The following is a 72,089-nucleotide window of genomic DNA, read 5'->3' as shown; positions in this document are numbered from 1 at the left end:
ATCATGCTTGTAAGAAGGGGAACCAAAATGGACGTTTTCTTTCTTTCTTTCTTCTTTATTCCAGAGAACAAATGGAAACTTCATTCATAATATGAGCAAAAATAATAACGAATCAAATTATGCCTTGGTGTGACAAAGTTGAGACATTATTTTGATATGGCAGCGGATTGTGGAATGGGGAACAGCAGATATTGCATAACATGATAAACCACTCGTATTTCATTTTCGTTTAATCGGTCTGCCCACTTTGGAAAACAGGATTTGAAGAAGACCATCAAGCAGAAGATATACCTTTGTACAAACAATATATGACCTATACATCAGTACACGGACAATATTCCGTTGATAACAACTTCGTTCGTGGTGCATAATGTATCCATTTAAAATAAACTTATACTTATAGAACTTTATATTAGGTATAGATAACCGTTTCATTGTATCAGTTCTTCTCTACTTAACTTACCATAATGTTGTTGCACACACCCTTGGTAATGAAATTACCAGAACGTTTAGCAATTTTCAAACAACAGCAAATTCGTCTTTTATGAATCAAACGTGCATTAAGCAAATGCTGACTAATTATGGTTCAATTCCTTGCGTATCTTCACAAATTAATCCGAAAGCCTCTTACGGTGTCCACACACTAAGTCTATAATATGAAAGTGCACTCATTGTGTGCGGGCAAAGCAGGATTAAAATGACCGGGGTAATAATATTTTAAAGCGATTAGAGACGTTGTTCCGATGTTTTAAGTGCTCTATAAAAGCGGAATATTATCAGTATTGATTTCTGTTTGCAGTATTCCTTTTGCATGAGCTATTATTGTTATTATTATATTGAGTTTCTGTTCCCGTAGCCCTAACTATTTTGAAATTGTTTGTATACCTCTGTATTTATATATTTCATGACAAAAACAAAACAATTTTTAATTTATGGACCACCAAAACAGATAATCATATTCATCTTGATTGTATATAAGGATATAAGCTCCATTAAAGGATTTAAGTATTTACGACATTATCAACTGTCACTTGGGCTTTGAATTACTAAATAAGAAATGGGCTATTTGAAGCCACCCTGTCGTGAACTGCTCTATAACAGCCATTGACAGCACTGGCGTAACATGCGGGGGGGGGGGGGAAGCTGCCCCCTGGCGGATTTCACCGGGGAAAAAAACGGAAAAAGAGAAAAAGGAGCAGGAGAGAAAGGGAAGGGGAAAGTTAAAGAAAGAAAGAAAGAATAATAGAAAGAAAAAGAGGTAAGGGGAAAAAAGGAAAGGGAATGGGAAAAAGTGAAAAGTAACGGACAGAAAGAAAGAACATAAATAGAGAAAATGGAAGGAAAGTGGGAAAAGGAACGAAAGAACATTTTAGTAAGTACAAACTATTCTGAAATACTAATACATTAGCATGATTAGCAAGAGAGGGATATAAAATAAAAAGATATGACTCAATGGCACAGTCAAAAATGGCGGGAAAATGGGAGAAAGAGGCAAAAAATAATGGGAAATTAAGGTAGAGCCAAAAGCTAAATTAAAAAATCAGAATGTGAAGAAAAGGGATAAGAAAAGAAAAGAAAAGAACTTAACACGACCGGACTGCCGAGGATTGAATATAAAAGAACGGGAAGAAAGGTGGATGGCGTCTATTATAAGCTTGCTAAATTGTATGCAATAATGGTCGCAATCAAGACAAAAATAGCCACCTTTCGCAAACCTCAGGGACGTTAACATTAGGGTCCCCTAACATAGCGATTAATTGTACATTTGATTTTCACGATCAATTGTATATTATAATCAATGGAATCAATCATAGAAAACTGTTCACATTCATTGCTAAGCTTTGTAATACAGGCCCTATAGATCGGCTTTTCGTGTGCAAAATTCTTTCACGCGACACCCGCACCATGCTGCGAGATTAAATCCCGTTTTCATGAATGTACGTCTGGTCATCATCGTATATGCCCCCTGAGCCGGCGGCGAGCCTCTACTATGACAGCTGGCTGGATATATTCGAAATGCAGGGCCCACAATAGATTATGACATGGATAAGAATGTGGTTTTCCAAACAAATCGAGTACATATTGAGTGAGGAAAAACTTACTGAATTAAGGCTTAGATATAGATCATTACAGTCCATCGAATCGATATTGCATTTAATGTGGATTATTTGTGGATCACTGGCAATTGATTCCATGGGTCAGATCATCTCTCCAGCCGCTACCATTTCGCATGCGTTGATATGTACACAGCATATACAATAGGCCTATACGTCTGAACTTTAGCCGAATTTGCGGGGTTTTTTTCTTTTGTTTACTCCTTCTACACAAACGATATGCCTCTAGCACACAATGTAATTGGCATTATGTGTTACTTTCCCCAGAAATGGGGGATTAGATTCAAATTTCAGGGGGACCACTTCCATTGATGAGTAGATACCAGGCACGACCATGGGGTTTCGAAAAGCACCCTAAACAAGGGAAGCAAGTCTTTTCCAGATTATGAAAATGCATCTCTTAACAAGTATTTGGCTTGTGAAACCATACAAGTATTGGAAATATATCCCTTTTTTCAGTATTTTAAACATCGTTTCTGACACCCTTATAACGTTACATAGGCCTATACGTAACGTACTTGCCCATTCTGTCCCCTTTTACGCGTGGTCGCGCCTGGTATCCACTCGTCAATGGAAGTGGGCCCCCGGACGGCCTCTCGAGCTCTGGGTGGAACCAAATGTGGCTCTGGAAAGTCGTCCTAAATCGGATATAATTATCGCTGTTACCATAGTAGCAACAAGAATTTTGCACACGAAACGCATATTGAATGTTTCCGTTGCAGATGCGAAAAGAAAAACAAATATCATGTCACACAATTTTCATTGCAGGACAGAGTTTTAGGATCATGACGACGGGCCCAAAAGTCTCTTCCAAAATCAACTACCGTCGTAAATAAGCTTTCGCGTTCTCCAACGAAAGGTCGGGAATAATCCTTAGCCAAGGGCTAGCTATGATATTCCCCTATGTTATAACTTAAACGTAAAGCTTTAAGCCTGCTAGATTTACCGTAAAAGGCCTCTTGATGTTTACTTTGGCTATATTTCCAAAGGTACTATCACGTAATTAGAATTTAATTTCAAAATCTTTTTATAAAAGGCCAAATTGTTCTGGCTCGCTTCGCTCGCTGGCGACTTTTTTTCTTCTTTTTTATTTATTTTTTTAGTTTACCACATTTGCTACGTTGTGCTGCCTCAAAATATTTCGTTTATCATCCGCAACTGCTTTGAAGTTATGTGTTGTGTATGTACCCGCGGTTTGATAACAAGTGGCCATCTGCAATGTTTAAAATATTACAAGGTTCGGGGGCTCCGCCCCGGACCAGTGACGTAATGGCAAGAAGGGGGGGGGGGGGCACGGGGGCATTTGCTCCCAGTGAGCTGGCCCCCACTTGCTCTCCCCGAAATTTTAAAAAATAAAAAAGATGTGTAGTAAATGTTGTCATAAGCATGCTACTAAAGCTGTAAAATGCTCCAAAACGGCTTTTTCGTTCTTTAAATTTTGAAAAATTGCTCATCCATTCACTGTTAGCTCCCAACAATATATTTCAACATAAATCTTTCAGGTCTTAATGTAAAATCCAAAATTTCGCTCGCGCTACGCGCTCGCAGTAACTGTTGACTGAGATAAGTAAATTATCTGTTCTCACGGGGCATAAAAATCCAGTGTTCAAGTCAATATGCTTCTCGCGATTAGAGTTTTCATTTTTCGTTTTAGCGAGATACACATCCTGCATGCGTATTCATAAATAAAAAATGTTCAGCTCGCGCTGGCATCATTAATTAGTTAGATAGCCATCCAGTTCATGATAACAAAAAGTACTTATAGAACGTCCAGGTATCATCTCAGGATATTAAAAGATTTCAGCTCGCGCTTCGCGCTCGCATTATTTATTTGGTGAGACATAATCTTCATGATCCAATGCAAACAGCTAGTCTTTAACATGTCCCTTTTCAAGTCAGTAGTGCCTATATTGAAAAAAATTAGCTCACGTGTCTTGCTCGAATTTTTTGTGTTGCCACCCCAAATGTTATTTTGCCTCCCCTCGGGTAAAAATCCTGGTGCCGCCACTGGTGCTTCGGACCCAACCCGCATAGCACTGGCCCCCAAAAGTTCTACAATCAAGAACAAAAAAGAAAAGATCAAAGGAAAGGAAAGAAAGATGTATAAGATATGATGTTATTTTCTGCATACCTTGTCAAAATCAATCTCAAAGTTAGATTCTCATGAAAATGTGATTATTTTTCTCGCTCGCTTCGCTCGATCGGGACTTATATTAAGCAATTTTTGCTTCATCAGAAGAGCTTTTATTTTATAAAATGGACTGATTTCCATGAAATATTATTAATTTTTAAATGGAATTATATCTAACACTTTCTTTTTTTTTATACTTTAGGCCAATTTTTCTCTCGACTGAACTAGTAATCACTTTCCTGTTGGTCTGTTAGTCCATTAATTTGTTCCAAAATATTAAAGTTGTTGCTCCCATTTCTTTATTTCTGCATCGATTAGTCCATACTTGGTACATATAATCATTGGGTAATACCACTTGTGTGTCCATGTGGATGATGGGGTCAAAAGGTCAAATGATATGAGGTCATGTCTGTTAGAAAAATGTTATTTTTTGTTCAACTTGCTATCGTTTCTTTATTTCTGCATCAAGTATGTTGACACTTGGTGTATGATTCTTGGGTAATACCACATGTGTGTCGAATGGGCTTAAAGGTCACCTAGGAGTCAAAAGGTCAAGTTTATTTCAAATTGCTCTCATTTCTTTATTTCTGCATAGGGTTTACACTTGGTACAAATGACTATCGGGTATTTATCACACGTGTGTTCATGGGGATGATAAGGTCAAAAGATCATATTGCAGATTTCATCGATCGCGATATCAGGCGAGACTCGTGGTTCGTGAAGCACCTTGTATATACATTACCTACGACATAATCAGGGCTGTGCTATAGGGGCAGGGGACAAACCCCTTGTATAGGATAGAAAAGAGAAAGAAATATATCAACAGAGAGATCTCGGTCGCGTAACTTTTACTAAAATAAGAGTTAAAAATGACGTTTCTACGATCACCTCGCCCCCTTATAAAAACATGCCGCCGCATTTGGGCACAAATAAATATTCTCAACAAAACATAGTTTATTCGTGATTTTTGTCATGTTCCTTTCCTCCCTGCTCAGTTGTACACATCAATCCAAACGTATCCGAGTATTGTGCTCACTTTTGGACAGGGAAAGAAACACTATTTAAAATAAGCTCAAATGCATGTAATAGTAGTACTTGTGTGATTTATGGAAGTGTTGCACAATCATCATGATATTTTTAAAATAGACACATCGTACACTTAAGGTACACACGAAAGCGGGTGAAACTTTGCGTTCGTAAAGATGAAGATGGAGAAAAATACTTTAAACAATATAAGATAATCAGCTAGCAAACTTTAACCCTAATAGTGCCAGGGGACCTTAATGGCCCTATGATAAATCCATAACACGACATGACCACGCCATATCATTCAAGACTATTTTTGGGATGTATGCATGGATATGCGGATAATGCATAATGTGGTTATGATATTACACAAGTGCATGTCAGACCCCAGATTGCTCAAAAAACGTGATTTCATGTATAAATCCCATGTGAATTCTCGCCAATTTTTTTTTATCTGTATCATTTTTACTTTTTGCTAATAATTGGAAAATTATTACCAATAAACGTTAATAAACTCTACATAAGAAATATAAAAAAAAACAGTTAAAAAAACATTAAAGATATTTGTATACTGATTCTTTTCTAACATGCATTTGTTATTTGTATTTCATGCACTAAAATTGGCATAATTGATTCAAATGAAATAAATCATATTGATTTAATGAAATTAAGATTTGATACCCCATAGATCATTTTCTAACATTTTGCAAATTCTTGTTGGCCTAGTAATACCCAGGGACTACATGTACATGTGTGAGAAGTAAACTTATAAAATGTCAACTTACGTTCGTGTTCGTATTCAATTTCCATGATTTATTAATTTTGGGGAAATTTCAATTCAATTCAATTCAAATAAACATTAAATATGGACTTTTATGTTGGAAATTCATTTTTTTTTTATCTTGTCATCTCTTACTCCTAATGTGTATTGAAAACATCAAGAGCTCAAATCATACTGTATAGTTAATTGATTTACATAAAATTGCATCATTCGTTGGACAAAAAACCGTTTTAAAACGATTTACAACGTTTTAAAACAATAAAAAAACATTTCATTTATTTTTTTAATATAACACGTTTTTATTACAACACTGGTAAGATTAAATTTTTGCAGGGGTTCTGTATGTTACTTTATAAAGTCCAGGAAATTTTTTATGAAACATTATGCATGACAAAGTCTTTGAGATAATATCCGCGTAAACATGGTAAAAGAAAAAAGTTACATGTGGAAAATTATAAGCATTATGTATAGATTCATGGAATCGTTTTCAAGTCACAAAATCCAACTTATTATTATTAAGACTTGTGATTGGAATAGTTTAAACAACGTGATATGTAAATTGAGAAGGGGTTACTAACTATGCCTGAAAGTCTATTCTCTGCGATTACATACTTTTTATTTCCATGATCATTGTATCATTTTTGTTGCTTCTTAAATTTGTCATCGTTATCTTCGTGCAAATGTAATCATTATGGATTCGATATTCGTTCCGACGGATAATAATAGCGCAAACTCATTTTATGATTGATTGGAATACTCTGAAATGAAGTTGATCATGATGTAGTCAGAAAAGCGATTGGAAATATTAATGACATAATATTAATATTCTAAGTCGCAAAAGAACGAAAAGAGATAGAGGATGGATGTTGATAATCCCGACATTATTAAAGTATACATATTTCATGTTTCTTAATTATATGATGCAGAACTGTAGCAAGTACGTATATATTGGTCAAATATTCGTAAGAAATATCAGGATGGAAAGAGATTATCCTATTTTGTTCGTTTTTTTTTCAATGTAGGCATCTAATGGACACGCCCTGAATGCCCTTTTCCATCAATTGTACACGCCTCCTACAAAGATAGCACTGGTAGGAGAAATATTATCATCTGTCACTGTTCAACTGGCACAAGTCACTGGATTATGGAAGTTTATCGAGGTGAGTTAAGGTTACTCTACTCTAATAATTATGATCTGGTTATTAGCATATGATGCTGTTTTATTATTATTGTCATTATTATTATTGTTATTATTATTATTAGTATTATTATCATCATCATCATCATCATCATCATCATCATCATAGTTTATTATTAGTATCATTTTTAATCACAGTCATCATGTTCTTACGGACATGTGCTAGTATTCCATTTTTCATATACTCTCAGGAACATAATAATCACTGTTTTTGTAAAAACCATGATTTTTATATATTTTTTTCATTGTATACTTTACTTCGAACCCTTTCAATATACGGTATTATTTCTATCAGGTATTAGGCTAGGCTATTTTATTTTGTGTAATCTTCATGAAGAGTTAAGGGTTTATAAATAAATTATTAATGAAACGCATTTTTATCACTGTATTTTGTTTTTATTTTAGTTTAATTTCAGTTGTTGCTTCCTCATCTTTCGATATCTTTAAACTCTTATCTGATCCGCCAGATTGTAAAAGTAGAAAAAACGTCATATACGTTTGTTCGTATTAAACTACATCATCACTTGGCGCATACATTCGTAATTCCGAAGCTTCGTTATTCCGAAGGTTCGGTTATTCCGAAAGTTCGTATTTCCGAAGGTTCGTAATTCCGAAGGTTCGTTAATCCGAAAACGAAATGAGGTTCGTAATTCCGAAGGTTCGTTAGTCCGAAAAAGAAATGATTAACGAACCTTATTTCGTTTTCGGACTAACGAACCTTCGGAACAACGAACCTTATTTCGTTTGCGGATTAACGAACCTTTGGAACAACGAACCTTATTTCGTTTTCGGATTAACGAACCTTCGGAACATCGAACCTCATTTCGTTTTCGGGTTATCGAACCTTCGGAATAATGAACCTTCGGAATAACGCCACAAATGTTCGGATTAACGAACCCTTTTACGTTTTCGGATTAACGAACATCGAGGTATAGGCAATTTACGTGTTTCGGAATTACGAACCTTCGGAATAAAGAACCTTCGGAATTACGAAGTGTAACCATCACTTGGCCATTTTCAAATATTCCATGAAGCTGGATAATTGAAGCAGATATAATTTCACACCAACACCACAGTCACCTTTAATTACAGCCCGTCTCCTCTCTTGCATCTATTTATTGTCAGATATGATTGATATTCATATTCATGCATGCTGAAGATTTATGTAGATATTTTTTGTTTGTGAACTACTCAAATACCCGGTGTTTTGTTGTGTAAAATTACACTCTAAATGAAAAAGAGCTAATCTGGTCCCTAATCACATGCACTCCTCTCAGAGTGAGATGAAGGAACAGTCACTTTGGAGTGGAATTTGCATCTTTTAAGAATGCATTATAGCTCCTTCTGGAGTGTTTACTGTATATTTTTAGAAAATTCCACTCCAAAAGGAGGTAAATCCACTTTCAAATCATGTAAATCCACTTTCAAAACATGTAAAAATCCCATTCCAAAACGATTGGTCTCTCGTCTCATTCTGAATGGAGTATGATTAGATATTTTGCATTTAGAGTGTACTGACTAATCGTTAACGTTATGATTGCTTTGAAGGCTATTAGGATACATGTATCCATGTTCATATTGTCACCGGAGTTAGTTCAAGATTTGTCGTGGAATATTCGTTTTTCAATCTTTATTATCATACGTTTCTCACTTTTCAAACATTTATTTATCTATTTTTGAAGGGGATGTGTGTTATTTCTTTGCTGCATTTCATGGATTCTTATGTCACAAATGACTTTCCATTAACATGATTAACGACTCTGTTACTAATGGACAAAGTATCAAAGTTCTTTGAGTTATCATACAATCTGAACTAAAATGGAATTTACATGTCGATGATTTAGTCAAAAGGTGCAATATATTATGTTAGGAAATTGAATAAATTCAATTTAATTTAATAAATTTCATAAATTCAATAAGGGCCTTTGAAAGATTTAGTAAAAATATGTATGGGTTAAATACAACCATGGTGTTCCATATATAGCAGTATTGCAGCAAAACAAAAATAATCTCGAAAGAATACATTGCAGACTGTGTAAGATTTTGCAACAGGGGCCCGTAACAAAAAGTTTAGCAATAATCGTAGAAGAATATCTTTACAATTATTAATTGCATTGACCACAATGTACAACAAATCGTAAAAATCGTGCGCATGCGATCAATCGCTAACCTTTGTGTTACGGGACCCTGTACACAAAATGCAAGATGAGTATTTACCAACTCTTGAGGAGAGAAGAGAGGAGAGGGAGAAATTCGCAGTCATTTTCAAAGGCCCCCTCTTTGTAAGACATTTTCATCTCGGGGAAAAAACCACCAATATAATTATCTCTTCGTGGTACACACACTTATCGACAACTTCAAGCCAGAGCAAACAAACTTTCAAATATCCCGTTGCCATTTTTAGCTGACAAACTCAACAAAATTTGGTACCCTTCCCCCTCATGCTTTCACTTTTGTCACCATCAAAATTATGCTTTAAGTTCCAGCAGACTCCTCTCCTCCAAGGCAGCTGTTTTTACATGAACAATTCTTATCGTGTTATATTCATTCACTGTCTTTTGTGCATTGCACTTAATTTGTGCCTATAGCCTTTTAAAGTTATGAGTTTTTGTCACGAGCAACCCAAAGGCACTTCCACGGTCACTCGTACAAAATTGCATTCTTAAGCATACCAACCACAAAATAAGGACAAATTTGCAATCCAGGGCCCCAATAACACAAAGATTAGCAATTGATCGTACGCTTGATTTTTACGATTGATTGTACATTATAGTCAATGCAATAACTCTTAAAAACATTCTAAGATGATTGCTAAGCCTTGTGTTACGGGCCCCTGAAGTGCGTGAATGCTGTTCCTCTCGGCTTCCTCCATTAGTCACCTCCAACTCATCAACTCATATGCTATATAGCATATCCTTGTAACATTTAATAATGTTATTTATTATGTTATTAAAAATTCATATACTGCGTCTTTAAGCTTGCAAGCATGAAAAATTCCAACCGGATCACGTTTTTTTTTCATGTGTATGAAACACGTTTGGTCACTATTAAATACCATTAATTTTAATTGATTTCAAAGTCAATCTTTCATCTGACCCCAGAATGAATGTTGAATTGTAAAAGTGGAAAAGGTAATATTTCTTTGTTTAAATTCTGCTTCATCATCACTCGGCCATTACCGGATATTATATGAAGCTGGATAACTGAAGCAGAGATAATTTTTTATAACATTCTGAGATTATTAGCAAAGTCACCTTTGATTTACTAACTTTCTCCCCTTTTTACATCTAATTATCATCATATTTGATGGGCATTCAATGTTTACTAGGTATAATGTTTATCCTGCAGGAGCATTTATTTTTTAACAATCTCAGACTTAATTATAATCCAAGACTCTTTGGAAGTGCATAGAGACGTATATGTGCTGTACAAGGACTGAGTGTTGTTGTTATCACTATTTCTTTGCATTCGTGATGTGATGTTAAGTGCCATTGAGTCGATCTCCTGGTGACCTCAAGGACAAACTTTCTCCATGCTGTACTATCCTGTGAAAGCATGTTCAGTATGGGGTTCAGTAGGTCCATGGCTCTCTCAAAGATTTTCCAGTTTCTTTGGTAATTCCTTCCAGCCATCATCTACATTCCTCTGCCTTCCTCTTCTCCTTCTGCCTTGTACCTTCCCAAGCATGATGTCCTGCTCAATACCTTTTGATCTGATAATGTGTCCAAAATATCTTAATCTCTGTTTTACAACCGTAGCCTCAAGGGAGTAGCTCGGTATTTCTTCAAGGATGGACTATGTTCTCCTTTCAGTCCAAGAAATCTTCAACGTCCTACGCCAACACCATAGGCATCTAATTTCTTCCTCTCTGTTTTCTTGACTGTCCAGCATTCGCTTCCATATAATACAACTGGAATTATTAATGTATTTATCATCTTTACCTTTGTTTTCTTGCTAATATCTCTATCTTTCATTAGCTTGCTGAGTCCAGCCATTGCAGTTTTCCCGAGAACGATTCGCCGCCCTATTTCTGAGACACAGCCACCATCCTTTTCTTCTTTGGATCCAAGAAATAGAAAGCTATCTACATAGTTTTTGAGTTTGCCAGTAGACATAAGCCTTTGTTTTCTTCATGAGGTTTAGTCCGATTTTTCTACATGCTTGTACTTTTAAAATTAATGTCCTGAAATCCTCTTCGATCTCTGCAAGTAATGTTGTGTCATCTGCATACCGCAGATTGTTGACAGTTATGCCCCCTACTTTGATGCCTATATTAGTATTCTCAAGTATAGCTTGTCTCATGATATGCTCACCATAATAATGATTGAAAAGGTACGAAGATAAAATGCACCCCTGTCTCACGCCTTTCTCTATGTTGAAGTAATTTGTTTCTCCAAATTCAGTTCTTATATGGTCGTCTCTTGGTCAGTGTAAAGATTTCTAATAAGTAGGCTACTGTAAGATGTTCAGTTACTTCCATAGTATGCAATGCATTCCAAAGTGAGTCATGGTCCACCCAGTCAAAAGCTTTGCTGCAATGTGTATAACATAGATATACACCTTGTTGATACCCCCTTGTTTTTCCATTATCCATCTCAGGTTTGCTATCTGATCTCTTGTTCCTCTACATTTCCGGAAGCCAGCCTGTTCATCTGGGAGTTCATGTCTGATGTTTGGGGTTCCAGAATTTTGCTTATGTGTGGTATAAGAGCAATGGTTCTGTAATTTGAGCATTCCGGTGGATCACCTTTCTTGTAGATTGGTATGAACACTGATCCGATTTTCCACACAGTGGTTTTCTAGATGGTTTGACATAGACTTGTGAATATCTTGATGGCTTCTTCTTCTCCACTATCTTTCAAGAGTTCTATTGATATGCCATCAGTTCCTGGAGCCTTTTCCATTCTGAATTTCTGCTATAGCTTTCCTCACCTCACTCTCAAAAACATTTGGTTCATTCTCAAAATGTTGGGGTACATACTGTTGGGTTATACTAGCATCCTTTTTGTAGAGATCACAAGTATACTCTTGCCATTTTTTCTTGGTGTCTTCTTTATCAATGTAGGTCGAGTCCCTGTTACCGTTTAAGATATCTATACTTGATACACGCTTACCAGTTATTTCTTTAAGCTTCTTAAATAAGTCTTTAGTCTTTCCTTCTCTTTTGTTCTCCTCAATTTGTTGGCATTCCCTATTTAGATATGATTCTTTGTCTCTTCTCTTCTCGCCTGCTGTTGAAATTTCCCATTTAGCTTTTCCGATATTTTTGGAAATTAAATATCTTAGCATGTTGAATGTATTCGATGTAGTGAGTTGTCAAATGAATTTTTTTTAAAGTAAAGAGTCTTATATCATGCAACATCACCTGAATTAAATGTTTTCATATCATTGTGATGCCGTAGGTAAAATATGAATTAAAAAATAAGTTAAATTAGGTTATCCAAATGTCATAGCAAAACTACATATCGACGAATGAGTGTGCACTTCTGACTCAAATATGAAATTATTCGTTTATTTTCCAGAGGTAATGCCTTTTTTAGTTTTTTTAGTTTTTTTGGCGGAAATTGTCGACACGAAGTTCGGTGTAGAGAAGGAATGCATTGTTCCATTCGCATTCAAAACATTTTCTCACAGAACTCTGATCTAAATAAATACACCATCATAGCATTTAACTGCATTCGAAATTTTCTTATGTACATTCGAGGGAAAATTGAGATTGTGTGGGGAAGTATAAGCGTGTATGCTATGAGTGTGTGGGGATGAGGGCAGGAACATAGTAGGTACGTGTGCTTTTGGGCGCATGAGTATAATTATGTGAGTTTGGGATATATGTGTGGGTGTGAGAGAGTATGTGTGAGATTGAGATATTTTTATCGTGTGTCAGAGAGGATGAGCATATATAGGGTGCGTGTACGAGTGTGCGTATGAGTATGTGCGAGTTTTACGGTATTTTGTGGGTGTGCGCTTTTTGTGTGTGAGTGGATGTGGGTGAGCATATGCATTTCTATGTGCGTGCACGTGAATATGTGTATGTGTGTGTGCGTCTGTACGTGTGCATATGCGTGGGGTACGTGTGAGGGTGTGTGTGTGCGCGCGTGTATGTGTTAATCTATATATGCGTTGTATGACGAAAGATCAGTAGTGCATTTTATTTGGAGTAGGCATGATAAGCGTAATGTGTAAGGATAAGCATGGAACCGTAACACAAAGCTTAGTATTGATTGTAGAACATTTTTCTACGATTGATTGCATTGACTTCAATGTACTATCAATTGTGAAAATCAAGCGTACGATTAATCGCTAACCTTTGTGTTACGGGACCCAGATGCGTGTGCGTTTGTGACGGTGAGTGTTATGTGAATGTGGACTATTTCTGTCGGTGATTGTACATATGGTTGTGTTTATGTGTGAGAGAGAGAGAGAGGATGAGGTTGAGCATAATATAGGTTGCGTATGCATATGTGAGCATAATGCTTACATGTGCATATGTGAATATCTGAGTATGTAAAGGTCCCAAAGGTGCGTGGGCATTGAATATTTGCATGTGTATATAATTATATATTATATGCTCCTTTTAAAATCTATGAATTTATTTTTACGGCATTTACTAAACCTTTTGTGATTATATATATATATATATATATATATATATATATATATATGTATATATGTATATATATATGTATATGCTTTGTAAATGTGTGAGGGTGAATATACGTGTGGGTGTGAGTTTATTTACATAAGGATGCTTGATATGAATAATGGACGTAACTTAATATAAGTCGTGTTATTCATATTGATTTCTGCAAAATCATATAATCCTGAATGTTTTATCCAATGTTTTATTTCAAAACCTGTTATAAACTTATATACTAGGCATTATTTTACGCACTCCCACAACTGGAGTCCTTTTCTTGAGCTACTTGACGTAACCCTTTTTTTGGTAGTTGGAGTGTATTTTTGAGAAACCTGATCAAATTTAGACAAATTTCAAACTTGCAGGCATTCAGATGCTTGTTTTTTTTTAATATTAATCTTCAAATATCTGAATAAAATTTCTGCTCAGAGGAATCGAAAAGATTAATCTCTGATTTCGCACCAAGAGTATGTCACCTTCAGGCACAACTGGCGAACAGATTTATGAAACAGCCCCAGGCGTATTTGTGAAGATGACGCTACTACTCCTTTCATAATTAGAGGAGGTCATTGCATAGATTTAGAAGCAGTCATACATCAACTGATTGGACATCCACTTTAATTAGAAAACGCCCACAATAAAGATTTAAGAAAAAGAAAGAAAAATGAGAAATGTCGGTGAAACACTGAATACCCATATGGTTAGCAGCTAGCATGTTTAAATGCTGACTAATCATTTTAATAGCTGAAAAGGTGATAAAGATGCATGCATTCATATTTTTATTGTCACCAAAATTAATTCAGGATTCTCGCGGGAATTTAAAAAGAAAAGAAAAAAAACACAAGACGATATTCTTTCTTCAAATCGAGTCTTTATTATCACAGGTTTTCTTCTCCCTTAATGGTTTTTTTTTCTTAGAGGAGGTTTAAAAGTGTTTCTTTTTTGGGCTACATTAATGATTCATAGTTTGATTCTTATGTCATGTATGCCTTTCAACTGGAAATTCCCGCAAATAGATCGTATCTTACATGGGCTTAACCATGTTAACTAACGAGTTATTTAGAGAGAACTCCGACAGGTCCCAGAGGCGTCTCCACCGGCTGCGGAGATTATTATGCTTGTGACGCGGTCACTGAGACGTTGCAACAGAATCGTTTCAGAGGCTTAATTCACCGAAACCGAGGAGACGTCTCAGATACTTCTCCGTGACTTCTAGACGGGTCAATATACGACCAAAAATAGCCTTACCCGGAACAAATTGCAACAATTGATTTTTCAACGGTATTTTGTACTATTTGACCTCAGGAATAACATACTAAAAATCTACCAAAATCCGCATCCGGGAAAGTGGTTATTTTCAAGGTGGCGTCCAAGATGGCCGCCATTCACTGAAAATGGATACAACTGACATATTATTCACTCTAGAATCCTATTTCGGTTCATATTCCATGGTCTGGGGGTAAAAAAAATTGATTTAGGCCAGAATGAATTATAAGCCCTCCAGTGTATCAGGTAAATCCAAGATGGCGCCCAAAATGGCCGCCGTACGTAGGCTGAAAATCCACAATTCATCTAAATTTGTTTTTTATTCAATGGTTTTAAGGGTGAAATGTAACATTGAAACAAGTTACACAAACAGCCAGTGGTCTGGTGTGTCCAAAAATCCAAGATGGCTTCAAAAATGGAGTTTAAAATGGCTGTTGATAATTAAAATGGACATAGTTCATTTCATATCCGCCTGGGACATAATGATTTTGGTGTCTAGACCATGATTTCAATGGTCAAATAAGACATTGGGACAAGTTACAAGCACAGTCAGTGGTCCAGTATGTTAAAAAATACAAGATGGCTTCCAAGAATGGAGTCGAAAATTGCTGTTGCTACTTTTAAAAAATCCAACATAATTTGCTCAATGTCCAGAAATATGATTTTTGTGTCTTATACCATGGTTAAATGGGTCAAATAATACATTGGGACAAGTTACCCTTGTAACTTGTCCCGACGTACTACTTTATCATTAAAAAAATCGAATGGAAACCATATTAAAGCTACTTAAGTAAGTAATAGATGAATTGTGGATTTTTTAGACTACGGCAGCCATTTTTGGCGCCATCTTGGATTTTCCAGGTACCCTGGAGTGCTAATATTCACTCTAACTTGTATAAATGAATTCTTTTACCCATTGGACCATGGAATATGAACCCAAATAGGATTCTAGTGTGGATAATGAGTGAGTTATATCCATTTTTAGTGAATGGCGGCCATCTTGGACGCCATCTTGAAAATAACCATTTTCCCGGATGCGGATTTTGGTAGATTTTTAGTATGTTATTCCTGAGGTCAAATAGTACAAAAGATCGTTGAAAAATCATTTGTTGCAATTTGTTCCGGGTCAAACCATATATTGACCCGTCTATTCCAAGAAAATGGATTGACACCTAGCTTGAAATATCTTACAAGTTTTTGCCCAAACATCAGCCCTACACGCGCACTTCTATAATAGTGGCGGTGCATGGTTTTAGAGCAAACATTTGTGATTTTAATGATTCCTATAGATTTTAGCACACACTAAAGAGGTTTCATTATCAACACTTCCAAATGAAAAGGCAGCTTCTTCAGCAATTTGATCATAGAACAGAACAATCAATTCTTTGATTTTTATATTCCTCTTGGCAGATGGCTTACGCATCCTCATCGATCACGCTCTCGGACCGGGGACTCTTTCCATACTTCTTTCGTACCATTGCAAGTGCAACAGAGATCAATCTGGTCCAACTAGCTATCATGCAGCAGTATGGATGGACCAAAGTTGCGATCATTTACGAGACCAATGCACTCCATGCTGGGGTAAGTTAGTGATGCTCTATGTACTGCACCTCCTACAGAGTATTCATGATATGTCAGGGATGGCAAATTGCAATGGTTCCGTAAGCTGGCCACCCAGGTTCCAGAAAGACATTTACCACTGCCAAGCGGACTGCCTTTCAGCATGCTCAGAGACAATGTCGGCTCTCCGATTGCTTCGTTGACTACAAATTCTAAACACACTTAAATAAAAAGTGCACACAGTAACGTCTTTTCGTCCCCGAGAACTCCAGAAATAGGTTTCATAAATAACATTAATGTACATTTTGTAAGATGGCAAGATAAAACAAAAATCGTAAGTATTGATTTTCAAATGGGAAAGCTTCAGGGCTATTTATTCTTTTCCGATTCATTATTCCCCATAAAAATCCATTTCGAAATTCAATTTTCAGAAAATGAGTAGGAATGTAAGAATTTCTAGGCCTTACATTCGAATCGGCACAATGATTTGTAAGGAATCACTTACTGATCATTACGAACTGATATGTCGTAAAAATGTGCATTGTTTGGGTATCATAGAGACCACTCCAAGAGCCAGTTAGTCTTGAACACTATTCAAATAAATTATTATAAGTGGTTGAATTCCCAGTTCATCACATTTCGCAAGTCAACATGCGTAGGCTTTTAAAAGAGAAATCAAGGAGCTTGCTGTGCTGGAAATTAACATTATAGATGGAGCGGTGGATAGATGGAGGTAGCTTTTTTGGATGACGTTAATAAACACATGCCATGCCATATCGTGGTTGAGCGAAGGGATTTTTCTTTTCTTTATTTCATTTTATCTTATTTTTTTATTTTTTATTGTAACATATTTATTCAGGATAAAGATAAAACATGATCAGCCAAGGCTGTTTTACATCATGGTCATGACACACACACACAAAATATATACAATGCACAAAATTATTTGAAAAAGAGGTAATACCTCGGTCACATTTGCTCTACGGCGGCCGTACAGCGAGTCGAAAACAGCCGTTTTATTCATTTTTATTCAAACCACCTATATGTTTTCGAGTCGCCGTACGGCCGCCGTAGAACAAATGTGACCGAGGTATAACGACTGCAATGGCTCACAATAGTCGATTTTACATTTTCCGAACCTAGAAATGTTCTTTCCGATTAAGTTTTTTTCTTGATTCGGGTTCCTATGGGGTCCTAGAACAAATTCAGCTTGGTTGTCCAAACTTGCCGTTTGGGCAATTTTGCTAATTTGCATAAATCCAAAATGGCCGCCACATGCCATCTTAAAAAAACTAACTTTTGAACCCCTTGTCCTAAAATGACGAGGGAGAACTCCTTTTATGGGTTTAGGTGTGTGTAGAATCTATTTCTATTATTATTTTTGCAATATAAGGTCATTTTCAGGTCAAATCCAATATGGCCGCCAGATGCCATTTTGAAAAATTAAATTTCAACCCCTTGCCCCAGAATGATGAGCAATACCTTTGTTTAGGGGTTTTGGGGTGTGTAGAAATTTCTTTCTGCTATCTATTTTGCAATATAAGGTCATCTTCAGGTCAAATCCAAGATGGCCGCCAGATGACGCCATCTTGAATATTAACTTTTGCACCCTTTGCCCCAAATTCATGAATAATAACTTTATTCGTGAGTCATTTGGTATGTTGATTAAATTTTTGATGTAATTTTGCAATAAAGGATAATCTTCAGATCAAATTCAAGATGGCCGCCAAATGCCATCTTGAAAAATTACTTTCCGAGGCTTATAGTGTAAGAGCTTATGTAAGGGGATTTCAGTAAGACTACTCATTTCTTTTTATTAATTTTCAATTTTTAGTTCAAGGGGAAGCCAGATCTCAGATGTTGTCAGACGTTCGACATTAACTGCTCACCTTAGAATGAATCCTCGTTAGGTTTGGGCTATGATCAATTTCGCGTGTACTTTTATTTCTTTTAATGTCCATCCATACTTTTGTACTGAAGAGGCTTTAAAGTCTTTTTTGAATTTGAAAGTATTTTCTCCATATTTTTCCTAAATCAAAGTGTCCAATGATAGGTAGGCATCAGTTCGTCTAGGGTCGCTGGAGTTTACATTTTCGAGAGTGGCTGTAGAGCTCCGCTCTAGAGTGGCAGTCTATAAAGCAAATTTGTACAGATGAACGCTGATGGCGCTGAGACAGGTTCAGATACAGATGCTGCCCTAGCCTTCCTCCTTGGTCTTTGGCCTGCCAATTGTAGCATTCCGATTATTTTCTGACGTATTGACCCGTGTACTCAGTATATAGCTCTCCATAGATGACGACTATCATCTACATCTTCAAGAGTGTTAGTGTTTATGCCGGCCAAGTTTTATGTCACGTTTGCAGGTGTGTTTATAACGGAGGTGTGATCTATCTGGGGACCAATCACATAGCTCACCTTACATTGGTGAATCCCTTCTAGTATTTGCCAAAGTTCCATGCGGCGAACATGCCCCAACTACTTGAGGCACCTTTCACTAAGGAGCGAAAATAAGCTGGTGATGCCAGCATGCACGTTCGCTGAAGGGCCTTATATTTTTCACTCTGTCCTGCCATTTCATGTGCAGGATACGTCCGAGGCAGCTGACATGGAAGGTGTTTAGCCGCTTTTCTTGATCGGCGTACGTTTTCGAGGACTTATTTCCGTTCAGGAGCTTGGCCATGGCTGTGACAGATATTCCCATCCTGGTGCTTATCTCCTTGTCCAGTGAAAGGGAACTAGAGACAGATAGTCAATCCAAGCTCGGTGAGGAGTCCACCACAACCAGACGAGTGCGTGCTGTTGATAGAGATATCTGGAGGACAGTCAGTGTCTTGAGTCTATCAGGATTTCTGTCTTACAGGCTGATGGGTGATCCAAAGTCCTTACATGCACAGGACAGGTGGTTGTATAACTAGGTCTTGTAGGCCTACTCCCGCTTCTTTATGAAAGGCAGGGGCGACGTCACGTCGTTGCCGTACAAAATCTTACGAATGAGAACCATCGTGACCATTGTTTTGGCACGAAGCCGGTCGATGTTGAAGAGTTTCCCATCTGCTCTGGTACGGATATACATGTAGATGCCTTCTGTGAATCCGCCAAATGCATACTGAGAAAGCATGAAGAAGAAGATTCCAATGAGTGTCAGGGCCAGGCGCAGCATAATTGCTTCACGCCACTGCTCACAGGAACTGATGGAAGCTCCCAAATGTTTCAGCATTGTAGCAAACTGTGCTCATGGAACATGAGGAAGAATATGGATCAGTCTTGGGGAGCCTATCTTCTACAGGAGACTAAAAAGTGCACTCGTGCTGACCAAGTCAAAGGCTTTTGTCAGGACAAAAAGACCACTGATTATATATAAAGGAAGGTAATAAGTTATCCAATTTCCTGAAAAATATGGAGAAATCACTTTTTAATAAAAAAATAATAATTTGAAGTCCTTTCAATAGAAAAATATGGCTGGACATAAAAAAAAATGATGAGAACTCCCGAAATGGGTTAAAGCCCAAACCTTGAATGGTTTCATTCTAAGGTGGAGGGGTTAATGCCGAAATATATCAACCATCTGACCAACTGAGACCTGACTTGAGAAATTAAAAGAAATGAATCATTCTTACTGAAATACCCTTACATGAGCTCCTACACATAATAGTAACCCTCTTTAGGACAGCGTGTACTTTTTGGGGAGAGTACTTCTTCAAGGTTCAAGGTTCAATAGTCTCGGGAAGTAGATTTTTTAATATGGCGTTTAGCGGCCATCTTTTTTTTTAATCTGAATGATCCTATATTGCAGAATTATTTCCAGAAATGGAATCAACATATCAAACAACTCACGAAAAGAGGTATTCATGATTCTTGGACAAAGGGTTCAGAAGTTATTTTTTCAAAATGGCGTCATCTGGCGGCCATCTTGGATTTGACCTGAAGATGACATTATATTACAAAATAGATAGCAGAAAGAGATTCTAAACACCCCAAACCCCTAAACAGAGATATTACTCGTCATTCTGGGGCAAGGGGATCAAAATTCAATTTTTTCAAGATGGCATCTGGCGGCCATCTTGGATTTGACCTGAAGATGACCTTATATTGCAAAAATGATGAAAGAAATCGATTCTACACCCCCTCCCCCCTAAACCTCTAAAAGGAGTCTTTACTCATCATTTTGGGGCAAGGGGTTCAAAAGTTAAGTCTTTAAGATTGCATCTGGCGGCCATATGCAAATTAGCAAAATTGCCCAAACGGCAACTTCGGGCAACCAAGCTGAATTTGTTCTAGGACCCCGAAAGAACACGATTCAAGAAAAAAACTTCATCGGAAAGAACATTTCTAGGTTGGTGTATTGAGCCTATGGGACTGTCAAATCGACTACAATATAAGAGTTCATAAACGAATTGACCTAGAAGGAGAACAGAATAAAAGAAAAGAAAGACGAGAGAGGAAGGTAAGAGAAAGAGGGGGAGAGAGAGAGGAGGGAGAAAGAAATAAAAGAAGGTTGGTCAATTAGAGAACAATACATATTATGTCATTAAACGACAGATTTAAAATAATGGCATTTATACATACGTTTAAAAACTTCAAGAAAAATTGCATTCTGAATAAAAGATGGAAGGCTATTCCAAACCAAGCCGCCAGCATATTTAAAACAACTCTTAAGGACGTTCCACAGTTAAAGTGAAATCCATGTCATTTTCACCAAACTTTGCAAATAGATACTTTAGAACCTTAATATTCGAAATATGCAAAAATTAACATAGGTCCATGTGCTTGATTTTTTGCTATAGAGCTTCAAAGTTCACCCAAATTGATGTTCTTAAGAATTGCGCATTCAAAAGAATTTGGCATTTTTAGACCGCCCAAGATTACTGCAATGAGTTTAAACCTCCATTACTCATTCAAAATACATGAAAAAGTCATCAAATTTCGCAAGAGAGTTAATAATTGTATCGTTAGAATGGAGAATCTATTAATAGTGCTATTTGTTTGCAATTTTAAGTTTAACAGGCTTATAACAGCACTGTCAGTTCTTAAAAATGACGTAAAAGATAACAAAATCCCAATCTAAAAAATGTAAAATTTCAGTAACAAACTACAAACGTACAATAAATGCTGCACTTTATTCAAAATCCATGTCATTATCACAAAAATTTGTAGAGTTGTAGAGGAAGGTATACCTAAGAGGTACAAACATTAAAAAATAGGGGTTCATGTGCTTGTTTTTAAACTATCAGCATTTGGAAGGCTATTCCAAACCAAGCCGCCAGCACTATTTAAAACAACTCTTAAAACATTCGAGCTTTGGTAAAACGACATTCAATGTATTGGCAAGTCTAGTATTAAGACATGTGTTAATGAAAAAATGGTCACTAAGTGTTATTTGAGCAACATCAGTTAAAATATGCTTTTCAAGAACAGAAGAGAGAATATGATCTAGACACTTGGATGAAGTGCCAGTCACCCTAGTTGGTTTATGGATTAATTGTGTAAACGAAAAAAAGATTTTCAATCATTATATTGATAGAATTATCAGTTTGATTATCACCTAAAGTGTAATCATAATTAAGATCACCCAGTATAATAACATCCTCATCTTCAGAAGTAACCTTTTCAAAAACATCAAGCATGCTGTCAAAATAAAGCGTATCAGAGTTTGGTGGTCTGTATAAACATCCCACTACAACATTAGTTGACTTTAATAACAATTCAATCCAAGTAGTCTCAATGATATTGTCTATGAAATCATGTCTAATAAAATAATGTATAGAATGGTGTACATATATACAGACACCAGCACCTCTTGTATCTCTATCCTTTCTTATTAAATGATAATTAGAAATGTTAATCTGACCGTCATTAATCATATCATTCAACCAAGTTTCAGAGAGACAAATAATATCAAGATAGATCTTTGAAACTAAAAAACGAATTTCATCAATTTTCCCTAACAGGCTGCGAACATTTAGATGGCCTATTTTGAGGCCTTTAAGAGTGGATAGCAGCACATTTGTCATACTCATTTCGCACCGAAGGTCGGTCATTTCGTTTTTCAGTATCATTAGGTTGAAAGGCACGCTCTTCCTGGCCTGCTTCCTAACAATAGTGACACATGTTTTCTTTATGTCCAAATCGAAAGCATCGTCGGCATTGTAGTTGGAAACCATGTCTACACCTATCTATGTTCACGATGGTTGGGTTCGCCACAGTATGTGCAGCTAGCCGTTGCGTAATTATACTGAGTGGGCGTGGCAGCAACTACCGAAGCTTACGATCTACGTAGATTCCGACAAGATGGGGGAAATCCCTGACTCGAATAAGAATAGATAGGAAGAAGGTCTAGAGGGAAAAATAGTTTAGGTTCAATGGTTGATTCAAATGCGAGGGGGGGGGTAGCTGAGATTGTTGATAGGGAGACGGTTCTAGTTGTGGATTCAGTGGATGTAGAGCAAATGGGGGAGGGTAATCTGAAGTGGGTGGGAGTGGCACAGATTGCATACGTTGTTGAGGAGGAGGTTGTGGGGGACCAGGTGGGGGACGCACTACTGAGGTAGGGGGTGGAGGATGACTACATCTGATTTGGTTGACGATCCATCTTCTGGGCAGGCGGTCGAGTTGGAGGGTTCCTTATCTGATCCCTTGAAACGATGGGGTTCGTCTTATCATTCATTGGAGTATCTAGGAGGGCTTCGATCGCATGTTGTAACTTTTTCCACTCAATAGACATCTGATCAAGGCGTTGATTAATACACTTACATTTCATGCAAATACGTTGTTGCTCCTTGCATTTGAGTCCACATAATTCGTTCACCACAATATTCGATGCATTGAAGGTAGACCCAGCACGATCGTGGGTAGAGTTATGCAATGTGGATGAGATTGGTGACGTTGCAGATTCTTCTTCTTCTTCAGATTAAATCTGCCTCCTTCAGGATTGAAGATTCTTGCAGATGATTTATTTGGCATGTGTGTATGGCCAGGTTTAGGTGTGCAGTGCAAAATATATACAGGTGCAAGTAAAAAGTCCCATCTGATTTAGCTCTGGCCTTCCGCCAGTCTCAGGCAGATTCTTCGGGAAGTTCCGTATCTCCTCGGGTAACAACAAAATGGCGACATATTACAGGGTTGACATGGGGGTAAATCATTGTAAGTTCCCCTAGAATGAAATCCAATGGGTCTAGGCCCTCGGGTATGGTCTTGTGAGCCTTTTTGATCAAATCAATCGCGTGAGCAATATACACTTAATGTTAAGATCACTCGGCAGTTAATACTTAAAAGAAGTTGTACCTCTTTTTCCTTTGAATCTATTTGCCCTAACTGTTCCAGCATGACCAACCGTGATTGGGACTATGGCAAGAAAAGGCAATCGGATAGGAGACCAGATCCAGAGATATAAACACACGAAGAAATGGAGATAGTAACTGAAAATATTCCCAAGATATGTTCCAAAATGGTATTACATGAAGTAACGAGGCATATAAGTCGAGCCAAACTTGGTTAAAATCCATAAAAATCCGTTTAAAAAAGTTGGAAACAGGTGAAAGAAAAGTAACATACGCAGCGTTCGGTTACTCAATAATGAGAGACATGTGATAAATGAAACAGAAGGCAAAACTAATAACAGTTATACAGTGCGTATAAAAAAAAACGGGACAGATTTGAAAAGTCTATAAAATTTTTGTTTCAAATAATGATGTCTATATTTTGGTGTTAATAGATGCTCTAAGGTCTTATCTTTGAAATGCAATTTAAAAAAATAAATTTTATTCATGCTTGAGCAAACACGGGACGTTTTTGTTGGGGGTTCAAAAAGAGGCTTGCGCCAGAATTGCAGAATATGTGTAATACAATGATCAGACTTCTTGCTAATCAGGAGACTTCCTCTTGACCTTTTCATTATCTGTGCCACAATTTTCGAATTATGCTGTCAAATTTCATTTACAAAGTTATTTATTTAATTGAATTGTTTTATTTTTTCATTTAAACTTCTCTTACCTTTTAATTTTCCTTCATAAGTAACTGAGAAATGAAGATTTTTTTTTTGTCAACCCAAGCAAGAAGATTTGAATTATTAATTGGGAAAACTTGTGATTATTCAAATCGTTTTATTATATGAAACAAATTATGTTATGTACCTTTAAAAGACATGAATCTATTTTTCAATGGGTCATTGATACCTTGACCAAGTTTAATTGCTTGACAGGAGACACAGGAAGGGATTCATGTCTTTCAATGACAATGGTGTATTGAGTCAATTTTGAAGGAGCTAGGTATGGCAGATCGGGTAAAATGTATTAAAAAGTTGTGAGCGAGCGAAGTGAGCACGCAAATATTCCCCCTTTTTTTAATTACAATATCAAATTTTGTGATAGATTTTGACATAATATTCAGAAAATAATATCATATTTTTCTTTCTATCTTTCCTTTTATTTGCTGTCCACTTTTTTTCTTGGTCATGATTTTTTTAATTGAGGGGGGGGAGCAACCCGAGCGCCCGCCCATCTGTGTGGCTTTGTTCAAAAGGCACCATAACCTTTGTAGCACATAATTAAATGATTTGAATAAAAAATCCATGCTCTCCCATAATTCGGTTGAAAAAAAATTATTTTAGCTTGAAGAAGGAATATTCAAAGCTAACAGAGAGCATATCAAAAAGAAATAACAGAATAATTCAAGCAAATAAATAGATCTGAAAATGAATTTTGACCGCATGATTTGAAAATGATGGCAAAGATAATGAAAAGGTTAAGAGGAAGTCTGCTAATTAGCAAGAAGTCCGATCATCATATTACTCATATTCTGCAATTCTGGCGCAAGCCTCTTTTTGAACCCCCAACAAAAACGTCCCGTGTTCGCTCAAGCATGAACAAAACTAAATTTTTTAAGAGCATTTGAAAAACAAGACCTTAGAGCACCTATTAACACCAAAATATAGACATAATAATTTGAAACTAAAATTTTATAGACTTTTCAAATCTGTCCCGTTTTTTTTTTGATACGCACTGTATAGTTTGGAAACCGTCGTAGAATATTTATTTGAAAACAGAAAACTTCAAAGAAAACACTTTTGCATAAGAAATCAACCATAATTAAAAAGAGAAACCAAAGTTGGTCAAATTTATTCTGCCCAACAGTACTTCCTATTCATCTACGTCGACTTTGTCATACTTCTGATATTGCATGTCATTTTAATCATATTAGGGAAATTCCATAGAACAGTCAATAATTTTTTGCTTTTGACCCACAGTTACCTTAACTCTGGCCCTCCATTCTGACATTTAATCTCAAAATGATCAGAACCACGAGTATTTTTAAGAAACGGTGATTAAAAAATGTATATTAGCTTTAAACAGGGATAAAATTATTTCAAGGAGGTCCCAAATGATATTTAGAGTATAAGGTGTACATGTTTGTAGAATTGCCCATTATCCAACGTCAGGACATTAAAATATGGCAAAAAGCTTTACCGAATGTGTTTTTTTTAGAATTCAGAATTTGATAGTTCCTTTGTAACCATGCAATAAAAGTAGTCGGAAAGTCAAGCCATTATCTTATGACTCTTGCTACCTTTATGCCTCAAAAAAAAATAACGCAAAATCCAACAATATTCCCACAACATGATGAAGCTGATAAGCAAGACCTACTAGTAATCATTATTTCATTTTGACGTATGTGACCAAATAAATAGACGCAATCTTTCTATAGGACCTTGGGTTTTTTTTTCTTTAGAAAAAAATTCAAGCGTAAGAATATACGAAAAAACCATTCCAATCCTATTGCATATTTGATAATTGTAATTGCATGTCATGGACAATTGATGTAATTCATTTGTATATTCAATGGAAGTTGAGACTGATATTAACGACGGTCATACCTCTCTTGGGATTCACGGCCTAACAAACTACCTCTCCTTGCCGCTTCCATTCAATTAAGCTCTTACTGATGTATTTTTTTATACATCTTTATTTCTTTATCATGTTTATGTATTAGTATCAAGGACAGTATAATTTTCCGCTTATAAGGTTACTTGCTTTGCGCACTGATGGTTAACAAATTTATGATTTCTTCGATCCGCGACGTTTTTACAAAGAAAAACTTTCATGCTGCCCGCTTTCCGCTACGGAAAGGTTGGTGAATGAAACAACCTGAATTAATCAATTAATGAGGAAAGATACCATATGACATGGAGCCTATTTTCATCGCCGAGTATACGCCATTCATCAGATTAACCCCGTTTACATATGCACCAGCTTATCGTATATCCATACGACTGACGTCAGCGTGAAACGGCATGTCCGAATGAGTGGCGTATAGATGGGGGGGGGGGGGGGTTCACGACCAAGAAAAACGAGAAAAGGAGAAGGAATAGGGTAAATCATTCTATTATTTTCTGAACATCAAGCCAAAATCTTCACACGGTTTGATTTTGTATTTTTTATATGAAAAAGGGCGAAATTTTTGCTCGCTCGCATCTTTTTAATGAATTTGCCCGGTACACCATATCTAGCCCCTTAAAATTGTTGGCTCATTACGCCACTGATCCGAATGGTAAATTGCGGACTGGTCTATTATAATACACTCTTCGTTTAGTCTCATCTCACATGGTCTAATATTCCTTCGTCTCCAATAATTTAGTCGAATAACCATTTGGTCTAATTGCCATTTAGCCCATTTATAATTTTGTATGATTTTCAGTTAGGCCAGACCAATGTCACCTATTAATTAGAAAAAGGGGGAGATTAGACCAATTGGACATAAGGCTAAATGAGAATTAGAATTAAATATTAAGTAGCCCAAGCAGGGGCGGCGGAGCGAAGTTGAGAGAGCAAAGTGGCACTCAGGTGAAAGGGGCACAGAACACGTTCGTGGGGGCACTTTTCTTACGTAAAAAGGGGCACTGTGCACAATGTATATTAATGTGCAGTATAATGTAAATGCAGTATATTCTATGTAAATAATGTATGTATATTTTGTGATGTCAACATTGAGGACAATAAAGTAATGAATCTGAATCTGAAAGGGCACCTATATGAAGGCAAAGGGGCATTTGCTATTGGTATAAAACGGACCCCTCTAAGGTTAAACGGGCACAGGACACTTTCGTGTGGGATCACTTTTTTTTGGAGTAAACAGGGTCACTGATACGAGAAAGGGCACTTACAAGAAGGCAAGGGAGCACTCGCTCAGACATGAAACGGGTTCTTCTCAGGTGAAAGGGCACAGACCACATTCATGAGGGGCACTTTTCTTGGGTAAAAGGGGGCACTGTTCCGAAAAAGGGCACTTACAATATGTACAAGAAGGCAAGGGAGTACTTGCTCAGACATAAAACAGATCCTTCTCAGGTGAAAGGGGCACAGAACACGTTCGTGAGGGGGTATTTTGGTAAAATTTGGCACTGGTATAGAAAGATAATTATGGCACTTGCTTACACATAAAACGGGTCCTTCCCAGGTGAAAAGGACACAGAACACGTCCGTGAGGGAGCATTTTTCTTTCGTAAAAAGGGCACTTTTCAGTGCTTCAAAAAGTAGGGGGCAATGTGCCCCTCCCCCGATCGCCGCCCCTGAGCCCAAGTGTTTTTCATGTAACAAGAGTCAAACTTGTGTACGCCCGACCCACCGTTATGTCCATTATTGTTTTACTTAACGAACTGCCCAACATGTGATGCTTTGAGAGCATTGATATTTGTGTTCATATTTTTTATAATTACGAAAAGAGATCAAATTATTCAAGGAAGGTCGTCTTTATGGCCCCAGGACCCTGTGATGGCAAATGTGTAGAATGCGTACATAATAGGCATACGGGAGATGAAGAACATAAGTCGAACCCAATAACTTTCCTGACCGGCAAAAAAATAAAATAAATAAAGGGAAACGTCAGGTCAGTCACAAAGTTGAATTCGAATAAGCCTTGTTAAGAATAATTGTTCCCCCAATTTCTTTATGCAGACCTTGCAATATCTTGTTATAAATTGCTGAAATTGAGTTATATAATGCAGTTTTTGCCTATAATTCGATCGAGTTTGACATGTTGACGTGCGTCCATTGACAGTGATGTCGGCAAAAATATTTAGATTGGACCGTTGACTTACATGTGCTAACAAGGGCCTAGGATCTATACTGTATAGAACTGTCTTGATATACACGTATACCTGTTTGTTCTGTAGGTATCTTCAAATCTTCAGGCGATATGTGAACAAAGAAATATGTCTGTTCTTGCATCGGAGTCGTTCACACATGATCCGTCGGATGCGATTCAACGGTTAAAGGTCAGGATCTAAATTTATATTTCTATACCTTTTATCTGGTACTGAAGCGATGACGTCACTACCAAACCCTTTTTGTGGGATTTGACTCTTAAAGACCAAAGAATCTTCAGCATTAAGTTCTATTAGTACCATTGAAGTCGTTCTAATTTTATTCTAAACTTATATGATTTTCGACTTATGGGGGGGGGGGTTAGGGATAATATTGATAATTAGGTTTTAACTTGACTTAACCTTGCCCCATATTCAACAGAAGTCATATTCAATACATGGATATTTACCATAATCATGATAATACTATAATGGTTATGCGAAAGCTGAAGTGAAGAAAAAATAAAAATAAAATCACCCTGGAATCCTTTTTTTTTTACTAAAGTTTTATATAAAGAAAAGCATCTTTGTAGATAATTTTTTTATTTGTGATTTCGAAGTTTATTGCAGTTAATTTTGAACATAAATATATAATGATAACTATTGCATTACCGTATATAGTTTGTTTCATATCTCTAATTCCTATATACATGTATACAGTTTGCATAATACAATGTAAAGCGAATATAAATTCTCCTCGCCCTATTAGTTGTAGTTCATCCATGTACATAACATTCTGGCTATTGGATAAAGAACTTGTATTTTGGGCAACATTCTCCTTGCTATACTGATACATTTATTTTTATTTTCGGGCATACAAAGTGCAGAGAAAGATGTCTATACCAGTTAAGAATTGAATCACAATCTTCACCGATTTTTTATAAATATTTTTTTATTGTTGATGAGTTCATATTGATTTTTTTCAATACACATATGTAAAAGCGTTCATGGCGTTAGAACAATGAAGATATCACTTCGCATTCTAATAATCCCAATGCTGAAAAAAATCGTGAGCCGTTGCTGTGTTCACGAAAGACGGCCATAAAAGTGAATCACGCTAAAATGTTTTGAAAATGAATGTTGGTAGAAATATCTGTAATACAAATATAACCCATTATTTTTTGAAGAACACTTAAATATGTTTCTTTTAACATACATGTAACGTTCTATATTCTCTCAACAGCAAAAGGATGTTCGAATAATTGTGGGTAATTTCTACGAGAATACAGCACGGAAAGTCTTTTGTGAGGTAATATAACTTCCTTTATTAGCACTGGATGAACGTATGAATTCAATATAATTTAGTATACCATCATTTCTTATAAAAGTTATGGCTTCTTGATAACAAATGAACTGATCATTGGATAGACATCTTTCCATTTAATAATTTTTAATCTGGAAATTTATTTCCAGATTCATAATCATTAAATGGAAAGATGTTCGCAACTTTTTATAAACCAGAATTAATCATTTGTTACATCATGATATTATTTTCAATATGAAATATAAGAAGGACTATTAGCATTTGACAGTTTAGTAAGTTTTGCTTACTTACGTATAGTTGCATTATATGAGAATATATAATATTTAATACTTTTGACATAGATTTTTCAATGCTTACCTGTAGACGGCTTCACACGCGCTTAATGCCACGAAGGAAATGATAATATTCAATAATACTATTGATGAATATTTGACGTATATTGCACCTCTTATATTGAATCGCCTTTTTAATGAATAAAGCAGGTTCAGATATTATAGGTGTGATTCTAATGCTTTTTGAATATGTCAAGTGAGTTAATGTTGCGTAAAATCGGAGAGAGCGTGGTCCAAACACGTGGGGCAAGATATTAAAAAGGGTTGATGCTAACCTGTTTTTTGTGTTAGAAATGACATATGAAGAAGGTACCAATTCATTTAATCATGGAGCTATTGTTACTAGCTCCATGGTTTAATTAAGTCTTAATAAATGTCATCTTTGTAATTTTTCCATGGATCCGTTGCCATGGTTACATATACTTCCCAATCGACAAGCGAATGTTCTTTTTAAATTAATTGGAAGAAATCTGGGTACAAATTTGATGAAATGTAAATTCGAATTTTCATGATGGCATCTGAGCATTTCCACTGGTGACATCATTTCTCTCTCTCTCTCCCCCTCTCTCTCTTTCTCTCTCTCTTTCTCTCCACCCCCGTCTCTTTTTCTCTATTCTTATATTGTCTCGCCATCCCTAACTTTAATCTCTAGAAGAAGAAAAAAGTAAGATGCTAGGATTTTTCTTTACCAATTTTAGATCATAACCATTCAGATACAAATAGTGTCATTATAAGGTATCAAAAATACCCTGACAGAATAGCACATGAAGCCAAGATGGCTTATTTCCAATGGGGTGATTATAATTCTTGTCAATATTACTTGACCGTTTCTCTTCATTAGGAAAACTGATGATCAGTAGGATAGATTGACTTAAATGTGCAGCAGTCCTAACGTTGATTTTGATCAAAATTTTTGTGTTTGTTAATTATTGTATTCATTTATTTTCCTTTCATACAAAGAAATTCACATAACATTATACAGAGTCAAATATATCACGAATCATAACGATAAACTTGTAACTCGTCGTCAGTGGTGAATTTGTCAAAGACAAGTAAGAAAAACACAGGCAAACATTTTGAGTACAAAAGATACCTTAATTGCCACAAGGACTCAAGAAGGAATACGTTAATTTAAACAAGGGTGTCGCCAGGGCGAGCACGAAAAGCAAGAAAGGGCAAGAAAAGGAAAAGGTGGCGACTTGACCTTTGACCTTTTGACCTAAAATCAAGAGGCATCCTGGGATGTATGCTAGTATCATACACATCAAATTAAACGAGCCTAGGTAAAGTTAAACTGAAGTTATCACGTTTACAAGGACTTCAGAAGGGTAAGATGAACGCATGTCACTGTGACCTTGACCTTTTACCTTTTGACCTAAAAATCAATAGACTTCCTGTGATCCATGTTCTTATACTCACCAAAAAATAAATGGGTCTTGGTCAAGTTAAACTAAAGTTGTCGCGTTTACAAGACTTCAGAAGGGAAATGTGAAAACACGTCACTGTGACCTTGACTTTTAACCTTTTGACCTCAAAATTAATAGGCTTCCTTGGATCTATGCTAGTATCATACACATCAAAGTATAAGAGCTTAGGTCAAGTCAAACTGAAGTTATTACGATTACAGGGAACAGTTAACGGACGGACAGACAGACAGACGGACGGACTGACACCGAGCGTAATACCGGACGGGCGTATAAAAAGGGATTAGAAAAGGTATTACTTTTCATGTTTTAGCAACTGGAATGCCGTATGAATGTCAAAGTGATATTTAAAATGTGGTATTTTAACTCTATTCATGGCACCAAAGGCATACAAGCACGATCTTTATGGCGCATCTTATGTGTGGTTCTTGGTTGGATATTACACACCTGATTGGCAGCACCGTGTGGATCCAAATGAGGTAGACTGTTCCCCTCATCAAATCTTACTGGCCAGCGAGGGTTATCTCACAGCTACATGGAGTATGAATGGGAGAAATGAAAAACCAACCATTACAGGTCGTGTGAGTATGATAGACTAATGGAGAAATTAATCAGCCCGAATCGTATTTACATATGGTACGCAGAAAAGAACCAAGAAAGGTGTTTTTTTTTTTATTTGTCTTATTTTTAATTGGAAACCGAAAAAATCTTATATGCATTCAAAATGAAAAAAAAAATGAACTAGACCTTAATGATAATACAGTGTAAGCCTACCCTTCTTCTCTGCTATTCTATATTCTAGGAATTGTGAAAGGTTTGGATTTTTTGTGCAAAAAATGAAATGTTTCTTCGTTCCATTTCTCATTTGAATATATTGAATCGAATGTAACATTACAAGACACTTAAATTTCGACAAAAAAGATGTTTCTGATGTATCAAGTCTAATAGCGGTGAATGTTGTATTTAATAATTCCAGACCCCTCAGCAGTTCCGCGATGATATGGCAGCCATCTTGGGTCATGTGATTGATCTCAATGGCCAGGATGTGGCGGCAAACGCTCATGATGCAATGTGGGCGATTGCATTAGGACTCAATGCATCTATACCTGAAATAGCACCACGTAGACTTGAACAGTATACATACGGTGATGAAGATATGGTAGATATTTTCAAGGCCAAAATCGAGCAAACTGATTTCGATGGCGTGTCGGTGAGGATTTGTTTCCTTGATCTTGTAAAGTATAATTTGATATGATTATTATACGCCAGAACCTCCTCCATTAAAAAAACACCACCAACCATTAATTGATTTACATTTCAATTGTAATGTATGATATCTGTTAGTACACACACAATAATCCACAAATAAAACATCTTCATTCAGCGCCCACTCCCCCTCTCTTTCTCTTATAAACTACACTCCCATATTTTGTTCACCATCACACTCACAACACACCCACACACACACACCCAACCACACAAACAACAACCCCACACTCACTTACTCATAAATTATGAACATGCACAACCTCATAAATTATATACATACACAACCACCCACACTTACCCTTTGCATTCAAATCTCCCACACACGCACACCCACCAAAACCCACACACATACATGTATACACAATATATACACATGCTATTGGTCCTTGTGTTATGGTACTCTGTTGAATTTTTAGTCTTTCTCGTCTACAGAGAGAACTAAACCTTTACGGAAAGGATTTGTATCCCACCCTTACGACATTTCTAAATAATATCAAAAGATCTGTAAGTGATCACTCCAGATTCCTTCAAAAGTTATCTACGAGTCGGTATGTTCAATTTCTATCAATCGAGCGTGCGCTTCCAGAACTCTTCATGGATTCGCCGCTTCGTACTTGATACGATAATCTCTAAGAATTCTATTTATAGATAATTCATGAACAAATAACTTGGAAACATTACATTCAAGAAAAATTATGTCTGATTCTTTGAGTAACGGTTAGTGTGAGGGTGCAAGGTATGTGTGTCGTAGCCGAGCTGAAGAAGCTTGGATGGAGAAAAAGAATTCGACTTGTGTACTTTTCTATTCCCAGACTTGCCAACTGTCCTGATTTTCAAAATAACCGAAAATCAGGATGTCCTGATTTCATGTATGAAAAAAAAAAAAAAAATCGCCATTGGCCCATTCTCCTCCCCCCCCCCCCGTCCTCAATATTTCTCAACAAGCCCAGTCTTTTGGGGTTAAAGTTGCTCAAAATTAAAGTGCTTCAGAGGGCAATGCCTGCTTGACCCCTGCATGGGGCTCTGCTCTTGGACCCCGTCGGGGGCGTAGTCGGCCCCAAGCTATTGGTTGTCTAGATTTGCAATAATGAATGTTAGCAGGTATGCATTCATCATAATTGATCCATACATTATTCTCTACTGTTGATATACTCGGTGATATTTTGTATAATTGCATTCAATATGAATGCACTTTTTCTGTGAATCAAATCGATTTGAACTTATGAAAAGCGATGTCGAATTTCCTGGGTGAATTTGAGTCTCAACAATAAGCAATTAAATTCTTGGTTTACATTTTTCTCATTATTCAGGGTCCGGTAAGCTTTTCACCTGTTGGCGACCGAATTGGTGTCTTTCTCGTTGAACAGAATAGAGGTTTGTATATCCATTGATAAATCCTCATTAACATAATTTGAAAGGTATGCTGCCCTTAACATACATTGGTTAATATTACAAATGTATTTTTGAAGTCAGAACTTGTTGTGTTTTGTATTTGATCTTGTTCATGTGCATTAAATTGAAGGCCATTTCGTCCGCAGAAAATTTGACAAGAAAAAAAAGGGTCCTCACTTTCAAAAGGGGGACACACTTGGTAAAAACGGCATATTTACATCAAAACGTTTGATTATGGCTCTCAAAAGGGGGCCGGATGTGACCCCCCCCCCCCCCCGGATCCGCCAGTGATTAGATGAGGTTGGTGAGTACTCGGTATTCTTCGAAATGCTACAAGGGCGCTTTTGGCAGCTACTGTATGTTACAGCCGAGTAGAGCTTAGGAACATTAATTTTGTTTAACTAAATATTGCATATTCTCGTATCATAATTGCCAAAACTGGAATCATCAAACTAACCATAGATCTATTAACTGTGCCTGATTACATTTAAAACTTAAACTAATAAGATATGAAAATTAACCCTTGATAATTACTAAGATGGTTAATCAACGTAACATTTGTCATTCAGATAAATAAATAACAATTTATTTATTATTCAGATGGCTCTGAGAGGGTAATTGGAACTGCACAGAGAGGAAAATCAATTACTTGGATATATCCAAGAACGGACATATGGATAAACAACGGTAAGTCATAAATCTCGTAATAAAATCTGACCACTTTCCATTTTTATTTCATTTCATTTTGTTTGTCCACGTATTACTTGTGGGAAATCTGTTTTTTATGTGTTTACACGACTGAAAGTAGTTTTATTAAAGCGCTAATGGGATTTCAAATATATTGCATTTCGACCTTTAAGGGATATTTTATACGATGCAAATATCAACTCCCTGATGTCTTAATTGGTAATATCTCCATTTTTTTATGCATGATTAATTTATTTTTCCTGAAGTATCCTGACTATTTGAGGAGCTAATACGTTTTTACGAGCTTAGTGAACTTTAAAGTGACCTTTTTTTTTTTACATTAGGTGAAGGTTTATATCTTCGTCTTCTTATTTACATCCACAATACTAAAAATATTTTTAATTTTTAAGTGCTTTTCATCGTGCGCACGTCACCCAAATTGAAACTACATAAGAAATGTTATTATGTTATAACACAGAAATATATGTCGACTATTGGAACAACACTTCAATCTTATAGAATCAAAATTACTCTGAAACTGAAATAACATCTTAAACTGTACAGTTATTGTCATGGTTATGATCAGTTTCTTGTACTCTTTTCAGTCAATGTATAGCCGTTTTGGAAGGAAATATAAAATGGATTATTATTGAAAAACTATAGATGTTAAGTGAGAATGAAAGAAAGTGATAAAATAGGGCAGCATTGTTAATAACATAATAAGTATAATGTGAAAGTAAAACGTAAGAAAGTAGAATCGGGAAAATTTAAAATAAACTGTTCAGTTGTTTTTTTTTTTTAAGTAAAAAGGTGTCAGCAAACATTCACTCTATTCTAAGTTAATGCCAATATTATTTCCATGCGCGTCTTCATATCACAGTGTAGCGCAGTAATCGTTTCTTTTACAAGCTGTCAGACGACGATTTCAAGCTTTACGAATTTCAGAGTAGTTAAGCGGAGATCCAAAATTTGATCTGTAATTCATATGTAATTTATTTACTTTTGAATGGTGCCTGCTTGATGGGGATAACCTCCTGATTATGGAATGACATGTCAAATCTTTTAGCTCCTTAGTACCGAGCCAAGAGATGTCAGGTCAATTGCATTTTTTGACTTGCAATTTGTTTGATTTTGATACCAACCAGATGGAGAGCCGCCATCGGATCATGATAAGACACGTATCATCAGGATCTATCAGGGAGTACCTCGTCTAGAAGTCATTGTCGTCGGTGCCCTTGCTACTGCCGGTGTTGTCCTTGCTATTTCTTTTCTCGTTTTCAACGTAGCCTACAGAAATATAAGGTATGGCGATGTATAAAAACGTTTAATCAAAATCGTTCGTATTTCTTAACAATCGGCAATAAACGCCACCCTTTTATACATAAAGAAATTTATCTGTTTATTATTCTTTATTTCGAAATTTAAATTCTGCAATATACATGTATAGATCATTCCTTCATAATGAAAGGCGTGAATATGAAAAAAAAAATTATGACTGTTCGGAGGAAAGCGAATTCAACAATACTTATAGAACATGTATTTTTTTTTAAATCATTATCCGGAATAATCTGTTCACACAATTATCATTATATAAGCAATCTTAGATTGAATTAGGAAAAATGATATTTGAAAAATGGAGCATCACTCTTTGCCAATGATTGTAAGAGAATAGTTTTCGTTTTTTTTAAATGTCATAACGTTTGAGTAGAAATATTGACTATTCACGTTTTAGCAATTTCCGACATTACAGGATAAGAGCGATTGTTAGTACGTGTTTGCAAAATAAATTTCCTAATGAAGTTTGTGCTCCAGAAATAAATAAAAAATATTAATGGGATTGGTACTTTATTTCATCTAGAGTGATTAAGATGTCCAGTCCAAGAATGAACAATCTGATCGTCATAGGAATCATCATCGCATATTTATCAGCCGTACTGTTTGGACTTGATTATGACGGAATGAGTGACGTCACTAGAAAGTACATCTGTACGGTAAATAAACATAATTATTTGCATGTATTGTCATCAAAACAAATATTACTATTAATCTGACCAAGGAATACAAAAAAAATAGGCAGAACGTATAGTTAGCCCCCACCCCTTTTATTTTACCTATTTTGTCATTTTTTTCATTGAACGACAGCGTATTACTTTCTATGACTGAAAGTCGATGCGTACTTTAGTACTGTATGATATTGTAGTGGCGTTTTTTTTTTTGCATCTCCCTCTTTGTGAGACAATACTGTATAGTTAAGATCGATTTCTGATCGATCTAAATTATTTTCATTTAATTTCTGTAGGAGTTATGAGGTGTACCTCATCTAACTTTAAGGAAATATACATCGATCACCCCTACTTGAAAGAGAACAGTGTTCCACAGTATGTTCACAGTGTGGAACACGATGTGAAATCACGTTCACACTGTTATATTTGAGCATTTCGACAGTGTGAATCACAATCATATTCACATAGTATACTATTCCAACATACTGGACATCCCCACCATAAATAAAGCCACAGTGTGAAATTTCTTTACACTGGTAAAATTTTACAATTTTCACACTGTGGATCATATTTTCACATAGTGCACAAAGTGAACACACGGATTACACTGTGATTACCATTGTGTGCATGACACTGTGTTCTTTCCAGCAGGAGTATTCACATTTGGTCTCATTTGTTTCTCTTTTTACCCCCAGGCCCGTTTATGGACAATTACAATAGCATTCACACTCGCCTTCGGTGGAATGTTCACTAAAATGTGGAGAGTTTACACTATAATCGTCTACAAGAAAACGCAGCGCAAGGTAACCCCCCCCCCCCCAAAAAAAAAATCGAGAGTGTCCCAAATAAAATAAAATAAAGTGTGCATGCAGTATACTGTTTTAATGAGGCTTCAAATTGATATTAAATACTCGAGCAAGAACATGTTTGTCAGGCGTGTCATTGGACAAACATATATATTTTAAAGTGATAAAAAAGTGACATATCATTGGAGTTCTTACAGTGGTGAGATAATAGCCAACAAACCTTCATTAAAATCGAAAATTGCAATCCCATCAATTAAAATTAGATATAAAACTACCTTTTAGTCTTATAGCTAATGTTTCGCAGTGTGACAACGTAACAGCGACAATTATTGCAATCTTATCCCATTTCTGATGACAGTATTGAAAACTCAGATTATCTATTATTATTTGATAGGTCATCAAGGATGTTCAGTTATTTGCTATTATACTGGTATTCTTCATCATCGATCTCATCATCCTCATCTTAAGAGAAATTATCGATAGCTACTACATCATTGAGGAATCTACACGGAAATCACAGGTGAACTTGGTTAACTCCACCCTAGATTTCCAGCCTTTGACATGTTTTTGATTTTGTGCTGACAATAGGTTAAGTTTATTGTTTGATATCATATTAATGATCTTGAAAGATATAAAGAATGTTGCTCTAGCGCCCTTAAAGTTCAAAGTTAAAAAAATAGTATGATAGGCATGAGATAAACTAAATGATGATAATTATGTAATATTTCTTCATTACTACTTTTCAAATATAACACAATGACTTTCAATCGGCATTGCGCCGCTTTGTTTATGTTGTTTTGTTGCAACTTGTTCATGTACATTTTCGTTTCGTGTTATGTGTCCTATTGTCTTGTCTTGTCATATCTTGTTGCCTTTTGCTTCATTTTGTCCTTTATTTTGTGTATCTATAGTAAACAAAGAAATCGCGCAAAAACGTATTATTTATCAAAATGACATATATATTTCATATTTTAAACATTTGTTTTTTCTGTTCTTTTGTATATTGTACAGAGATATTTCGAATTTCGTATTATGTCTATAATTCATTTATTCGAATGACCTAGATAAACAAGCTCTGCTTTCCAACAGATTCCATTTTCATTTCATTGTCATTTCTTAATTGCCTTGTTTTGTAATTTTGTCGTTAAAAATTGAAATAAATTACGTTTCAATCAATGATTTCATATCTACTCGTGATGACCATATTTATTTTTTTATGTTTAAATTCGACAGACGGCAGAGGATATCCGAAATGATGTTGTATTTGTGGATTTTCACAAGGCTTGTGTGTCTACACGAGAGACAGTCTGGCTGACAATGCTTATGGTTATTAAACTATTCGTTATGATTTTCGGTGCATTCCTCGCTTGGCAGACGAGGTGATATATAATTTAGTATTTCGAAGTGAACATGGGTGTGGTGCGGGGGAGGGGGTATTTTTTTATAGCCCCAATTTCAGGTGGGGATGGTCTGTTTTATTACCGCCTCCCCTCATAATTTACGGTAGAACATTGTTATTATTATAATGAATCGTATGACAAGTATGATCATGATGATAAGGAGAGAGAGTAGAAAGTGATGGTGATGATGGTAGTGATGATTATCGTATACACACCAGATGACCATCGATTTATTTTATCGCGTAATTTTATCCTTGGTATCGAATGAAATCGTTCTGTAAACTGTAAGAAACAGACGGATGGACAATGGAAAAAAATTCAGGATAAAATACAATGATATGTTCATGTTATTTTTTATATGTGACATAATCTTATCAAAATTAACCCCCCCCCCCCGCAACCACGCGGATAAAGTGTGCCCCGTATACCGCCCTTTTGAATATCACTTATTTCATTAAATTCAGGCTTGTGATTTAAAATGAGAGAATATATAAAAAGAAATAAAGTTTAAAACCGATGATTCCTAAAGGCCCATTTTCTGGTCAGCATAGAGTCTATCTCAACAATTTCAGTTCTCGCTTCCCATTATTGATATAGTATTTACGAAGTACCTCTTGTTGTAAATATTGCTAATATATAGGCCTACTTAAAACTTCATTCTTAAGAACTACCCCATCCCCCCCCCCTTCATGCAGGCGCGGTTCTACGGGGGTCCCTTTGGGGCTCAAGACCCCCGAAAATCGCCCAGCCCCCCCCCCCCCCACAAAAATAAGAATATTGGGATTTATCCACTGTCCCTCTGGATCATGCACGTTTAATATGAATTTTGTTTATTTATACCATGTATTCCGTATACTGTCCCCATTGTAAATGTGATATGACTTATGTATGAGAAAGATTACGTTGGAAAGTTATAGCAATATACTTTACGACATTTCCATTATGATCTTGATACAGGAATATTAATGTGCCAGCCTTGAATGACAGTTACCACGTGGGCCTTTCTATTTATAACGTGGCTATTTGTTGTGCTGTGGCAGTACCACTCAGTATATTCAAAGTGGGTAATTTGGCTGTTGCGTATGGTTTGGTGGCTTCATTCATGCTCCTCTGCGCAACCACCTCGCTGTGTCTTCTCTTCTTTCCGAAGGTCAGTTTAGCAAAATATTTTTTAAACTATGTTTTTTTTTTTTTTTGTAATTATGTATTTATTCGTTTATTTATTTACTTATTTTATTTTATTATTTTATTTATCTATTTATTTATTTATTCATTCATTTATTTTTTCATTTATATATTCATTTTTATTATCATTATTTAACTGGTTAGTCAGCTATGTATTTAGTAATGCATGTTCGTATTCATTCATTTATATATGTTTGATTGGGATTATACTCGATTAATTCTTCTTTCATATTAATGCAAGTCATTTTTAACATAGATTACAAGTCATGTATCTGTGTGCATTGACAAAAAGGTATAGATTTTTGCTCAATTATGAACAAAATACTTCTGCTTCTTCTGATTTGGTACATTTCGTACAGTCCGCCTCTGGTGTATTTATATTGTATCTGGTGTTACCTGATGAAGGAGACTTGACAACATATATATCAGCTTATCAAAATGTACTCTTAGAAGACCACTTTCATCTCCGCATATATCATTATGACAGCTTTTAATCCGCTGTGCACGAATGAGGGTTAATGCCGAAATTCATGATTTCATACCGATTGGATTGATCGTTTGATGATTTTTCATATTTTTTCAGATATGGAATTTTCGCTCCAAGATGCACGACATATTCAAGAACACAGAAAATTTATTTTCAATTGCCCTTCATGACAAAGAGCAACCACGAAGTCTTTGTCGAAAATTGGTGAATCAAAACATCAGGTTTCGTCTTGGGACGACATATTTGCCATTTTTTCGTCAGCTCCGAAACTTGGGACAAAACTTCTTTCCGGTGTTTACCAATTTTGGACAAAGATCCACCCGGTTGTTCTTTTTCATTACATTTACTGCGTTCTTAAATCCGTCGTGCGCGTCCCGGAGCGAAAGTTTGCTAATCAATAGTCTTAGGAGCCATTAAGGAAGGCGTCTCTCCCCAGTATTTGTTACAAAGTATCTCTAATTTTTTCCTCAATTTCATCCCGAACAGGCCCTTGCAGTCCGCCGAGGCGTCAACAACGTGGGGCCTGATAACAGGATTAAGACCATATCATCGGCAGTCGAAAATTCGGGTTCCCGCAATCAGGAGAGAGCGACGGATAGGTTGAAAGCGAAGGAACCTGTCAGGATTACATCATCGGCTCATAGTAGTGCCATGGGCAACGAAGGAAGATCCAATCGAATGTTCTAATTATTTCATTTCATTTCACATTTTTATTTCCACTTCAAGATGAAAACGTTTCATACTTGCATTAAAATTTACAAAAAGGTAAAACAAATAAAAAATTATATATGTATCTCTCTGGTGAAAGGATCATGAACAGCACTTGAATAGATAGCTTGTTCCTCACAAATTACCAAGGAGTTCTTATTGTACAGTGACAGATGGGCTAGCCTCCCTTTTACTTATTAAAGACTTTGCTTTTTATGTACAACAATAAAGTCCTTAATTCAATCCAGGTATACAAAATGAAGTTATAAACATTGGCAGAGATTTAAGCGGCGGGGGCGAATTGCGACTTTTGTACAGAGGCCTTTAGGAAAAAAACAACCTCCCCACCGACAAAAAATATCCTCAATTCTATACAATTGAAATTTTAAATATTGAAATTTTAAATGAGAATAATCCATTAAGAGTAACCAAATCATAAGATTTTAGATGAAGTAAATATGAACATCGAAAATGGAATAAGGAATGTAAATAAAAAGATGATCAGCCTATATAAACTATAAGCAAGATTGAAAAAAGGTAAATTGCCAATTCGTCTACCGCCAACACGTCCACTCACCACATGGTCTACTTAAAGTCTAATGCCATTCCGTCCATCAACATTTCGTATAACAACAATTTGGTCCATTATTTGGTCCAATCATCACTTTGTCTACTCACCATTTCCTCTATGACCATTTCGTCTCATAACCAGTTGGTCTAATGTCCATTTCATTTTCATTCATTTTGCACAATTTAACACTTAGTCCAATGAGACCAAAATATATGGACTAAATGGCTATTGGACCAACTGGTTATTAGACGGAATGGCATTAGACTAAATGAAAGTAGACCATGTGGTGAGTGGACGAACTTATGGTAGACCAAATGATAGTAGACGATTTGTCAATTGGACGAATTGGCTTAGACGAATTGGAAATGAACCAAAAAATGTCTTGTTACACAAACTATCTTGCTTTTTTTTTCGATATAAGACCTTGCTGAAAACGCAGCTTGTTTATGTTAAGATATTTCCACTCCATACAACAGTTCTGGGTTGGTCTATATGAAGGTGCACATTTTTGTTTCATCTTGTAATTGTTTCTTTTAAATATGAGATTTTTGAATTTATTCATTTATTATATATTTTTTACAATTAGGGTATAATTATTAGTCAGAAAATTGAGCGTTAAGAAAAAATCGGATTATGATATGATATTATTGTAAAAGTATATTTCAACGATCAGGAAGTTCGGGATTGAAGTAGGCCCTAGAGAGTTTCGAACCTTGAATTTATTGTATAAAATGAGAATAGAAAATATTTGTTTTTGTATAGTCCTACATTCGATCAAAATTGTAGTCCAGTTTATTGGGCCGAGCCCCTTGTGAGAGGCAATCCGCTTTCCTCAAAGCCCAACATAGAGGGAAACTCACGGTCACACCCACCCCCCTGTCTACTTCACCAGCTGCTTTTAAAGGGAAGTTCACTCTGACGAAAAAAATGTCGAAAAATATTGGTGAAGAATTGATGAAATCCATTAAAGATTAACAAAGTTATTCAATTTTGATATTTTTTTATTTGTGACGTCACATACAAGCAGTTGCTCCGAATGTAAAAATTTCAATTCATAATAACCCCCCCCCCCCGTCTACTTCAGCAGCTGCTTTTAAAGGGAAGTTCACCCTGACGAAAAAAAATGTTGAAAAAATATTGGTGAAGGTTGGAGGAAAATCCATTAAAGGTTAAGAAAGTTGTTAGGATTTCAAGTTTTTTTTATATTTGTGACGTCACTTACAAGCAACTGCTCCATATATAAAATTCATAAATTTCATTTTTTTTTGTCTCGACTACAAGCAGAGCAAGACGGTAGGCGCCGTTTTTCCGACGGTGGCGGTGGCGGCGTCGTCAACATTGATTCTTAACCGATTATTAAGTTTTTGAAATATCATCATAACTTAGAAAGTATATAAACTTAGTTCATGAAACTTTGACAAAAGGATGATTAAGTAGTACTGCTAAACAACAACAAGGTTCAGGTCGCATGACCAAAGTCAAAGGTCATTTAGGGTCAATGAACTTAGACTATGTTGGGGGAATCAACATCGAAATCTTAACCAAGGTTAAGTTTTTTTAAATGTTGTCATAACTTTTAGAGTTTATGGATCTAGTTCATGCAACTTGGATGTAACTAGGATAATGGTTTATCACAACACCCTACTTGAGTCTCAGGTCACGTAACCAAGGTCAAATTTCGTTTAGGGTCAACAAACTTTGGCTATGTTGGGGGTATTTGTGGAATTGTCATCATATCTTTGAAATTGTATAGATCTAGTTCATGAAACTTAGACATAAGAGCAATTAAGTATCCATGAACGTCCTGTGAGTTTCAGGTCACATGACCAAGGTCAAAGGTCGTTTAGGGTCAACAAACTTTGATAATGTTTGGGGTATTTGTTGAATTGTCATCATAACTTTAAAAGTCTATGGAACCAGTTTATGAAACTTGGACATAAGAGTAACCATGTATCTCTGAACATCCTGTTTGCGCTTCAGGTCACATGATCAAGATCAAAGGTCATTTAAGGTTAACGAACTTTGGCTGTGTTGGTGGAATTTGTTGAATTGGCATCATATCTTAGAACGTTTATGGATCTACGCATGTAGTTCATTAAACATAGACATAAGGGTTATCACGTATTCGTCCAGGATAGGCCCCATAGACAATTGACCAAACCTTGCTTTTTTATATATACAATATTTTTTGATGGTTTCTTGTCAATTCGAGGGTGCTGATTCCGAATCTGGATGATGCCACTCGTTTAATCTTGAGCATTTTCCGCAAATTGGCAAAATCAAATATGGCCGCCAAAATATGCAAATTACCCATGAAAATCATAAAATTATCCGCACATTGGCTATGAAATGCATGAAATTGTTTGGCAGGAGTGAAATACTCTCTGAAAAAATAATTTTTTACAAAATATTTATTTTCCTGATATTCAAAATGGCCGCCATAGGCCATTGTATACTCTGTTATGTACAATATGAATAGGGAAAACTAATTTTCAAAAAATGAGCATTAAACTGCAAAAAATCGCGATGTATGAACGAAGTAATATATGCAAACCATCGTTACTAACGATATATATCATTTATTATGTCATATATGGGAACATTGCTGTATTTTGATATCTAAAATAGCCGCCACTGGCCCAATGAGTATTATGTACAATGGCAATGGCCGGGGCCAAAAAAATGACAAGAGTGAGCATTAAAATGCATATTATTAAGATAAACGAGTGGAATACTGACTAAAAACATAATTGTTAATATGCCATTTATGTGATAAATGCTGTATTTCAAAATGGCCGCCATAGGCCCTATATTTATCATGTACAATGCGAATGGAGAAACTAATTTTCACACGAGTAAGAAACATAAAATGCATGTAATTGGGATCTACGAGTGAATTATTGTCTGACAACATGTTTTATAGCAAGACATATCATTTCTTTTGTCATACATGAGATAAATACTGTATTTTGACATTCAGAATAACCTCTACAAGCCCTAACTAAATTATGTAACATGCAAACAGGGAGACTAATTTTCACAAGAGGGAGAATCATAAAATGCATATAACTGTGATGTACGTGTAAAAATATTGTCTTAAACATGATTTCTAACAAAATACATCACATATTGGGCGTGGAGGCAATAAATGCTGTACTTTGAAATCCAAAATGGCTGCCAAAGGTCCTAAAAGTATTGTGTATATTGTAACACGGGACATATAATTTTGACAGAATTTGGCTTTGCTTGACTCTAAGTATTGCATATAATTGTAAATTGAGATGTAAGGGTGACATATTGTCTAAAACCATGGTTTCTAACGAGATATATCATAATGTTGTGTAATTAAGGTGATAAATGCTGCATTTTTAAATTGGAAATGGCCACCATATAGGCCCTTATCGTATAATATACAATTTGAGTGGAGACAAATAATGTTCACAAAAAGGCCATATGGCAGCCATTTTGAATGTTGAAATACAGTATTTATCTCCTAAATTACACAAGATATGATATATTTTGTTATAAATCATGTTTTCAGACAATAGTTCACTCATACATCACCATTTGGCAAAGCAAAGCCGAACGCTGTTGAAATGATTTGTTCCCATTCACATTGTGCATAACACCGTGAGGGCCTGTAGCGGCCATTTTGACTTTCAAATAACAGTATTTATCACCAAATTGGCAGAATAAATTATATATCATAATAGAAATTATGCTTTCAGACAATATTTTATTCATAGATCACTATTACGTGCAGTTATGGTGCTCACTCCTGTGAAGATTGGTTTCCCATTTTGCATTGTACATAATACAGTTGATGTCTATAGCGGCCATTTTGAAAGTAAAAATACAGTATTTAACACAAACTTGAAACCTGAATGGTATATTTTTGTTAGAAAATACGTTTTTAGACAGTATCCCATTAATTTATCACACATATATGCATTTTAGTGCTCACTCTTGTGATTTCTTTGCTCCTCTTTCTCATTGTGCATAATACTTTTAGGGCCTTTGGCAGCCATTTTGAATATCAAAATACAACATCCATCGCATACATGGCATATTAACAATATATTTCGTTAACAATTATGTTTTGAGTCAGTATTCCACTCGTTTAATCTTAATAATATGCATTTTAGTAATCACTCTTGTGAAATTCTTGGCCCCCATTGCCATTGTACGCAATACTGTTTGGGCCAGTGGTGGCTGTTTTAGATACCAAAATACAGCAATGTTCCCATATATGACATAATAAATGATATATCTCGTTAGTAATGATGATTTGCATATATTACTTCGTTCATACATCGCGATTTTTAGCACTTTAGTGCTAATTTTTGTGTAAATTAGTTCTTCCTATTCATATTGTACATAATAGAGTACTATACAAGGGCCTATGGCGGCCATTTTGAATATCAGGAAAATAAACATTTTGTCAAAAAATTATTTTTTCAGAGAGTATTTCACTCCTGCTCCTGCCACACAATTTCATACATTTCATAGCCAATATGCGGACAATTTTATGATTTTCATGGGTAATTTGCATATTTTGGCGGCCATATAGGATTTTGCCAATTTGCGGAAAATGCTCAAGGTTACACGAGTGGCATCATTCAGATTCGTAATCAGCACCCTCGAATTGACAAGAAACCATAAAAAAATATTGTATATATAAAAAACAAGGTTATGCCTCTTCTATCCTGGACTATTGATGGATTTTCCTCAAACCTCCACCAGTGTTGTTGTTTTTTCTTTTTCTTTTTTTACAGTAAACTTTTCGCCAGGGTTAACTGCCTCTTTAAGGAAAATATTTTCCCTCTCACAAGAGTCAGCACTGGACTATCTGTAATAGACATTATTTTGTCTGCCTTCATACAATTTTATTCCGAATTTAGGTTTACGAATAATAATTAACACGAAGCCTACTGAAGATTTGAAAATTAACATTTCATATCGTGCCTATTGTGAATTTACTGCTAAGAATTCTGTTATTAAATGTTCAATGTTGACATGTTTATTGTGAAAGAAGTTTCATTCGTATAAGTTTGTTTTATTTCACCATCTCATCTCTTTATTTTTATTCATTTGTGATAACGAAGTAGTGGTGACGTGTATTGATTTTCATGACCATTGCTATTTAGTGATGTTAATATTGCAGCAGGTATTTGGTGATGATGAGGAGGATAATGGAGGTTTAGTAGTAATGCATAGGCGGGTCCGGGGGCGAGCCCCCCCCCCCCCCCTATTTGCGGAGCAAAAAAAAAGGAAAAAGGGGAAGGAAAGAAAAAATATGAGAAAGGGAAAGAGAGGAGAAAAAAAGAAGCGGAAAAGAGAAGAAAGACGAGTAAATAAAATAAGGTGAGGGGTAGACTTGGAAATAATAATTAAAAAAAATTTCATGTCACTATGTAAAATTTCGCTCGCGCTCGCATTGCATGTTCGATGAGATACATATCTTGTCAAATGGCTGACATGGAGCTCAAAATATCAAGCTTTAAAGTCCATATACAAAACACAAGACAACTTTCATTATTTTATTAAGCTTATCAAGCTTATCAAGCTTATCAAGCTTATCAATATCAATATCAATATCAATATCAATATCAATATGTCCTCATATTGTAGGGATGATCCAGACTCATTAAGAGCTCGAAGACATAATAAATAGTCAGAGTACATAATCAGTCTTAGGAACTAGTAGCCATGATGTTTATTGCTCTAATCTTATTCATTCGCGCCGCATCACATCTTGCGCGTAGTAACAATATAGATCTTGGATATATCACAACATCCCCCTCCTTTTAACACAAGTATGACCAAAGTTATTTCTATAACACTAACAAGGTGCATCCTCAAAATGAAACTCCTGTATCAATAATGATGCCTAAAACCATTGAACAGTTTTGATAAACATTAACAATGCAAAGTATTTCCTGACAACTTTTGCTGTTGGTTTGTAACAAGTTTGAACATATAGTATCATTTATATATTACATATTAATTTCTAAGATTGAACTATCTATCCAATATAAAATTGAAAGTTTTGAATAACACTTTACACATTATTAAAATGCATCTATGTAAACATACTATGATGATTGTAGTGTGCAGTAATAATTTTGAGTTCCATGCTCTTGCAAATGTCTTTGCTGTGTTGAAATTAAAATAAATTATCAAAAATGACTTTTGTTTTCCTTGTACATTTGTCCATTTCTCTCAAATGCTAATGAAGTATCGAATATTAACTTCAACTGCATGTATTTAAAAAAACATTAAAACTATGCACTTAGCTTTTCAACCTTCAGCTTTCTCATCACAAACTTAATCAATTCTTAGCGAAATGATTTGATCTAAATTAACTTCCATCAAAGACTTTCATAAAATTTACTGACTTTTCTAGGTAAACTTCCTCTGCTTTGAATTAAGGTTGGTTTAAACACATACTTAACAAATTGTATGATACATCTCTCCTTATTGGAAGTTAACACTTTTCTCAAAACCAATAAGAGTATGTTTCCTTAAAAGGTGGAATTCAACATATATACATATCAAAATGTGATTCTACTCTATATCTAATTATTTTTTTAACTGTATGTGTGTTTTGTTTTATTTGATTTTGATCCTTGTTTTTTTTAATTATTTTAATGTGTGTGATTTCTGTAGCGAACTGGTCGATGGATTTGGCGACCATATCGTGTGGTGTATGTATGTCTATCAGACTGAGAGTTTGGAGTTCTGTCTGAAGTGTGCATGTGTGGTGTTTGGTTATCGGTCTCTTTTGCCTCTTCATCCTCAAGGTCTAGTCTCCGTGGATCAAGACTAGCTGACGAGGTGTCACTTTTTGGCTGGCTTGTGAACATCTCTCTGAGGTGTGACCGGTTTCGTCTTAGTGTCCTTCCGTTGGGAGTGGTGACTTCGTATGATCTTGGTGCTTCACACACTCGAGACACTCTGGCTGGAATCCATGTGTTATCATCTGTATCCAGCATCCTTACTCTCTGACCAACGGTTAACTTGGGTAGTTCTTTACCAGCATGTTTGTCATGGTCATGCTTCATTTTCTCCCTTCTATGTTGGATTTGGTCGTGCATATCGTTGTGTGGATATCCGTAGCTGCGACCTGGGAGCGTTGTTTTTACTTTTCGTCCGTACATTAGTTCAGCAGGAGATGGCAAGTCTGCTTGTGGTGTTGCACGAAGATGCAAGAGTGCTTCCAGGAGATCCTGTCCTGTTTGTCTGCATTTCTTGATCACTGATTTCACCGTGCGTACCATTCTCTCCGCAAGACCATTCGAGCGAGGATATCGTGGCGATGAAGTTGTATGCTTAATGTTCCATTTTGCACACATCTCTTGGAATGGTTTGCCACTGAACTGAGGGCCATTGTCCGAGACAACCTCTGCAGGTACTCCAATCATGCTGAACGCTTCTTTCATCACTGTAGTGACTGCAGTACTAGTCGTACTATGCATCCTCCTGATGACTGGGAATTTGGAGTGGTAGTCAGTGATGAGGAGAAAGTCTGTACCATCTAGGTGAAACAGATCTGCAGCAAGCTTTGTCCATGGTGTTGGAGGAACCTCATGTGGTTCGAGTGGCTCTTTCTGCTGTTGATCCTGATTCTCTTGACATGCTTGGCAGGTTTTGACAATGTTTTCTATGTCCTTGTTTATTCCTGGCCAATACACACAGTCCCTAGCGAGCCGCCTGGTCTTCTCAATGCCCATGTGGCTGGTATGTAGTTGTCTCAAGATGTCTTCTTGGAGTGCCTTGGGTACGACTACTTGTCTACCCTTGAAGACTATACCATTGACGGTGCCTAGTTCGTCTCTGTATGACCAAAATGTTCTCAAGCAGTTTGGTACCTGTCCGAATTCATCTGGCCATCCGTCCCTGATGATCCGGGCCAACATGATCATGACTGGATCAACTGCAGTTTCTATTAGTAACTGTGTTCGCTTGTCCTGGGAGAACACAGACAAATCATCTTCGCTATCAGGGATTGTTAGCATTTCATCGACATGTAGATTGATTTGTACGTCTTCTGTCTTCTTTGGGTTGGGAAGTCTGCTAAGCGTATCTGGGAGGACTAACTGACTACCTGGACGATACACCACGTTACAGTCATATCCTTGGATCTTGACTAATAGTCTCTGGAGCCTCGGTGGGGCACTCCTCAGGGGCTTGCGGCAAATGATTTCCAACGGTTTATGATCTGTGTGGACAGTGAAACTGCTGCCGAACAAGTAAGTGTGGAAACGTGTGATGCCAAATACCAGAGCGAGCGTCTCCCGTTCAATGTTTGAGTAGTTTGATTGTGCTTCAGAGAGGCTCTTAGATGCAAAAGCTACAGGCTTCCCATCTTGAAGTAGGCATGCTCCAAGTCCCTTGCCTGATGCATCCACCTCCAATACTGTCGGGGCATTAGGTTTGTAGTACTGGAGACAAGCTCCCTTTGATATCTCAGCCTTGAGGGACTGGAACACCTCTTCGTGGTCATCTTGCCACAGGAATGGCACATCTTTCTTGAGAAGTTCTCGGAGGATTGCTGCTTTCTCCGAGTAGTTGGGTATGTACGGTGAAAGATACGTCATCATGCCAAGGACCCTCTGCAGCTCATCCTTGCTTCGTGGAGAAGGCATGTCCTTGACGTCTTCCAGCTTACTCGGATCAGGTAGAATACCTTGGTTTGTGTACAACGATCCGAAGAAGTTGATGCTCTGTGTCTTTATTACACACTTTGCACTGTTGAACACAAGGCCTTCTTTCTGTGCAACCTCTAGTAGTTTCCATAGATTGGCATCGTGCTCTTGTTCTGTTTTGCCAAAGACTGCAACATCGTCTGCAATTCCAACACAGCCTGGCACCTGTGCGATGATTGAGTCCATCCTCTGCTGAAAGATGTCTTGACTCACTGAAAGTCCGAATGGCAGTCTGCGAAAACAGTGTCTCCCGAAAGGTGATCTGAATGTTGTAAGCTCTTGAGATGCTTCATCCAGATGCACGGACCAATATCCTGCCTTGGCGTCGAGCTTTGAAAAATACTTGGCTTCAGAAAACGCAGGATTGAGTTCCTCAAGTGTCGGCACTTTGTGAGGGCACCGCTTCAGACTTTGGTTCAGCTTTCGGGGATCCAAGCAAATTCTAAGTGAACCATCTTTCTTTAAGGCGGTGGTGAGTGAGCTACACCAATCTGTGTGGTGATCCACTCTTCTGATAATGCCGTTGCTTTCCATCTGATCCAACTCTTGTTTGAGTTTCTCTTGCATGTGCACACTGCACTTTCTCGGCGGGTCGATTGATGGAGTAGCATCATCCTTAAGGTGAAGCGTTGCTGTCCCCTTGAAATTTCCAATCTTGTCAAACTGCTCAGGGAACGCTTCCTGTAAGTCCCGCACTGACTGTATACGGTGTCGTTCAGTCTTCTCCTTCACAGATTCTCGTATCTCATTGATGGTGACAATACCAAGCTTTGTGCATGTTGGGAGTCCAACAATGATTGGTCCATTCGCGTCTACGACATACCAAGTCTGCTTTTCCCAACGTGAGTCTTTGAATTGACTTGAGATGACTATGGTACCCAGACAAGGAAGTTGAGTTTCGCCGTACGCTGTCAACTGCGCATGAGTGGGAGAGAGCATTTCTTTCCATCGGCTTCCATAAAGCTCCTTCAATGTCCTCAGTGGGAGTATGTTCCCGCCGGATCCTGTGTCAATCTTTGCTCGAAGACGTGCTTGTCCTCTGCGACGTGGACATTCAACCTTTAGGCTAGCAAATGCTTCTGTCTGCTTGGAGTCTATCGAGTTGATCAGAATCTCTATCGTGTGCAACTCTTTTTCCTCAGTGTTTTCTTGTGCGATCTCTAAGTCCAGTTCATCAACTCGCTGTCTGCTTGTCTTGTTCGGCGGAGTGTGCCTTGAGTGCTGAAACTTGGACTTTCCTTGCCAGTCTTGAAAATGACCCTTCGGCTTTGACTGTGGATATCTGGACTGCCTTTCTTGACGACCCCGGAAATTATCCTGTCTGTCTGGTGGTGGTCGTCCCTGTTCAGGTTTCCTCTGTTGAGGCTTTGTACTCCTCGCCTTTGTCTTTGAACACATCTTTGACCAGTGTCCTAGTTTCCCACAAGCATGACATGTATCTCTGTAGGCTGGACATTGTCTTGGGGGGTGGCTGAGTCCACAATTTCTGCAATGCCCATAATCCTTCCGGATGGCATCAACCTGGGTGCTCTGTAATGTCTGTAAGCACTGCTTGCCTGCCAAGATCGCTTCGTACTTGCGTCCTGTATCGACTAGATCCTCGACCTTGAAGCCTTTTGGTCTGTCTAACAAGTCCTTCTGAAATGCTTCAATAGGTGTGGATGCTATGACAAGCTCTACGAGGCGTTCGCATAACTCTTCCGAGCCGAATTCACATTCCCTGGCCTTGGTGCGACACCTGTTCACGAAATCATCTATGCTTTCATCTGACCTCTGCTTGTATCTCATAAGTTCCAAGCGATGTATTCTGAAGTTCACCTTGACCTTCAGCTGATCCTCAAATAAGCTCCACAACTTATCAGGCTTATCTTGCTCCTCTGGAGATAGACCTGAGGCATTAATCTTTCTGAGGCCTTCGTTACCTAGAGCTATCTTAATTTTAGTTGCTTGTTTCCTAGGATCTTCTATGTTATTATCTAACAAACACAGCTCGGTTCTCTGTTTAAACAGTTTAAACTCTTCAGCTACATTGCTGACACTCCAGTTCATTTCTGGAAATCTGGCCATGATTGCTTTGTATCAAGGCCAACAAAATATGAAGATGTATTGTGTAGTTTGACTGTTAACACTGGCAAAATGCAATGTAATGTGATCTGTAAGAATGCTTTACATCAATATAAACTCACTCAAAATTCACATTTGCACATAATCAATTGAATGTACAATTAAAACGATCATGTAGTTGCAAAAATATCACAATAACACATCATATACAATATGACTTGACTTGGACCCAACTCTCTGGTCCTGGAACCGAAATATACTCAGGGAGCAAATACAACATGTGCTTTTAGACAACGTACACTTGTAAGATGAATCAAAATCATCAACTAGTTTGCATGAATATTGACCTGGATATATGGATTCACACTTTAGACCTCATCCGGTCCTGGACTACACATCAACTAGGATTTGGCTTTAGATTCGCCTTGCTGGACCTGGTCTAATCAACATATACCTTAGACCTATTTGCCAGTGGTCCTGGACTATCAACTAGATTCAGTATCAGACTAAACTGAATCAATATCTGGACCTGTTTACATTTGGTCCTGGACTGGTCTAGACTATTTAGACCTAATAAAATCTGAATTACTCTTTGGACCTATTTAGACTTGGTCCTGGATCAGTAGCTTTACCTTGCTTTATGCCTGTTTGGTCCTGGAATCCTATAAAGACTACCGTATATCTAGACTACCGGTAACTGCATCTTGGACCTGCAGATTGGTCCTATTACTTAGCCCTATTCTGGCTTGGACTAGTCTAGATTTAATCTAGACTAGGTCTAGTTTCTTCCTAGCTGACAACACTTGGCCTAGTTCTTGCCAGGAAACATGCTTCAAAACATTGAAACATTAAATCGGTCCTGGTTTATAGACCCATTATCTAGACTAGATCTATACATTCTAGGCTTAGAATCAACTTTGACTGGTTCTGCAGTCTCACTCTTAATTTTCTAACCTAGTAGTCACGCTAAGATAAAGCGCTGAACAGCTATAACATACTAAGGTTGTTCTAGTCTAGAACTGGTCCTGGTCCTGTTCAATTTTGGACCTTATCATCCTTTTATCAAGGGTTCTAACTAATACTAAGTTCTAGTAACGTTAGACTAGATTCTTATCTAGGTCATTTAGATATCTAGAAATCTAGATCAGACTGATTGACAATAATTGAATAAACATATCACAAATTGGATATTGACACACATCAATCACAACAGAAAAATGTCAACAGCTAGTATCAAGAATTGGTATCGATTGAACAATGCAAAGTCAACGATATTGATTCATAAAATGACATGAAAATGTGATTATGAGTCCACAGTAGAACTGAGTTCAGGATTTAAAATTCAAATGATTTTCCATCTGATCTGTTCGTCAATGTCGTTTGATAGACTAAGTTCTCATCTCTTTCTCTCTCTGACGATAGGTTCTGCATTCATTTCAACATCAAGTTCGAGTTCAGTGTATAAATCATTCATCACGATCACGTTGACGACCTTGCACTATCGCGATGACGATGATCGATCGTTGATCGGCGCTGTCACCCGTTCTGATCCTTCCGGCCAGCAACGCAACAGTTCTGTTTTGTCCCAGCTAAGTAACAGTTCTGAACTCCTGGTCCCGGTCCTGGTCCAGTCGACACTCGACAACATTATCAATGACAGTGGTGATCTAATGTGTGCCCGTAAGCGTCCATAAAACTCACACATATTCACCCATTCAGTAGCAAAATAAAAACGACCCAGCAATTAATGTGTGCCGCTCGAGCGTTCATATAACTCACACATATTGCGGTACCGGTACCGTACTCCTATCGTCTGCATCGCAGGTTCCGAGCGTTGATCGTTCAACCAAAATTAGCGTCGAGAGCAAACGACCGTGGCAATGTATGCTCCTTAGCGTCCATAAAACTTACACATTGCTCACTTTCCCGTTCCAAGGATAGATCAAAATATCAACAGCATCACCGCTGCCACCATGAAGTAATATGTCCTCATATTGTAGGGATGATCCAGACTCATTAAGAGCTCGAAGACATAATAAATAGTCAGAGTACATAATCAGTCTTAGGAACTAGTAGCCATGATGTTTATTGCTCTAATCTTATTCATTCGCGCCGCATCACATCTTGCGCGTAGTAACAATATAGATCTTGGATATATCACAACAGGTCCGGGGGCGAGCCCCCCCCCCCCTATTTGCGGAGCAAAAAAAAAGGAAAAAGGGGAAGGAAAGAAAAAATATGAGAAAGGGAAAGAGAGGAGAAAAAAAGAAGCGGAAAAGAGAAGAAAGACGAGTAAATAAAATAAGGTGAGGGGTAGACTTGGAAATAATAATTTAAAAAAATTTCATGTCACTATGTAAAATTTCGCTCGCGCTCGCATTGCATGTTCGATGAGATACATATCTTGTCAAATGGCTGACATGGAGCTCAAAATATCAAGCTTTAAAGTCCATATACAAAACACAAGACAGCTCGGATATCGAGCTTTCATTATTTTATTTGATTTACAACGTGATTTTCAAAAAGTGTTCTAGCTGTAAAATGTCCGTTTTATTGTCTGAGTATCAACATTTTCAGCTCGCGCTACGCTCTCGCATTATTTGATTTGTCAAGTACTTGTACCCAGTGGCGAATCCAGGGGGCACAGCCGGCCCGTGCCCCCCCCCCCTTGAGAGCCATAATCAAAATTTGTAATGTAAATATACCGTTTTTTACTTAAGTGTGCCCCCCCCCCCCTCTTTTGAACATGAGGGGGTTGTTTGTTCTTTTTGCTTGTCAAATTTTCCGCGGACGAAATGACCTTCAATTTTAGGTGAAAACCTTTGTTCTTTCTTGCTTGTCAAATTTTCATCGGGAAAATGTGCCCCCCCCCCCCTTTGGAAAATCCTGGATCCGCCCCTGCAAGTACCTATTCTTTTCATGTATTCCATAAAGTTTTCAAAATTTCGGGGGTGGGACCAAAATATCCCTTTTCAGGGTTGATTGTCAAAATCTATAAACTAGCGTTGCGCGCTCGCAGTTTGATTGGCGAGTAATGTATACCTCTAAAGTAATTCTATAACAAACTTCTTAAAATCCCCTTTTCATGACAGTTTATGGGGAAAAAATGCGGCTCGTAAAATATGTTAACCCATATGCATCCTATTCATAATTACAAAAGTGCTTGAAATGTCCCCTTTTCAAGCTTTAATATCAAGAAATTTCGCACTCTCATAAGGCTTATAAGATAATAAGATTTTCATGAATTCCTAATAATTAACTTGTCCCCTTTTTCAGAAAGAAATATCGACAGGTTTTATCTCGCGCTTAGGAAGAGGAATAGGAAGATAGTCATCATTTTCATATGATGACAAAATGTTCTGAGAATGTCCCGGTCCTAGGTCAAAAAATAATTATAAAAATATCAGCTTGCGCTTCGCGCTCGCATCATTAAATGCGATCCATATCCACTTCAGATCGGAATATCAAATATTTTTAGAAAATATCTGCTCGCGCTTCGCGCTCGCATTATTAATGTAGCAAGATAACCAATTACCTATCCTTTTCAGTTTTTCCGCTCGCGCTCACATTGTTTATTTATATACTATCCTGTTCATGATTAAAAAAAATACTTAAATTTTAATTTTGGGGGGTCGAAATGTAAAATAATTTGAGCTCGCGCTTCGCACTCGCATTACTTGATAATTGAAATATGTTCGTATTCATGGCTAACTGCAAACAGATCTGCACACTCTAAAACCGGGATTTCATTTAATGATTTTTTTTCTTTTAGTTTTAGTTTTGTTACCCCATTCGAGTTCTATACGCCTACCGCGAAAAACACAGTCTATGCAGGATTGAAAGAGTCAAATACATGTACCCGCGAATTAATGGATCATCTACATGCGATCGAGCGCTATAAGCGAAGTTAATGTAACATTTTCATTTGAAAACGAGTTCTGTGTACACGAGGTCTCATACTCTCTTTCAAAGTATAGGCTTGAGAACGACAGTGGGGGCAGCTGTCGCAAGCAAACCCCGGGGGTTGCTATACAAAGGGGTATTTTTCAGTTTTGGACGCGGGCCGCGCGTGCACTCGGACAAGTCCACCCCAACAGAGAGTTTGATTTGAATAAAAAGAGAAAAATCCAACAAGCATAACACTGAAAATTTGAACAAAATCGGATGTAAAAAAAGATAAGAAAGACATGACAGTTTCAAGTTTCGCTTAATTTCACAAAACAGTTAATGCACATCCTGGTCAGTATGCAAATGAGGAGATTGATGATATCATCCATTCACTATTTCTTTTGTATTTTATTATATGAAATATTCTAATTTTCTCCTCATTGTCAAGTGAATCAATGATTAATTCCTCCCTGAACATGTGGAATTAGCATTGCTTAATACTATATGGTTCAGTCAAGTTGGTCCTAATTATTGTCAAATCTGTAAGAAATGATGAAAAACAAAAGAAATAGTGAATGAGGGACATCATCGACTGTGTCATTTGCATGTCACTGAGTTGTGCATATCACGGTTTTGTAAAAAAAAATAAGTGTAACTTTAAAATGCCATAACTTTCTTATTTTGCATCAAATTTTGAAATTTTCAGTGTTATGCTAGATTGATTTTTCTCTATTTATTCAAATCAAAAAATTTCTGGGGTGGACTTGTCCTTTAATTGAGGGTATCAAAAACACCGATTTAAAAAGGGGGTGGTTTTGAAAAACTGGTTAATGGTCAATCGTGGGGTCAAAAGTATTTAGGGTATGTTTTTTCCAAAGCTTTTTTTTAAGACTAGCCAAATGTGATCAGGGTTTTTTTTTTCTGCAAGCATTTTCCTCCTTGTTTCTGAAAAGTATTCGGGTTCTTCCCGATTGTAAGCAACGACCCTAGGCTGGGAAAGGGTCCCTGATTCAAGCTTATTCTTAATTGTCAAGTAGACAAAACTTGTTCATAGGGGTCATATTATGGCGACAACTTGTTTAGGGGCCAAAATGTTTAAATGAAGCCTGCGAAAAACTTGTGTAGGGGGTTATTTTGCACACAGAGAAAAACTTGTTTAGGGGGTGTTTGGAAATAACTTAGTCACGCATGTGTACATCAATACATTTGACTAGCCCCCTCGGGCATTAAACATATACGCTGTGTTTTTATTTTGTCCTGTTAATGGTAGGCCTATAGTCATATAGAGGCCCAGGACCAAAATCCAGTTAAAACCAATTAGGGCAAAACCAATTGAAACCAGTTGGCCAACTGGTTTCAATAGGGAAATTGGAACAACTGGTTCCAATTGAAAACCAGTTGCCAATTGGTTCCAGTTAAAAACCAATTGAAAACCAGGGGCGGTATTCTGAAAACGTTCTTATCTTAATTTTGTTCTTATCTACGTCACGTTCTCAAATTGGTATTCTGAAAACGTTCTTATCTTTTTCTTATCTTTTGTTCTTATCTTTTTCTTATCTTGCTTTCCATCGATGCTGAGCGCGTAAATTTATAATTCGCGCATATGATACAAAAGCGCGCTAAAAGATAAGAACAAAATAAAGATAAGTGGTATTCTGAAAACGTTCTTATCTTTTTTCTTTCTTATCTCTTTACGATATTTATGATAATATTTAAGATAGCTAGAGGGTTATCACATCTTACGCTGTCCGCATTCTTTCTTGCTAAAAATCGATGGCCACTGGTAGTAACAAGTATTCCTCCCAACCTTTCTTTCATTCACCCTTTATTTTGCCTGTCTCTTTTTTCTATTCCTTTTTTCTTTATTTCTTTCTTTCGTCCTTCATTTCGTTCTGTCTTTCTTTATTTCATTTAGGCCTATTTCTTTTCACTTTTTCTTCCTTTCTATCTGTTTGTCTTTTTTCATTTCTTTCATTCTTCATTTTGTTTTATTTTTTTGAATCTTTTAACTTCTTCCTAATTTTTTTTGCGTTATTCTATTTATTCTTTCTTTTTCTTTTTTTTTTAATTGAATTTATTTCCGTTAAAAACAAATAACAATACATATAAAATTATACATGTGAATTGATAAATGAAAAACGGGAGGATGGCCCTGCTCAGCAACATCAATCATGGTGCTGCTGGTCTACCGAGGGGTCCTTCCTTTTTTATTTTCCCTTTCCGATTTTTTTCCTTTTTTTCTTGACTAAGTTTTTTTTCTTTCACCTTTTCTCTCTTTCTTTCTGTTTTTTTTTCCTTTCTTCCTTCACTTTATTTATTTTTGTAATCTTTTTATTTCTTCATTTTTTAGGGTAAATTATACTTCACTTTTTTCTTTATTCTTTCCATTAATCTTTCTTCGTTTTTTCATTCATTCTTCATTTTTCCTGCCTTTTTATTTTCCCATTCTTTTTCTTTCCTTCTTTGAATTTACCTTACTTTTTATCTTTATTTAGTTTTCAATTTTGCTTTACTTTTCCTTTCATCTTTTATCTTCCCTCTCTTATCTCTTTCTTTCTCTCCCTCTCTTTCTTTATTTCTTTGTTTCATTTTCCCTTTTTCTCTCTTCCTTCACTTTTTACATATTTTTATTCCTTCCTTTTTTTACTTTCTTTCATTCGTTTTTTCTAACTTTTTTTGGTTCTTTATTCCTTCATTTTATCCCTTTTAATCTGTTTATTTTGTACTTTTTCGTTTTTTCCCCTTTAAGTTTTTTTTCCTATTCCTTCTTTATTTTTCCTTCAATTTTATATTCCTCTTTTTATCATTGATTATCATTCTATGTATTCCTCCTTTTTTTTCTTGTATTCTTTCCTTTTTATTTCTTTTCATTTTTAAAATTTTCTTTAAAGTTCCTTTTGCTTGCTTTCTTTCGTTTACCTTTTCTTTCTTTCATTGTTTTCTGCATTGATCCTTTTATTTTTTAAAATTTCTGCTTCATTCTGACCCTTTTCTGTCTTCTTACTTGCCTACTTACTTTACTTCTTTCTTCCTGTTTTATTCTTATTCGTAACTGCTTTCTTTACCCTTTTTCTTTACTTTCTTTCTTTCTTTATTTTGTGCACGTGTCTCGAAATAATAATCAGTCATTGCGTATAAAATGCCTATTTCGCGCAGTGCGCAAGAAACAGTGCACGCGCAGCGCCCATGATATTCTCTTCACATAAGGAACGCTTTTATTGGTTAAACTGCCAATATAAAGCGCATTTTGATTGGTAATATCTTAAAAATGGGCGTGTTGAAGATAAGAAGGAGGCAGTCCTTACAGAGATAAGAACGCGTTAAGAAGATTTTCAGAATACCGATTTGCAATGATTTTAGCGTCTTCTTATCTCATTGAGATAAGAACAAAGATAAGAACAAAGATAAGAACGTTTTCAGAATACCACCCCAGTTGCCAATTGGTTCCAGTTAAAACCAATTGGGCAACTGGAACCAGTTGGCAATTGTTGTCAATTGGTTCCAGTTGTTCCAATTTCCCTATTAAAACCAATTGAATCCAATTGGAGGCAACTGGTTTCAATTGGTTCCAGTTGAAACCAATTGGAGGCAACTGGTTTCAACTGGAACCAGTTGAAACCAATTGGTTTCCAACTGGATCCAATTGGAACTTCCAGTTGGAACGAACTTAATTAGTTACAAATTAATTAGCATTTGCACTAACTATTTCTCATGCCAACACAGAAGCAGTGTTATATGTCTATTAATACCAATGTAAAGGGCATTGATAAAATACAGACTTTCATGTGTATATATTTATATGGAAGATCTTCAAATATATGTACTTTTATTTGATGTAATTTGGTAACAGTTAGTGGTGTCCTAATTATCCTTTAATCTGTTTTAATTATAATCTATAACATTTATGAACATGGTTTTCACTGCTAAGTATTCTAAATACTAATCTTTAAAAAGTGTGGTACTTGAAATTGTAAAGAATTAAATAGATACATTGTTAATGATGATTAATCTCATAAAACATTAATCTGTGCACACTGGCAAATAATATGCAAATTAACTGGTTTCAATTGGATCCAGTTGGGTAACTGGAAAATTTCCAATTGGAAACCAATTGGAAATAATTTCCAGTTACCCAACTGGTTCCAATTAGAATTCATTTCCAGTTACCCATCTTTCCAGTTAGAAGTCATCTCAGTTACCCAATTGGTACCAGTTAGGATTTCCAGTTACACAACTGAATGGTTCAAGTTAGGATTTCCAGTTACCCAACTGGTTCCAGTTAGAAATCATTTCCAGTTGGAAGTCATTTCCAGTTACCCAACTGGTTCCAGTTAGGATTTCCAGTTGCCCAACTGGTTCCAGTTAGAAATCATTTCCAGTTGGAAGTCCTTTCCAGTTACCCAACTGGTTCCAGTTAGGATTTCCAGTTGCCCAACTGGTTCCAGTTAGAAATCATTTCCAATTGGAAGTCATTTCCAGTTACCCAACTGGTTCCAGTTAGGATTTCCAGTTGCCCAACTGGTTCCAGTTGGGATTTCCAGTTACTCAACTGGTTCCAGTAAGAAATCATTTCCAATTGGAAGTCATTTCCAGTTACCCAACTGGTTCCAGTTAGGATTTCCAGTTACTCAACTGGTTCCAGTTAGAAATCATTTCCAGTTGGAAGTCATTTCCAGTTACCCAACTGGTTCCAGTTAGGATTTCCAGTTGCCCAACTGGTTCCAGTTAGAAATCATTTCCAATTGGAAGTCATTTCCAGTTACCCAACTGGTTCCAGTTAGGATTTCCAGTTGCCCAACTGGTTCCAGTTGGGATTTCCAGTTACTCAACTGGTTCCAGTAAGAAATCATTTCCAATTGGAAGTCATTTCCAGTTATCCAACTGGTTCCAGTTTGAAATCATTTCCAATTGGAAGTCATTTCCAGTTACCCAACTGGTTCCAGTTAGGATTTCCAGTTGCCCAACTGGTTTCAACTGGAAATTGTTAAATTCCAGTTAAAACCAATTGAAACCAGTTGAAACCAATTGAAACCAATTGAAACCAGTTGGAAATCCAACTGGTTTCAATTGGATTTTGGTCCTGGGGGTGGATACCTCTGTGGGTAAAGTTGATATTAGCGGAGTCGGTCCAGACTAGACTTACCGTCACAGTCGGGGCAAATTACTACATGTACACTTTTTTCTTTTTTGGGGGGAGGGTTCCCATTTAAGGCATTTTTTTGGTTTTTTTTACATATTCTCTATATATATATAGCTTCGCGTTCTGTGCCTAGCCGCGAAAACACCTTATTTTCCGCTTTTTTTGCGGATGCTGTCCATTAATGGCAGTGACCCCCCCCCCCCTATGTAACATCAACCCAGCAAAACTATGCCAAATTTTCGCTTTATTAGTCTCCCCCCCCCCCCCCCCCGAAAAAAAAACACTTAGGCCTACTGTATGGCATAAATGTGGACCGCGTGCATGGCCCCGAATTTTTGGGAAAGGGGTCAGTTCTGGGAAACCCCAAAAAATCATTGCAATATTAAAGAGAGAGAAAAAAGAAATGTTTTATGACGTACATTGTATGTACGTCATTGTATAGGAGCGCCTTGAGCACCTAACAAGGTGGATATGTGCGCAATATAAATACCCTATATTATTATTATTATTATTATGTACCCCACGAAATAGTGGGTGGGGCGCGGTCAGTCGCAGCAATTATATCGTATAGCTTTTAATGTGCATGATGTCATTCCATTCGTAATCAAATCGATTCTTGCTTTGCGGTCGCAGACGGAGGGTAAAAATGGCAGTGCCTGACCAAAATTTCCTCTGGAATATTTTTCAGAAGTGAGTTGTACGATATTTATGTCTGTTTGAATGTTTATGAACTAATGTAAAGAGGTTTTATTGTGATTATTTCCCTCCAGTCTGTTTCAGTGTTTGAATTGATCAATCTGCTGTCAAAAATTACATAGCCTAGGCCCACCTGTTCATATCCATGTTTGTTCGAAAACATCGCTTGTAAGTTGTAGTGGGTAGGCACTTATATGATCCAAGTTTGAAAGGAGACTCGTAAAATGACGTCAGTCTCGCCGATGAATATTCATTAGATCGTGGTCGTGCGTGTTCAATACACACTGCGTGCAGGCATGCAGATAGTTATATGCGAGGAACTTTGGCTCCAGAGACAAGTTGTCAAATAACGTGTGTGTGTGTGTGCGTGTGTGTACCATCGGCTGGTAGTATGCCATGCTGTCTAAGACTTCAAACGCGTCGGAGAGAGTGCATGGCAATTCGGTAAAACGAAGTTTCCGATATAAAGAGATAATAAAATAACACTATGTACAGTAGGCCCGGGGGGGCCACTTATATTGACGAGTGGATACCATGCGCGACCAAAAAAACACGTAAAAAGGATGTCTTTTTCAAGAGAGGGCACGTTACGTACGTAACGTGATAAGGGTGTCAAAAACACAAAAATATTGAAAAAGGGTATCTATTTCCAGTACGTTGAGAGGCAAATGTCAGATCAGGGGAGGCAGCTGGGAGTATATCAGGTTTTTTTAAAGGGAAGAATAGTGTAGAATAAAAGGTATTATATATAGCCAAATGATCTAGGTGAGGGAAGTGAACAATGATGTTTTCAAAAAAAAAGAATGAATATACCTTACCTGAATATTATGGTGAAGCCAATTTAAAAGGAGGTGAGACAAGTTTCAATGGAGGTTTAAAAAAAGAATAATGTATTATGGTGAAGCCAATTTAAAAGGAGGTGAGGCAAGTTTTAATGGAGGTTTTTAAAAAGAATAAACTGTATTATGGTGAAGCCAATTTAAAAGGAGGTGAGGCAAGTTTCAATGGAGGTTTTTAAAAAGAATAAACTGTACTACAAATTATGGTGAAACCAATTTAAAAGGAGATGAGGCAAGTTTCAATTGAGGTTTTTAAAAAGAATAAACTGTACTACAAATTTAAAAGGAGGCGAGGCAAGTTTCAATGGAGGTTTTTAAAAAAGAATAAACTGTACTACAAATTATGGTGAAGCCAATTTAAAAGGAGGTGAGGCAAGTTTTAATGGAGGTTTTTTAAAAGAATAAACTGTATTATGGTGAAGCCAATTTAAAAGGAGGTGAGGCAAGTTTCAATGGAGGTTTTTAAAAAGAATAAACTAGCTGTACTACAAATTATCATTGAAGCCAATTTAAAAGGAGGTGAGGCAAGTTTTAATGGAGGTTTTTAAAAAGAATAAACTGTATTATGGTGAAGCCAATTTAAAAGGATGTGAGGCAAGTTTCAATGGAGGTTTTTAAAAAGAATAAACTGTATAATATGGTGAAGCCAATTTAAAAGGAAGTGAGGCAAGTTTGAATGGAGGTTTTTAAAAAGAATAAACTGTATTATGGTGAAGCCAATTTAAAAGGAGGTGAGGCAAGTTTCAATTAAAGAATAAACTGTATTATGGTGAAGCCAATTTAAAAGGAGGTGAGGCAAGTTTCAATGGAGGTTTTTAAAAAGAATAAACTGTACTACAATTATGGTGAAGCCAATTTAAAAGGAGGTGAGGTAAGTTTCAATGGAGGTTTTTAAAAAGAATAAACTGTATTATGGTGAAGCCAGTTTAAAAGGAGGTGAGGCAAGTTTCAATGGAGGTTTTTAAAAAGAATAAACTGTATTATGGTGAAGCCAGTTTAAAAGGAGGTGAGGTAAGTTTCAATGGAGGTTTTTAAAAAGAATAAACTGTATTATGGTGAAGCCAGTTTAAAAGGAGGTGAGGCAAGTTTCAATGGAGGTTTTTAAAAAGAATAAACTGTATATGGTTAAGCCAATTTAAAAGGAGGTGAGGCAAGTTTCAATGGAGGTTTTTAAAAAAGAATAAACTGTACTACAAATTTAAAAGGAGGCGACGCAAGTTTCAATAGAGGTTTTTAAAAAGAATAATCTGTATTACAAATTATGGTGAAGCCAATTTAAAAGGAGGTGAGGCAATTAGTTAATGGAGGTTTTTAAAAAGAATTAACTGTATTACAAGTTATGGTGAAGGCAAATTGAGAGGAGGTGAGGCATGTCTACAATGATTTTTTTTAAAGAATGATAAGTGTAGAATATAATTCAAATGATGAAGCCATCTTGAGAGGTGCATGAGGCAAGTCTACAATGAGGTTTCTAAAAACAATGAATAGTGAAGAAAAAGATCGCAATTGCTTTTAATAATCCACAAAATTGTGTAGTTATTTATTTCATGCAAATTGCTATTTATTGATTATGCTCATTTGTGCGATAATTAGTATACTATACCTATTCCTCTAACTCCCTAAATAAAGCTCCAAATGTTCTAATTTTTGGTTTAGAAACTCTTTGTGGTGTTCTTCGATAATGTATTTCTTGTGTTTTTACCTTTGTATTGCATTGTTTTTTTTCAACGATGCTCGGACTCTCGTAACAGCATAAAATAAATCAGTTTAGTTCAACAAAACTAAAAACAATTAGGCATTCATGAATTTTGGTTGAAAACGCATATTCCATTGACGTGGTACACAAATATCACAATTTTGAGCCATTTTTGTCTGATATGCACTTACAAATTGTTTGGTAATTTTCAGAACCCATGCAGTACCCGGGCTTCGCAAAACTGGTCTCAAAACATGCAAAAGACTTTTTTTTTTTAAATCGCAGAGCTCAGAGCCCCCCCCCCCCCCCCCCCCCTGCGTAAATAGGTTAAGTTTGCATTAATTTTGAACTTTTCCATTCCCAAATACGTAATATCCCCTCCCCAAAAATGCAATTGTCACTGAAATGGAATATACATAATATATTTTTTAATAAGCCATATTTGCAAAATAATCATCATGTCATCCTTTGTCAACAAGAAATCTGTACATGTCCTCTGGAAGAAAATAATACCTCGGCCGCCTATTAAATTCTAAGTTTTGATTTTGTAAGTATTTTACTTAGCAATTTGACTGGCTTATCAAAATGCTTAAACTTGTATGCAGATCAGATCTCAGAATTTACCTTATCCAAATTGAACTAAATACTAATACCCATTGTGATGTTATAAATTTTGAGCCAAATAGTGCCAAATGTGTGAATGTATTTCTGTGCGTATCATTTTTGTATATAGACTTAAGTCTAGTAGATGGCTGACTTACATTTAAGCAAAATATTTAGCAAAAAAAAAAATGCAATTGAATACCAAAGATGAATAAGTATTTTACTTTTGCAAAATACTGAGTAAAATATACTTGAAATTGTGGCTTTAAGAGTAGCATTGAATACCGGCCCTGTTCCTCATCATCATTATCATCCCACTACCACACCAGTTTCTGCAGCACAAACTTTAACTTTCATAGGTTGAGTCCATTTCAAAGCCAACACTCTCACTTTAACTTTCTTTTTTCTCTTATAACATGACGTCTACACACTGCCAATCACATCCTTACAACACCAACTGTCAGAGGACAACAGAACTGCAGTTACCATAGCATTACCCCCAAAACACCACTCAATTTTGAATTGATCCAAATGAAATATGACTGTGTTGCACAAAAAAAAGCTTTGTAGTCATAGTAGATTTTATTGACTTGTACATTCATAAGGCTATGCATATATTTTGAGTAATTGTTGTGTTGTCTTCAGTGATAGTTGGTACCCACTGTGCTTATGGCCAACTTTGGTAAAGGCATACATTGAATAAACTTTTATGTACTGAAAATGATGACAGAATATATTCTAAAAAAATAACATTACAAATGCATGACAGGTAATACAACATATTTCAACATGAACTATTTCACAATTTGCCAACATGACAATAAAAACTAACCTTAAAAAATAGTAGAAGCTGATGTTGGATGGAAAAGAATATTTTTGTCATACAGCTTGAAAGACATTATATATGTATGCACTTAATGGTATCTACATGATCATTAAGTTCTTCTACACAGCTTGATATAATGTTGATTTATCCAGTTTGGCAAGTACTGTTGTGGTTGAGGCAAGGTTAATGGTTTTTCTGAATACTGAACCCCATTTTGTGTAACGAAATGAAATCTACCAGAGTTACATGACAAAGTACAATAGAAGAAAATACCAACAGCTAGGCAAGCTTTTTTACATAAATATTTTTTTCATATACTCTTTGATATTTTTTCTCAAAACAAATGTGGCCAGCCACCCAAATATCAACAATAAGTTGCCAGGGAAGGTTCGTAGAAAATAACCAAAATAGTAATTCAGTTTTCCAAACGCATATTTAGAATATTGGTTTATCCGAAAAAAAAAGAAATTTCTTCATACTGTCAAAATGTGAGGTTGTAAAAGTTGAAGACAAAATACAAGACTTTGATATCCGTGTTTTGCTCACTGCTAAGTAGTTGAACTACATATTACACATCGCATGCTTAAGTGAACCCCAAATCTTGTTCTCTTATTTGTTGAAGCTCTCACCAAACTTCTTCTGCATTCAATGAAGTACTAGCGAGGGATATTATTGATCAATATTAACAAGATAAATCATTTTACAGCTTAGGATGTGATCGCTCAAGATCAATGAGAATCTTTAAATCAATGTATTTATTGTTGGTATTGGGGTGGCTGGACACATATAGCAATATATTCTCGCTGTTAGAAAAAACAAGTGACAATTACATTAGTTAACAGCAAGTATTATAAAACCAATTCATGATCATGGAAAGCAACTGCAGCTTGAGTAAATAAAAATATACGCTATAATACAGTTTAAAATACGTTTATTTTCAGTACTGGCAGGCCTAGGATCATGATAAAAGATAATAAATGTTAGCAAGTACTGTGTGATAACGGCATGCATTCTAATCAAGTTTTTGCACAAACATCTACAAAGACTGTTGAGTGGGCAGCAAAAATGGTCGCAAATTATGTTCAAAATGATATGAGACAGTCTAAAAATACTGAATAAAACACAAAGGTCATATAATCTTGCATCAAATAGTTATCAAAGAAATTTATCAGCCTCAATGCCGATTAATGCTAACAAACAATGTATCATTATTTACACAGGTGATTCTCCATGATTTAACAGTAGCAAGTATCGTAGGAATAAGAAACCCTAAGTTGAATGGATACAATTAGCCGTTGATGTTTTATGACTAACTAGATGGATTCTCAACTACATGCAGTCAAAATTTATGGCACTGCCTTTGCTAGACCAAGAATATATTATATATTTACATTTTTAACATGACCTTGCTGACAATAGAAATTTGACTAAAAATCTTCACTCACACAAGAGGTAATTTTCAAATTGATCCTTTCAAAGAATTCAGGAGATTAAAAAGTTATCAGTCAGAGTGCAGATTCATCCTAATCCTCTCGTGGCTTGTGTTTTGGTCTTCATCAAGCTCATTACATATGCAAAACATCTGTAGTCACAAATATCACTTGGAAGAAAGAATACGCTTTTTGAGGACATACTGTTATACCATGCACTTTGACCTCATGGGCTAACATTTCACCAGTCATATGCACAGATAAGCCATATTGGAAGTAGAACCCTCAAATGATTCTATAAGACTTGGGAATAGGAGATATTTTGGGTATACATGTATATTGATGTCTGTGACCTATGAACTTGAACTACTACTATTTACTGAGATTATCTGCCTTGTGCATTCAGAAACCAAGCTTGAATTTCACCCTATTGACAACTGTACAGTTAATATGAAAATGAACTATTTGAATTTATATAACGACTGCATATCTGTAATCTTGCAATATAATCAGATCCTTAGCTAAACTTTGATTATGAAGTTGATCCCATCCATGATTCTTTACTGAGTTACGGCAAGAACAGGATATATTATGTATTTGATGAGATCATTGACTTTTAACCCCAAAATCTGATCAGATCGTCTCTACTCAATTATACACACTTAGACCAAGTCTAAAGTTGATTAGACCAACTATTCTTAACCCTAAACAGGCCGGGGGGGGGGGGGGTTGAATCAACTCCCCCCTCAACATTTTCTGCGATCATTCCGCCGCACAAATTTTTTTGACTGCACCACTTGCACAAAAAAGTCTTGCGCATCTTTTGAGACCAAATTTACGACCCCATGTACACGGTTCTGAAATTACGCAACATTTTGTAAGTGCATATCTGACCAAAAATTGTTCCTAAACGTGATTTTATATACAAAGTCAATGCGAATTGAGTTTTCTCATCTTAGTCATAAAGATATGATTATTTTTACTTTAAACAGCTGAAATCAATTGATTTTAGCATAATTATGCTTCAAAAAGGTTGTGCAATAAATCTGGTGAAAAAAAAACAAAGAAAAACAAAAGGTTGAAAAACAAAGAAATTCATAAGAAATTTATAAAACAATGAAATACATAAGAAATTGATTTCCAAAACAAATTTTTTTCAATTGAGATTGTTAAGAATGCTACAAAGAATAATTTTACAAAAAATTTGCATTCTAGGAGCTTTATTTAGTGAATTAGAACAAAAAGTATGATTTATGCATAAATTAGCATAATTAACTCATATCAAATAAAATCTCATTATTTTTGAAAATTTTATCATACAGCCTTGTAGATCACATCGCACACTACCAGCGTGCAAATTTTTGCGGCACTCGCGCCATCGGCGACCGAGGTCTGGGGGGGGGGGTGGAATCAACCCCCCCCCCCCCCCTGGCCACTGAACAGCCCTAAAAGCCCGGCCTAGTTAAGGTTAAGTTGTCGGGAGATAAAATTAGCCACACAAGCTGGAATAAGCCTCCTGCAACCATTTCAAGAAGGCAGAACATAATCTTGTATATAGTTGTTAAACAATCCATATTCACATTTTGTATGGTGAAGATTAGCTTTTTCTTGAAAGAGCTGAACTTTTAAGTAAAGGTTGCAAAACTATGCTTCTACCCCTTTTGTCATTGGTGTGATGTAGTTTAATGTTCAACTTGTAATGAACTTATTGAAACAAGGTATAACTACACAATCACAGAGTAGACCTAATACAAATCAAATATTTTTTTCACAAGAGATACTGTTATGGAGTAATTTAGTACTGTTTTACAACAATTACATTAAAGGACAAGTCCACCCCAACAAAAAGTTGATTTGAATAAAAAGAGAAAAAATCAACAAGCATAACACTGAAAATTTCATCAAAATCGGATGTAAAATAAGAAAGTTATGACATTTTAAAGTTTTGCTTAATTAAAAAAAACAGTTATATGCACATCCTGGGGGCCGTTTCATAAAGCTGTTCGTAAGTTAAGAGCGACTTTAAGAACGACTGGTGAACCCTTTTACGCGCTAAACAATCGTCTATTCAATACCATTTACCACAAGATGGGATCACCAGTCGTTCTTAAAGTCGCTCTTAACTTACGAACAGCTTTATGAAACACCCACCAGGTCTGTATGCACCTGAGGAGACTGATGACGTCATCCTCTCACTATTTCTTTTGTATTTTATTATAGGAAATATGAAATATTCTAATTTTCTCCTCAATGTCAAGTGATACAACGATTAATTCCTCCCTGAACATGTGGAATTAGCTTTGTTTAATACTATATGGTTCACCATAACTTGTAATACAGTTTATTCTTTTTAAAAACCTCCATTGAAACTTGCCTCACCTCCTTTTAAATTGGCTTCACCATAATTTGTAGTACAGTTTATTCTATTTATAAACCTCCATTGAAACTTGCCTCACCTCCTTTTAAATTTGCAGTACAGTTTATTTTTTTTTAAACCTCCATTGAAACTTGCCTCACCTCCTTTTAAATTGGCTTCACCATAATACAGTTTATTCTTTTCAAAAACCTCCATTGAGGCTTGCCTCACCTCCTTTTAAATTGGCTTCACCATAACTTGTAATACAGTTTATTCTTTTTAAAAACCTCCATTGAAACTTGCCTCACCTCCTTTCAAATTTGTAGTACAGTTTATTCTTTAAAAAAACCTCAATTGAAACTTCCCTCACCTCCTTTTAAATTGGCTTCACCATAATACAGTTTATTTTTTAAAACCTCCATTGAAACTTGCCTCACCTCCTTTTGAATTGGCTTCACCATAATTTGTAGTACAGTTTATTCTTTTTTAAAAACCTCCATTGAAACTTGCCTCATCTCCTTTTAAATCGGCTTCACCATAATTTGTAGTACAGTTTATTCTTTTTTAAAACCTCCATTGAAACTTAATTGCCTCACCTCCTTTTGAATTGGCTTCACCATAATTTATAGTACAGTTTATTCTTTTTTAAAAACCTCCATTGAAACTTGCCTCGCCTCCTTTTAAATTTGTAGTACAGTTTATTCTTTTTAAAAACCTCATTTGAAACTTGCCTCACCTCCTTTTAAATTGGCTTCACCATAATTTGTAGTACAGTTTATTCTTTTTAAAAACCTCCATTGAAACTTGCCTCACCTCCTTTTAAATTGGCTTCACCATAATACAGTTTATTCTTTTTAAAAACCTCCATTAAAACTTGCCTCACCTCCTTTTAAATTGGCTTCACCATAATACAGTTTATTCTTTTTTAAAACCTCCATTGAAACTTGTCTCACCTCCTTTTAAATTGGCTTCACCATAATACAGTTTATTCTTTTCAAAAACCTCCATTGAGGCTTGCCTCACCTCCTTTTAAATTGGCTTCACCATAACTTGTAATACAGTTTATTCTTTTTAAAAACCTCCATTGAAACTTGCCTCACCTCCTTTCAAATTTGTAGTACAGTTTATTCTTTTAAAAAACCTCAATTGAAACTTGCCTCACCTCCTTTTAAATTGGCTTCACCATAATTTGTAGTACAGTTTATTCTTTTTTTTAAACCTCCATTGAAACTTGCCTCACCTCCTTTTGAATTGGCTTCACCATAATTTGTAGTACAGTTTATTCTTTTTTAAAAACCTCAATTGATCAACTTGCCTCGCCTCCTTTTAAATTTGTAGTACAGTTTATTCTTTTTTAAAAACTTCCATTGAAACTTGCCTCACCTCCTTTTAAACTGGCTTCACCATAATACAGTTTATTCTTTTTAAAAACCTCCATTGAAACTTGCCTCACCTCCTTTTAAATTGGC

General features: G+C 36.3%; 1 protein-coding gene across 1 annotated transcript; it reads left to right on the top strand.

The window, feature by feature from the left end:
* The first annotated feature begins 28,881 nt into the window (after positions 1–28,881).
* On the top strand, positions 28,882–41,854 carry LOC129282179 (gamma-aminobutyric acid type B receptor subunit 2-like). Its single transcript, XM_064095809.1, has 13 exons — positions 28,882–28,978; positions 30,030–30,095; positions 32,253–32,447; positions 32,843–33,076; positions 34,446–34,509; positions 35,128–35,214; positions 36,360–36,516; positions 37,073–37,205; positions 37,913–38,020; positions 38,418–38,543; positions 39,257–39,402; positions 40,381–40,573; positions 41,582–41,854. Exons 1-13 carry the CDS (start codon positions 28,916–28,918, stop codon positions 41,780–41,782), a joined length of 1,773 nt encoding a protein of 590 aa, XP_063951879.1. The 5' UTR covers positions 28,882–28,915; the 3' UTR covers positions 41,783–41,854.
* Positions 41,855–72,089: the final 30,235 nt, after the last annotated feature.

Source organism: Lytechinus pictus, chromosome 2 (assembly GCF_037042905.1).
Source record: "Lytechinus pictus isolate F3 Inbred chromosome 2, Lp3.0, whole genome shotgun sequence".
Lineage (NCBI taxonomy): Eukaryota > Metazoa > Echinodermata > Echinoidea > Temnopleuroida > Toxopneustidae > Lytechinus > Lytechinus pictus.
Note: the sequence above shows the minus strand (reverse complement) of the source record. Positions and strands in the feature narration are given on the sequence as shown.

Excerpts from the sequence above, each read along its gene's own strand:
- LOC129282179 (XM_064095809.1), top strand. The coding sequence starts at position 28,916 with ATGTCTGTTCTTGCATCGGAGTCGTTCACACATGATCCGTCGGATGCG. Across the intron at positions 28,979-30,029 it reads ATGCGATTCAACGGTTAAAG|CAAAAGGATGTTCGAATAAT; the intron begins GTCAGGATCTAA and ends TTCTCTCAACAG. Across the intron at positions 37,206-37,912 it reads CTAGAAAGTACATCTGTACG|GCCCGTTTATGGACAATTAC; the intron begins GTAAATAAACAT and ends TTTTACCCCCAG.